The sequence below is a fragment of the Drosophila ananassae genome (assembly GCF_017639315.1).
Source record: "Drosophila ananassae strain 14024-0371.13 chromosome Y unlocalized genomic scaffold, ASM1763931v2 tig00000101, whole genome shotgun sequence".
NCBI classification, from domain to species: Eukaryota; Metazoa; Arthropoda; class Insecta; order Diptera; family Drosophilidae; genus Drosophila; species Drosophila ananassae.
Window position 1 is genome coordinate 1 of NW_025319063.1, and position 72,089 is coordinate 72,089.

At 42.4% G+C, this 72,089-nt stretch overlaps 3 protein-coding genes across 3 annotated transcripts; 2 read left to right on the plus strand and 1 right to left on the minus strand.

The window, feature by feature from the left end:
* Positions 1 to 1,409: 1,409 nt before the first annotated feature.
* Positions 1,410 to 3,505, plus strand: LOC123258203 (the record flags this gene model as incomplete). The annotated part of the gene is made up of 3 exons (XM_044718076.1): positions 1,410 to 1,850; positions 1,958 to 2,462; positions 2,532 to 3,505. Coding segments are annotated over 3 exons (1,920 nt in total), but the record flags the coding sequence as incomplete, so codon positions are not given.
* A 60-nt stretch (positions 3,506 to 3,565) lies between these two features.
* On the plus strand, positions 3,566 to 6,310 carry LOC123258199. The gene has a single exon (XM_044718072.1). The coding sequence runs from the start codon at positions 3,566 to 3,568 to the stop codon at positions 6,308 to 6,310; it is 2,745 nt and encodes a 914-aa protein (XP_044574007.1).
* A 2,996-nt stretch (positions 6,311 to 9,306) lies between these two features.
* LOC116655353 (dynein axonemal heavy chain 5-like) lies at positions 9,307 to 26,700 on the minus strand. The gene is made up of 3 exons (XM_032453109.2): positions 26,495 to 26,700; positions 11,576 to 11,705; positions 9,307 to 11,520 (listed from the first exon to the last, which is right to left on the minus strand). The coding sequence occupies exons 1-3, from the start codon at positions 26,698 to 26,700 to the stop codon at positions 9,307 to 9,309; spliced, it is 2,550 nt and encodes an 849-aa protein (XP_032309000.2).
* Between the last annotated feature and the right edge of the window lie 45,389 nt (positions 26,701 to 72,089).

The window sequence follows — 72,089 nt, forward strand, 5'->3', positions numbered from 1 at the left end:
AAAAAAATTCTGGTCGTTGGAAGAAGTTTCATCTTCTAAAAAGATGTTGCCGCCAGAACAAGAGCTATGTGAGGAACATTATCGGAAGACTACAAGAATACTGCCTTCAGGTCGATTTGAAGTGAAACTTCCATTTAAGTCGGATCCAAGCGTGTTTGGCTATCTCGAATGAATTGCCGGTTCCTGTCGCTCGAGAGAAGATTATGTCAAGATCCGAACTTAAAGAAAATGTATTTGGAATTTATGGAGAATACGAATCCCTAGGCCATATGTCCCCTGCAAGCAATGACGTTCTTGCTTCTCCACACTACGTCATACCCCACCAGTGTGTCTTGCGGCCGCAAAGTACAACGACCAAACTTCGAGTCGTTTTCGATGCGTCCTGCAAGACATCCACACAAAAGTGTTTAAATGAGTTGTTGATGGTGGGTCCAACAATTCAGGAAGAGCTTTACTCAACTCTTCTTAGATTTCGGCTAAACAAATTCGCTCTGGTAGCCGACATAAAAAAGATGTATCGTCAAGTGATGGTAAATGAAGCAGATCGACGATACCAGTTGATAGTGTGGAGAAAAGACCCGTCTGAGTCCTTGAAATTGTGCAAGCTCAACACCGTTACTTATGGCACTGCACCAGCCCCATTCCTGGCCATAAGGTGTTTGAAGAGGTTGAGTGAATCCGCGAAAAATACATTCCCTCGAGCTGCTAAAGTTATTGGGTCTGACTTTTACGTCGACGACATGTTAACGGGTGCTGGTTGCGTGGAGGAGCTAAAGACAATTAAGTCTGAAGTAACTCAGGTTCTTCAAAACGCTGGGTTTGAATTGAGCAAGTGGTTTTCAAACTCGCCTGACACCCAATAACACTTTCGGACTCAGAGCTGACAAAAACATTAGGAATCGTTTGGGTTCCTAAAGATGATGTATTTAAATTCGAAATTGATATGTCAGTCATGGGTCAAAGGGCGACTAAGCGGAATATTCTTTCCGTGACGTCAAAGCTTTTCGACCCTCTTGGCTTATTAAGCCCGATCCTTATTAAAGGAAAGATCCTGTTACAGGAACTTTGGCTCAATAAGCTAGATGGGGATAAGTCCATTCCCCTGCACTTGGAAACCGCATGGAACAAGATTCAGCTTGCCTTGTCACAGTTAGAAGAGATCTCAATACCGAGTGTTGATGAACGGTCACTGTAAAACTAAAAAACTGCATTAATTAACAATTCGATTTGGAAACTGGGCACACAATAAGTTTATGTAGAGAAGAAGAAGGAACTAGAAGCGTCGATTGCAAGTTCGGCGTGTGAGTTTTTGCTTTGCTTTGTTAGACAGATGGCGAAATCAAGCGATTGAGCCAGCACTTATATTTCAATAAATAAAGTTAATCATCATAGGAAATTTGGTCCTTCAGAGCCAGATTCGTTATTGTTATTGGCTAAAGGGAGTGAGGGGCCGTCTCAAATCCAGCCTCACCAAACTGCAACACACAGCAGAAAACTCTTCCGCATCAATCGGCGTTGACGCCGTGGAGGTACTGCTAGTCAAGCTCGGCAAGGTTTGGAATGATTTCGAACTTGCCGGAGATGATCTGAGCGTGCTTGACGACGTCGAGGGCTGGGTTGATCCTGCGGATGACTACGACGAATATGAGGCGAAGTATATAAAAGCCCGTGCGCTTTTGTTTTCCCTCAAGCGCTCCCAGGAGCCGACAACACCAACAACAACGAGACATGCAGAAGGAGATTCAATAGCTAACAACGACGCTATTTCTCGCTTAGTGCAGCAACAACAAAAGTTTTTCGAACGCCTAGGAGCAACTTCAACACCAACCCAGGCTGACGCCGCGGCGCCAGTAAGGGAGACAGCATTACCGAAAATACACATAAAACCGTTTGGTGGCATTTACAAGGAGTGGCCAGCCTTCAAAGCACTGTACATAGCAAGCAACATCTGGGTAAGATACAAAAGTACCACTATCTAAAATCGTTCCTCGTGGACGAGGCTGCAAGTTTGGTACGCCATTTGCCGATTTCTGAGACGGCATATGACAACGCTTGGGAGCGCCTCAACGAGAGATACGATCGACCACGGCAAATTATTCACAACCTGTTGGACACCTTTATGGAGCTACCATCGACTAACAATGGAGAGGTATCCATATTGCGTAGCATATCAGATGGTGCAAATGAGGTCATCCGTGCATTGGACTCAATTGGCCATATGGACCGAGACTGCTGGGTTATCCATTTATTGCTGAACAAAATCGATCCAGAGTCACGCCGCAAATTCTTCAAGTTCCTGGACGCACGATGTGAAGAATTTGAGCTGTGTCAAAGCGATCCTGTACCGAGACAGGGTGGTAACAACAAGAAGACAAGCAGAGCCATGGTAACTGCTGCGCTGATAAAATGCGTGAATTGTAATGCGGATGGGCATCAACTGTCTAAGTGTCCTCAATTCATTGGTTTGTCTATCGACCAACGCCGTTCTTTTGTAAAGCACAAATCTCTCTGCTTTAACTGTCTCAAACCAGGTCACAGGTCATCAAACTGTAGCTCAAAGTACAACTGTCAGCAGTGTGGCAGCAGACACCACACACTCATACACACGCATGCTATGCAGACCAACGAGGGTCAAATCACATCCACGTCTTCAAGCGATCACAAGGATCCAGATACGACATCGGTGACTGCGAGTCACATGTCACAGGCACTACTCACGCCAACCCTATTGTCACATGGGCAAGTAGGACGAACATGTACTTTGCCAACTGCATTGGTACACATCCGCAACTCTCAAGGCACATACACAAACTGCCGGGTGCTACTCGACACGGGCTCGGAGTTATCATATGTATCGGAACGCTGTATTAAGGCACTGGGCCTTAGTCGGGTTCCTGGCCGGATTCTCATTTCCGGCATTTCTTCAATCAAGGCCGATACCACGAGGGGATTCAGCACACTCACGATCAAGTCTCGAGTTTCTGATCACTCGCTACAAGTAAACGCTCATATTCTAGGAAAAATCACATCTACGCTGGCAAGGGAAAACATTGATGCATCTGCGCTTGAGATCTTCAATGGGATTCCGCTTGCAGACACGGAATTCAACTCGGCATCGCCTATAGGCACCTATTCTGTATGGGCTATTTTAACCGGCAACAGGAAGCTGGATGCACAAGGCAACATAATAGCTATTTCAACAATCTTTGGATGGGTTATCACATCGATTGCGTATCAAAATCCATCAATCACCACGTCATTTTTGTCTACAGTCGATATCCATGCTACTCTACAAAGGTTTTGGGAAATCGAGGACTCCCAAATCACCACTCACCATGATCCTGAAAATGTTAAGGTTGAAGAGCATTTTCAAACCACGCACTCACGCGACTCCAAGGGAAGATACACCGTAGAGCTTCCATTCAAGGATGCTGATCCCAAGTACCGGGTGATGTGGCACTCTGACACTCTGCAGGGAGCGACCCAACGCTTTGCTTCAGTTTGAGACACAGATCTGCACTCACGGTATGTACAATTCATGCAAGAGTATATTTCTCTAGGCCACATGCGCCAATTGAACCCTGACGAAATTCTCACCAACGATGGAAGGGTATTCTACATGCCACATCACCCGGTACTTGGAAAGAAACTACGAGTAGTTTTTGACGGTTCATTCCAAGATTCTTCTGGTCAATCTTTAAAAAACACCCTGAACGTTGGGCCGAGCATTCAACGAAACCTGTTCGATGTATGCGTACGCTTTCGCCTACATAAATACGTTTTTTCTGCGGACATCATCAAGATGTTCAGGAAAATTTGGATCAACAAGCATCACCGCAACTATCAACGTATCGTTTGGAGAGAACATCCTTCAGCTCCACTTCTACATTACCAACTCTGCACTGTAACCTATGGCACTGCGTGTGCACCATTTCTGGCTGTACGGGTTCTTGAGCAACTGGCCAGAGACTATCAACATTTGTATCCAACTGCTGCGCGCATTCTTCTTGAAGATTTCTACGTTGACGACGTTTTAACAGGAGCTGACACCGAGGAAAAGCTTCTACAATACAAACAAGAACTAATTCAACTAATGTCATGTGCTCAAATCGAGCTTGGAAAATGGATTTCCAACAGCAACCGCGTTGTCGACCCTGAGACAACAATCACAAACAATACATCATACAGTCCACTCGAAACTATGAACAAGGTTTTAGGAATTCATTGGCAACCGCACACGGACACATTGGCATACAAGGCATCTTTGCCCAGCGAGGGAAAGATTACAAAACGGCAAGTTTTATCAGACGTGTCTCGCATTTTCGACCCACTTGGATTGCTGGCTCCAGTGGTTATTCAATTCAAAATCCTGTTCCAAGAACTTTGGGTTCTCAACTTAGACTGGGACAGCCCGCTACCGCTCAGCCTGGAAGATTGGTATCTCAAATGCAAGAACGATATCAACACGCTCAATGAACTTGAGGTTCCACGCTACATTGGCAACTCTACTGACACAATTGAATTGCACGCCTTCTCGGACGCATCTATAAAAGCCTACGCCGCTGCCGTTTACAGTAGAGTCACTCTCCCTGATGGTAACATACAGGTTACTCTTATTGCTGCAAAGACTCGTGTTGCACCGCTCAAAACACAATCACTTCCACGCCTGGAATTGTGCGGCGCACTGCTACTAAGTCGACTCATCAACTCAGTCAAAGCTGCACTGAAAAACTACAACGTCAATGTTTACGCCTGGTGCGACTCTACCATTGTTTTGGCTTGGCTCTCGCACATACCTGCCAAACTAAAGACTTTCGTCGCAAACCGCACTGCCGAAATCCTCAGCATCATTCCACGAGATCACTGGCAACATGTCAAATCAGATGGCACTCGCAGAAAATCCAACACCGCTACGCTGACATTTGAGGAGATCCATGACGCACGGATCCTGTACCTGCGCCATGCCCAAGACGAATTCCAAGCTGAGTACAAGCGACTCCTCAACCAGCAAGATTTGGGAAACAAATCAAAATTGCGCACCCTCTCACCGCAAATCGACAAACATGGACTCCTGCGAGTGGGTGGCCGTTTAGGTAACTCCGAACTGCCAGCGGATGTGCAGCATCCAATAATTATGCCCAAATCTCATCGCATAACGAAGCTCATTCTGGAACATGAGCACCGGATTCACTTACATCCTGGAGTATCGGCGTTATTCGTGATCGCACGCCAACGCTACTGGGTGTTTGGCGCACGCAACCTCATTCGAAAGATCACGCATGACTGTCTAAAATGCTTTAGACAACGGCAACACACATCTCACCAATTCATGTCAGATCTGCCGTCTGTCCGGGTTCGGCAGGCATTTCCGTTTGCAAACACTGGCTGCGACTACGCCGGGCCAATCACCCTCAAGGTCCACAAGGGACGAAATCCACGCAAGGAAAAGGGTTACATCTGCCTATTTGTATGCCTAGCCACTTCTGCCTTGCATTTGGAATTGGCTACAGATCTTACAACCGACACATTCTTGGCGGCACTCAGACGATTAATCTCTCGCCACGGGAAATGCTCGCAAATGTATAGCGACAACGGGAGAAACTTCGTCGGGGCAAAAAGGGTATTAAACGAAATGCAAACTCTTCTGAAGTCAGACGAACACAACAACACTGTACTGAAGGCCCTGGCAGACGAAGGAATCAACTGGAATTTTATTCCCCCCCATGCACCACACTGGGGTGGCAAATGGGAATCAGCTGTGCGCTCTGTCAAACTGCATCTTCATAGAGTCATTGGCAAGAACGTCCTCACCTTTGAGAAAATGCACACACTTCTCGCCCAAATAGAAGCTGTGGTCAACTCACGTCCACTATTCTCAACTTCGGACACTGAGGTCAACTATCTGTCGCCAGCACACATTCTCATTGGTCGTCCCTACACGACAGTACCAGAAGGCGATCTATCAAATGTACCAATCAACCGTTTGGATTATTGGCAACAGACTCAAGCTATGCTGCAAGGCTTCTGGAAACAATGGCACATGGAATATCTTACATCACTCCAGCATCGGCCAAAGTGGATGAACAAATCGGTCAACATGGCCAAGGATGACATCGTGCTCCTTAAGGATTCTCACACCCCGCCAGCAGCATGGCCTCTCGGAAGAGTCATCGAAACGTATCCAGGGAAAGATGGAATGGACCGCGCTGTACGACTTAGGACTCCAACTGGAGAAACCACCCGTCCAATTGTGAAGCTCGCCCTATTACCAAATTCTGAAACAGTGTTTCAGGGGAGGCCGGGATGTTGATGAACGGTCACTGTAAAACTAAAAAACTGCATTAATTAACAATTCGATTTGGAAACTGGGCACACAATAAGTTTATGTAGAGAAGAAGAAGGAACTAGAAGCGTCGATTGCAAGTTCGGCGTGTGAGTTTTTGCTTTGCTTTGTTAGACAGATGGCGAAATCAAGCGATTGAGTCAGCTCTTATATTTCAATAAATAAAGTTAATCATCACCGAGATTTGTGATGAGTGAGCCAATGTCACCAATTGAAATTCATGCCTTTTCTGACGCATCGATGAGAGCCTATGGAGCCTGCGTCTATATCCGTTGCAAATCTGCAGAAGGTAGTAAAGTCTCATTGTTGACAGCAAAGTCGAAAGTAGCACCGCTCAAGACAAAGACGCTCTCCCGTCTTGAGTTATGTGCCGCTCACCTTCTCGCGGACCTCTGTCGCAAAATAAAACCTCTTATCAAAGCACCGATCGAACGAAGTGTATATTGGTCAGATTCGGAAGTTTGTCTTCATTGGATTCGTTCCCATCCATCGTCGTTGTCAACGTTCGTATCAAATAGAGTTGCTGAGATTCAAGAGTGGTCAGAGGATAGCACGTGGCGGCATGTACCAACTAAACAGAACCCGGCAGATATTGTGTCACGAGGTGGATACGTAAAGGAAACGATAGAATCAATCTGGTTTACAGGTCCATCGTTTTTAACGGAGCCGGAAGATAAGTGGCCAACGAGCCCTCGGTTTGATCCGTCACCAGAGATTTTGCAGATGGAAGCAAAGAAAAGTGCGGTCGGACTGACTGCAATGGTCTCTACCTCATATTTGTTGGATGTGATAGAAGGATTTTCCTCTCACTTAATACTGCTGCGAGTGTTCGTTTACATGGTCCGCTTTATAAAGAAATGTAAAAAATTAGTAGTTCCTTCTGATAATGTACCTTCCCCTGTCGAATATCGAGACGCGTTTAATAAAATTGTCCAGATAGTCCAAGAGCACGAGTATCAAGAGGAAATTAAAAATGTTAGAAAAAATCTTGTTGTTAGCCCAAGCCTACAGAAGCTAAGTCCGTTTGTCCATGAAACCTCTCAGGCTGGGCTTACCTTTTCGTTGTTGCGGGTCGGGGGGCGACTAGCTAATGCTCCTATTTCGTACGATGCCAAGTTTCCAGTATTGTTGACGAAGCGCTCTCAATTTGTTCAGAGCTACGTCCGATACTTGCACGAGTCGAATTTTCATGTGGGTCCACGAGCACTAGTGAGTCTCTTGCGACAGCGCGTTTGGATAGTAAACGCGCAGGAAGTCTGCAGTCAGATAGTGCGGTCATGCATACGCTGTTTTAAATGCAAGCCTCATCTGATGACTCAAATCATGGGAGATTTACCCTTAGATCGAGTTCGTGCTCTCCGCCCATTTTCCATATGTGGCGTGGATTTCTGTGGCCCTATTAAGACGACCTTGAAAATTCGTGGTAGGCCACCATACAAGTCCTACATTGCCCTGTTTGTTTGTTTTTCGTCTAAAGCAGTACATTTAGAAGTAGTTTCCGATTCAACTGATTCCTTTCTATTGGCTTTTCAAAGGTTCGTTGGGCGCCGAGGATGTCCGCAGACTGTGCACTGCGACAACGCGACGAACTTCGTCAGAGCGAGTCGCCACTTCGCGGCACTGCGGCACCAGATCGAGAGCGAAGCAGACGAGCTGCGGCAATACGCATCAAAAAAAGGATGCGTATTTGCGTTCATACCGCCGCGGGCTCCGCGTCCATGGGCGGACTATGGGAGGCAGGTGTGAAGTCTGCAAAGCACCTACTCCTACGAGCGGTGGGCAGCGCAAAGTTGACCGCAGAGGAGCTGCAGACCGTCCTCGTTGGAGTCGAGGCCGACCTGAACTCGAGGCCCCTGGGCGCCCTCAGTCAGGACCCAAGCGACGGCGAGGCGTTAACTCCCGGGCACCTGTTGACAGGCGGGCCGCTCATCGCCCCACCAGCACCGCGGACCCCGAACCAGCAGGGTCTAACGTGCTTGCGGCGATGGCGGCTTGTCTCGTCAATCAAGCAAATGTTCTGGCAGCGTTGGTCCCGGGAGTACGTCTTGGGCCTACAGGCGCGGTCGAAGTGGCAGCGGGAGCAGGAGGATGTCAGGAAGGGCGATCTGGTTCTGGACAACCAGCCACCACAGCAGTGGATCACCGCCAAGGTCGTCGAGACTCACGCCGGCGCGGACGGAAGGGTCAAGGTCGCCGACGTCAGGACGAGTAGAGGAGCAGTATTTCGGAGAGCAGTCCACAAGCTGGCAAGGTTGCCAACAGTTGAAGCCTAAGGAAGGCCTTCAACGGGGCCGGTGTATAATTAATGTAGATAATTACGTGGAATTTTATGAAGTCTAGTATAAGTTAGTTTAGGGCGGAGCGGGAGCGCAAGTGAAGCTCTCACTTGCGCTCTCCCATGAATTCGCCCCGCTTCGCCGTACTAGATAAGCTAGGCTTAAGTTTTTGTTGATTGAATATAATCGACTTTATAACGTTTTTCGTTTTCGTTCTTTTTTTTTTGCAATTTAATTTAATTACTACAGCCACCTTTGTTTCCTTTCGTTTTCGCGACGAGATAAAATAATCTCATTTAACAATCTTCTTTAAAGATGTTACCTCGCGTTTAGTCCGCGCCACATATGGGGTGCCCCAAGAAAGCCATCATTGACCCTAACTTTTAACACTGTTTATCAACGACTTGTACTTATGTATATACGCTGATGACGCTAAGCTTTGTCTTCAGTATAAATTCACTGGTGTCCAGTCTAGACTTCAACCCGATTTGGATATATTTCAAAATTGGTGTTTAGCAAATAACCTAAAGCTTAATGGGTTAAATTGTAAACATTTTATTCTCTATGGGATCTTTCTCTATGGGAACGTCTCTTTAACTATCTCAGATCTATCTAAAAAATACTATTTACTTTCACTAATTTCACTAATTTTCAGGAGCACTAATTTTCACTAATTTTATATACTTACTATATTTGTTGAGCTGCAACTGAAAGAACTGGTAATTCAATTCGATTAAATTCATCAAAGCACCCCCATGATCCAGATTGAGCCAGACCCTTATATATTCGACCCAAGCCACGAAAGTCCATTTGGTCGGAGCAATTAAATACAACTACTAATTTTCCTAATGCGCGACCCATATCCTTAGTTGTTTCAGTTTTTCCAGTTCCAGCGGGGCCAGCAGGTGCCCCGCCCATACACATTCCAACTGCTTGGGCTAAAGTAATGTAACACCGATCTGTTAGTGGAGTGATTGCTAAGCGCTCAGTTACGCCAAGATACTCATTTTGATATATAAAATTAACATCTGTTATTCCAACTATTACATCATCATTGTCTTCATTGTAATAAAACCGTGCCTGCTTTTGCCACTCAAAATCTCCTGCTGATTTAATACGTTGGGTACACAAATCGTCAAAGATATCTCGTTGATGTACATGAATTGTTACCATAGTCTCAAAGCGAATTCTATCTAGGGACGTTAGGTCCTTTACAGTTAAATCGATAAAAAAGTTTAAAAGAACTAAAAATTTGTTATTTGTGCGTTTCATTATAGTTTTGTCAGAGCGACATTTACGTAAAGCATATTCGGAATCCTTTGTCCAAAGAAGTTGAACTCCCACTACTCCTGCTTGGCCGCAAAATCCAGCAAATTCCTCAGCAAAATTAAATTCTGGGTCATTTAAACTAACCGACATGCCAGCTAGTATTGTTCGAACAGTATCCTGCATTTCTTTAAGAAGCCGACCAAGCCATATCTCGACACTTCCAATGCATTGAACATTATTTTCAAATTTAACCTTTTCACGGTTCATAGAATTCATTGATTCGATAATATCAATAGTTTTTTCTTGAAAGTCGACGGTGGCTATAGCATCAAATATACTTAAAAGATGGGGCTGTATTGATGTTGGATCAGAAGCCTGTCCAAGTATTTCCAGTAAAACCGGATCTGAAACAAAGAAAAATCGAGGAAAAAGTAGTCTTTTCGATTCTAAATAACCAGTCAAACTTTTTTGACAAGTTTCCAATTGATCTAATAACCATGTAAGTGTGGTAGCTAAAGACTCGTCCCCTGTACAGCATTCAACCGCATTTGGTATTTCGCGAGCACGCATCATAATTTTTACATAACTTTTGTCTATGTTCGTAAAACGTTTGGCTTCCATTGGTAACTGCTTAGATATATCACCACCAACAAAAACGGCTTCTAAATATATCCAAAGGTTTTGCACCATAAGCCACTTTTCCAATATATCTCCAGTATTAACTAGCTTTGATAACCATAATTGAATTTCCTTTTTAAAGGGTGCATTGTATCTATTTGATACAAGAGAGTTCATTATCATCAAACTGTCTTCTAATGATGCTATTATTTCCAAAGTTTCTCCACCTTTAAGAACGAGATCTCCTCTGTTTTTAAATTGACCAAGCTGTAAATTTACTGAGGACCAGTCGAAAATAATTTGTTTTAGTTTTGCTTCGATATCCAATTCCTTACTAGCTCCTACACAGATGTCCTCAACATCTTCTTTAAATTTAAGAATTGGAGCTTCAAGTAGTTTTCCTAGGGTAAATTTAGGATTAGTAGGGTCAAAGTCAGTTTTAAACAGGGCATTTAATCGAATCCAATGTCTCTCTTTCATTGCTTTATTTGTCATTAGCTCAAGTAAAGGACATGTCTCATTAAAGTCATCAATTTTCGTTTTTAAGTCTATAAATGCTGGCCATGACTGCATTCCTTTTGGGAGCTTTCTGCAACGGAGCTGAAAATCGGCGAGCTCAGCACTAATTTTTTCAATATTCACTTCCGTCCAAGGCATTTCATAATAATCCGATATAGTTTTCAATACTTGGATATATAAAGAGTAGAGTCGATTAAGATAATTAAACTCTCTCTTACGCTGATGAAGTAATGGATAATCGGTGATGGGCAGTCCAAAAAGTTTTTCGCCGCTGCTATACATTTCATACTTTCTCCATAGTTCATCAAATCGATTTTGAAAAAGAAAGACCCGATCGCTTGCTTCTTTAGCAGAAATACCCTCCACCATTGGTCCATTAGCTTCAAAGTCCCGATTAAACTCATCAAACTCTTGAACAAAAGAAGCAATTCCATCATTAAGTTCTCTTAGAAGGGGTTCTTCCATTTCTGATATACGATCAGACACCTTTTTAGCCTGATGAAAAAAATTATTATTACAATACTAAGAATTTTTTCAAAGAAAATCATACATTTTCGAGCATTTTATTAAACATTAATTGTAATCCTTCAACTTTATCATAATCTTCTTGGGGTACATATATATTAAATTGCGAAAACAGAGAATACGTATCAGTTATCAACTGAAGGCTTAAATCCATTCTGAAATTAAAATATTCATAATTTACTCCATCATTACAAATAACAATTTTAAAGCTAAGATTAAAGTGAATGTGCGACATTACTATGCCTGTTTATTACTTAGTAAGCACCGAAGGACTACAAAGAACCAATATATATTATATATATACAAATACTATATGGACAAAGAATTAAATATTTTCGGTTTGCGTCCAATCTGAATAGAACTTAGTTTGGTGTGGAAGAAATTTTGGCGATACTGAAGAAATATAGAAAATGGATATCCAGTGCTTTTTATTTTTAAATATTGATACGTATAATACGCAGTGTGACACGCACTTTAAAGCGTCTCAGGGTAATTTGTGGCTTTAATGAAAAGGAGATTGTATTATAATAAACAAATTCGGTTACTTATAGTCTACGTGCATTTGGGAAAGTATGAAGAGTAAGTTATTGTATAAAAAATATAACGCACTTGTAGTGTATAGTGTAGAGACAAAATTATTCATTTATACTTAAGGAAAACTTGTGGCCTAAAGAAAATATATTTGAAATTGAAAATTAAATAGCATTACAAGCATAAGAGCTTTGAGGAATGTGAAAGAAAAAATGCGAGGTAGAGAAATTAAGCATTTTATCGTTTGACGAAATTAGGATTGCTTATGCATTTGAGAACAAACGCTCAGGAGACTTTGCCTTTGTCGCATTGTTAGAGGGGCAAGATGGTTTGAGACTTCAAAAAAAAATTTTTTTTCAAAATTTTTTTATATAATAGAACATTATCTCAGGAATATCCTGTGAAAGTTTCATATCGATCGGACTAAAGCTCGCTGAGATACCGATTTTCTAGTTTCTTTCTCACTACACTTTCAATTGCTTTTAAAACTTTAGACGCGTTTTTCTCAAAACAACCTTTTCAAGTCGGTGCGTAACGTAACTCAAAAAGTAACGATCGGATCAAAATAAAATGTTGCACAAAACTTAAATACAATAAATACTTGCGAATGAACGAACGTTTTTTTTTTTTTTAATTTTTTTTTACCATTTTTACGGGAAATATTGGGCTGATTTTTATGAAAAAATGGTACCTCCGACTTTAGAACCCCGACAAAAATTCAAAATCGAATATTTTTCAAAATGGTTTCGTTCATCCGCACAAGAAACTAATATTTTAAGTAAATCAATTCAATTTTTTTATTTCCGATAACACTGTAAGGCCAGACTTTACGCACCGCAAGAGACCAATTTTTGGAAGCGACTTCGGCCGACTGCCCGTCACGGGATAAATAATAATTATTTCTTAAAAATAAAAATTCCTAGATACTCTCCAAATATACACAGCTGGCCAAAATAATAAGTACACGCTCATAAGATTTCTTCTATGTCACGTAAATCTTTTTTGATAACCGTAACGAACCAATTCTAATTTCTTTTAGTTTTCTGGCATAATGTTGATTATAAAAATACTTAACATAAGAATATTTCACGAAATCTGTAGAATTTATTGTCGATTAAACCTAAAAAACATAAAAAAGGGTTGGTCAAAAAAACAAGTACAGCAATTCTTCAAAGCCTCTAACTTAAAAATAAAAAACATTTTCTCAATTTTTTTCATTTTATAGTAATCTTATGCTAATACCCAGTATATCCCCCCATATTTTGTATAACTTTTGTTATTCGTTTCGGCATGCTGGGCATTTAATTTACGGCACGTCTCCAAACAACTCTCGTACCTTGTCTTTGCTGTAATTCTTCTATATTTTGAAATGTGTTTGTGCCAATCCGACGATTAAGCTCTCCCCATAGGTTTTCTATTGGGTTTAAGTCTGCAGTTTGACTTGGCCACTTCATAATGTCCACCTTGTTTTCGGTGAACTAAGCCTTGACCAGCTTTGATGTGTGTTTTGGGTCGTTGTCCTGTAGAAAGACCCAACTCAAGGGCATGTCTTCCTCAGCATTATGTCAGACAATAAATTTTTATACCCAAATCGGATCATAGTATCGGTAATCCGATGAATCGGGACGACTCCATGCAAAGAAAAACAGTCCCAAATCATAATGTTTCCGCTTCCATGTTTAACGGTCTATTTCGAGTACCGGGCGTCGAATTCTTTGCCTTTGGGTCGACGAAACAAGTCGTACATTCTTTCTGGAGTCGTTACCAAATAGATTTATTTTTGTTTTGTCGCTCCATAGGACATTATTCCACTTTTTGGAACCCTCTGTTCCAGATCATGCCAAATGATTTTGGGCTAACTGTTTCCTCATCTTTAAATTATTGCCTCGAAGGAGAGTAACTTTTCTGGCTATGTATCGTGTAAAAAAATTTAATAATTTTATTCACTCAGAAATGAAAAAAAAAAAATCGCAAAAGTCTGCTTTTTTTTCGGCTTCTGAAACCATCCTGCCCCCTTAAACGAATGGTGGTAGCTGCTTTCGAATAGAGTTGACATGTACAAAAGAGTTGCAAGACCAGCGTATCAGACTCTATTATTACTAAAAGTCCTGCTTTCACTCTAAAAAAACGAAATATAACGGGTATTACCATAGAGTCTAGCTTGCACAAAATTAGTCTACCGAATATATATAGTCGGCCGATCCTTATGAAAATTGGCAGATCAGATTGTTTTTCACAAAATAGAATCTGTACCAAATCCCATCTTTCTAATGTAAAAAACACCAAAGTTATGCCAATTTCGATCGTTCTATGAAAGCTATAGGATATAGTCGGCCGATCCTTATGAAATTTTGTATATAAGATATTTTGGTCAAACATAACATGTGTGGAAAGTCCCAACCCTCTAACTTAAAAAACACCAAAGTTGTGGCATTTCCGATCAATCAGTTATATGGCAGCTATAGGATATAGTCGACCGATCCCGGCCGCTCCGACTTATATACTGCCTGCAAAGGAAAGAAGGATGTGTGCAAAGTTTGAACTCGATAGCTTTAAAACTGAGAGACTAGTTTGCGTAGAAACAGACAGACAGACAGACGGACAGACGGACAGACGGACATGCTCATATCGACTCAGGAGGTGATCCTGATCAAGAATATATATACTTTATAGGGTCGGAGATGTCTCCTTCACTGCGTTGCACACTTTTGACCAAAATTATAATACCCTCTGCAAGGGTATAACAAAATCACTATTTTCAGGAACGTTCTCGATCCCGGGAAACAATTTTTCCCCGGGAAAAAATGGTCAGATTTGGCTTGTTGATTTTTTGATTATAAATAAGGCATGAGTATAATTTGGAATTACAACTTTTTCAACTATTATCAACTACTTAGAGTTCGCGCTACATTTTATTTTTAGCGGTAAAAGATGGCGAAAGACCTAAATTTTCACACAAACCTGATCTAATAGCTCAAACTAATCCAATTTTGCGAAAAGTCTATGAATCCATTGGAATCCATTGGAAGCATTGGAATAGTTTGATATTAAAACTTTCTCGTAAAAGTTTTTAGAGCTGGCGCTCCAGCTATAAAATTTAATAGGAACAGAATCACTGTGGACGGAAGTCCACGAGGTTACGACCTGCATACTTGGCCTGCGCGAGGAAACTCTAAATATAGCCGAAGAATCAAATATTTTCTGTAGGCAACCGATATACCAATCGAAAGGTATTGTTTCAATTAGATAATTTTTGTCGAAACATATTCCAAAAGTTATTTGGTTTGGGAGAAATTAGGGTAAAAGTAAAAAAATTTTTAATCACTAAAGTGAGGCTGGTGGACACATTTTAGTCCCCAGATAGTATTTTATTATATTTGTATAAAATATTTTTATTTTTATATTTTTATTTTTAAATTCTAGAGCTAAATACAAGTCGATTGTTACCTCAATCGACCCGATCCGACATTTCTTTCAGAAGTTATTCGAAAAATTTTTTCTTCTTCTTCAAAATGAAGCCAGTGTGCGTCGGTTTGTCTGGTTGTCTGTTTGCACTATTTTTTTTTGGCAATCCTGAATAAAATTGGAGATGTTTGTTACTATCATATGAGCAACTATTGTTCTACAGCTTTTTGATATACCTTAAGCTTACGTCCACAAATTTAAAAAACTTTGTTAATTAAAAAATTCATAACTTTATAATTAAGAAAGATATTAAAAAGAGCTTTACACCGTTGAAAAGGTTGTTTAAATATCTATTTCACACTTTTTTAAGACCAAACGTCTATATAGTACAAAAAAAAAAACACAAAAAATAATTTTTTTTTTAACGATTTTTTTTTTTAAGAAAAAAAAAATATTTTTTTTAAAATTTGCTCACATGCTAAATATATTTCAAGTGGAGATAGCTTTTGAGATGACGCAACTTTTGATATATCGCTTATATCTGCCAAAATTCGTTAACTCAAGATATAGTCCTGTAAGTGCAGCCACCAATTTTGTGCAGCCTCCTGTGAAGCTTGCATGTACTTATACATGTGTGTGTATTTGATTGGCAACTTTGCTTTTTGGAGTCTGAATATATTTGGTCAATACCCTAAAAAGTATGGAGTATATCTTTTCAGCTTTTAGTTTATTTATTTAAAAATAAAATCCAAATAAAAAAGGGATTATAAAAAGTAAAACGTAAACATTGACTCAACTTGAACTCGAACCCAGGCCCTCCGTGTTAAGAACCACGACGCTCTCCACTCGGCCAACCTCGAACTTTGTTGCTTGATGGCAACTTTTGATGTAATTCTACTTTGTGTTTCAGTGTCTCATGTCTTAATGAGAAGAATGCAAAATTAGAAAGCTTTATATGCATATGCCCCCACTGAGCATATAATGCATATAAATAAAACTCTGTTTTACTTAAATTACAGCCACCACCGTTTTGGGCCAAATCATGAGTTAAAAGCTAAAAAAAAAACCAGGCAAACCAACACCGCCAATACTTTTCTAATATTTATTATTTTATATCGCACACCCAAAATAAATTGTTACATTCAACAATTGGTTTAACTAGAAAAACTGGAAAAACGTAATTTCCAAGTTTTTTTTTAATTTTTTATCTTTGCGCATTTAATTTAGATATTATACATGTTTATTTTATGATTGATCGGATATGCCACACTTTATTTTTTTTTTTATAAGTTAAAAGGATGGGACAGATTGCATTTTGGGCAATCTTATCCGATTTGCAAAATTTTATTAGGATAATTGGCTTAACTTTGTTTTTTTTTTAAGCTAGAATGATGGGACTGTCTACGGTTTCCGTTTTGGGCAATCTAATCCTATGTTCATAAGAATCGGCCAACTATATCCTATACCTGCCATATAACTGAACGATCGGAAATGGGAAAACCTTTCTATTTTTAAAGATGCTTGGGGCTGTTTCCAATATTTTTATTAGAAATTTTGTTGATGGTGAAATTCTCATAAGGATCGGACAACTATATAGGATCCGATATATATAATAATAATATAAGCTTCTGCTTAACTGCAAGGGTATATCAACTTCGGCTCCGCCCGAAGTTAGCTTTCCTTTCTTGTTTTTTTATAATTTATTATATAGTGGAACTCTCATAAGGATAGGCCTCTCATCTGTAAATTTGTAAAAATAATTTGGTTTCCCACAACTACGAAAAAATGTTGGATTTTAAATACATTTTTGGGCAAATTTTTAATTAAAATTTTTAAACTAACCAAGTTCCAAAACCTTTGTAAATTAAAAATACGTATAACTTCAGACCACTGAAGCTATTAAAAAATTCTTTACGTCTTTGGAAAGGTTTTTAATTATTCCACCTTTTTGAATGTCAAAATCTATAGAGTTAAAAAGAAAAGAGTTTTGATGTTTATCCTTACAATTAAAGTATTGCTAACTGTGTGAATCGCCTGTCCAGAGGTTTCTTCCATATATATATATTCTATATATTATGCGTTCTGTTTTAAATAATTGAAGATCAATATATACAAAAAAACAACTGATATCATATAAAAAAACCTCTTGACGAGGTAAAGTACCGGTGACGAACCTGCATGCGAAACCCAAAATATATGATATCAATTTTAGTGACGATAATATGCTATATACATAGGTGTACAAAATTGCATATAAAAAAAATATTCTTGTTCGGCACGTGCAAGAAAAACAAAAAAAAAATTAGACACCGTAAAACTCATTTTGCGAGCTACGGTAAAATACAATAGATCGTTACACTTAGTCACAGAGTCTAGCCCAGCGGAAGTTATCCATGCCAGTAGCGACAAAGTCAACGTGGCTATTAAAGCCAAGTTCTCCAGCACAATTGACATTACGGTCAGAATGCTCGAGCTGTTCCTACATTCGCACATAAGAAAGCTATTGACAGTTGACGTCGACCATCCGCAGAACATGCTGGATGAACTAACCGTGCACCATAGGATGGCCAGGAGCTTAGATTTCCTGGGCTCAGCACTCAAGGTCGTAGCAGCCACGCCCGACGCGGAGGACCTCTATAAAATTGAAACAAACAATAGACAGGTTGTAATCAACACAGAAACACAAAAACACACTTCGAAACACCTTTAGCCAGAAACAGAATCCTTCTGGTGGCCAGCGATCGTATGACGTTTGCAATTTGTGCATGGTCAGCGGCCTGTTAATTCTAAAGTTCAGTTTGATTTCATATTGAATAAACCGACGATCGCTGAAACGAACTCTGGCTTTGCCGTTAAGAATTATTATTTTGAAATTGGTTATTTTGCTTCAAGGGCTATATCAACGTAGATAGTATCTCGATTAGTATCTAGATTGGCACCCAACTGCTGAATAATGCTAGAAATTCGAATGTGGAATGTGTTCGAATGTCACCCTGAGGAATATAAAATGTAAGTGACTGTGCACCACAGATAGCATACATGTTGTGCTATTAATAGTTTTTTATAGCAGCCGAATATATACACGAGTTTCAAATCAGGGTTTCAAAATATTTATTTTGGGTTCAATTTAACCCTAATCTATGCGGCTCCAATCAACTCCAAATCACAACAAACGCAACCCCAAGAGCTTGCGCAGAAGCTCAACCAAAGCTTCCCAAAGCGCATAAGCTACAAATACCAATAAAGCGCATGCAAAACTGGGAGACAAAACAGAGAAGAAAACATGCTGACAACAACAGCTGCAGCTAAGCATTTTATGATTGTATAATTAGATGTAGATAATAAGTAGAATTTTATGAAGTCTAGTATAAGTTAGTTTAGGGCGGAGCGGGAGCGCAAGTGAGAGCTTCACTTGCGCTCTCCCATGAATTCGCCCCGCTTCGCCGCACTAGATAAGCTAGGCTTAAGGTTTTGTTAATATGAATATAATCGAATTTATAACGTCGAAGAGTGCACGCATTTTTGTTTTCGTTCGTTTTTTTCGCAATATAATTTAATTCTACAGCCACCGATTTTTCCTTTCGTTTTTCGCGACGAGATAAAATAATCTCGATAAACATTTTTGCGCCCCCGGGTGGACTGTAGTAAATAATTAAATATAAAAGCAACAAAAAAAATAGTGACAGTGACACATAAAATACATATAACAATATATATAACATATATATATCCAAAAAGAGTTGCTCGCGACGGTTGTGGTGGTGAATTCACAAATAAAAATTTAAGAATTCTCCGCGTCGCGAAATAAAACTTCTCCATAGCTGCTTCTGGAAGGATTCGTCGTCATCATGCACTGCACCTGCATCAATTGTGAAAGGAAAGTGGCCGCAGGATTAAAGGATCCGAAAGCAGAACCCCAGGTATTTGTGCAAAAAATTGAAAGTTGAGATAAGACAAATTAAAATCCGTCTTGTGCTGGAATATTGCACCCTCCTTTCAATTCTTGGCGCATACGTACGTAGAAAAAATAGTAGAGCAAAAATAAATAACAACGTATATAAAAATTCTAAAATTTTAATTATAAATATATGTGCTAACCTAAATGTACTGCCTGTGGATAAAATAAAAAAGAGAATATTTATATTATTTGCAATCACTGTCGCCCCTACCCCTCGTTCTCGAATTTACAAATCTTCCAAATAAATACTAAAGTGCAGCCAAAAATTATTTTAATTATTTCAGATAAAATAAAGGTGCATATATATTTGGTTTACATACATACAAATAGATGCAGCGATAATATTCTCGTTTTCGTTTCCCACCGTTATCCGCTGCTGTATGTATGTATGTATATGCACTTTTTGGCGCGTATAGTTTACCGGTCTGCCAAGTGACGCGCTCCCCTACAATTTGGTCGAGCATATTGGTTTCGGTGTCATTGGCGACCAACTATTTTTTTGGATACTCTGTGCCTCGACTATCAATAATTCGTTATCAATGAATTAATCAATTTAGATTTGGTTAAATTTAATAAATTATTTATTATATTTAAATAAGAATAAATTTTAAATAAATTTTAGAAAAATTTAATAAATAAAAATTTAATAAATTTTTAATATTAATATTTTAAAATTAATAAAAAATTTTAAATAAATTATTAAATCTTAAATTTGCATTGTTTTCGTTTTTGTATTGAAAAAACAAATTTTTTATAATGGAAAGTACTAAACAAAAACTTAATTCCACGACTCTTATTGACTTAAAAAAAAGATTAAATGTCAAAGTTAAAAGCATTCGCCGGTTGGAGGAACGTTTGGAAGATGGATCACTTCCTCTAAACAAAACCGAGCTAGAATGCAGGCTTCAGGTTTTAGATGAGGCAATTTCTAAAGCAAATGAGTTGAAAGACCAGATCGAGCAAATAGATGAAATGGATGATTTCGGAGCCGAGTTGGAAGAATTAGGAATAACTACGAAGGCAAGGATTATGTCCTTATGTAATGCCTTGAATTCAGCTGAAGACTCCCGTTCAGCTACTGCAATTTCTGCAGCCCCAACTCGAGCTCGACTTCCTAGTTTGGCATTGCCAAAATTCAGTGGAAATTATTCGGATATCAAAAATTTCATAAGTCTTTTCGAGACATTAGTTGACAAAGATGTGAACATTCCAGTTATCGAGAAATTTAATCATTTAATTTCTTGCCTCTCTGGTGAAGCCTTAGGAACTGTCAAGGCATTCCAGGTCACCGAGAGTAATTACGCCAAAGCTATCGCTAGTTTAAAAAGAGTTTATGATAACGAATGTCTCATCTTTGCGAACCAAATACGTCAACTGTTCAGCCTTCCGAAAATTTCCCAGCCGTCTGCGTCGTCGTTGAGGGGTCTCATCGACACTGTATCATCCATTTATGGATCACTATTATCCATAGGAGATGATACTAAAATTGCTGTCCGCTGAAGAGACTGGCAAACCAAAACAAGAAAGAACTGGGTTCGGCAAGCAACTAAATAGAACTTCGTTGGCTTGTTCTTCTACCAACGCCAAACCAGCTTGCAGTTATTGTAACGCGAACAACCATTTTTTGGCCCAGTGTAGTCCGTTCGCTCGCCTTGCTGTAATGCAAAGGTTTGAGTTTGTTAAGTCAGCCTCCCTGTGTTTGAATTGTCTGCGAAAAGGTCACACGGTAGCGAATTGTAAATCGACCAGGTGCCAAATCTGTTCAAGATCGCACCATAAACTTCTGCACCGATTTACAGTGACCGAAAATAGCTTAGCATTACCACCACCCACACAAAATCCTCCTCCAGAGTTAACGAATGATGGCCCTTCTACTTCACATGCTTTGCATGCGTCGTCTGTAGAAAGGGTTTTGTTAGCAACGTCGATCGTAAGCGTTCGCACAAAAAATGGTGAGCACATCTTGGCCCGAGCATTACTTGACTCAGGGTCACAAATGAATTTTATTACAGAAGATCTTGCTCAACGCTTACAGATCCGTAGGGAGGAATCGTGCATCATCTTGCTTGGAATTGGTCAAACTAATTCACAAGTTAAGAAAAAGATACACACCGTGGTGAAGTCGAGAGTCAATGGTAGCGAGTTTCCGTTCGACTTTTGGGTTTTGAAAACCATTTCAGGCTATCACCCTGACCAGTCGGTGAACGTGAAAGATTGGACCCTACCAAGAACTTGCCGTTAGCAGACCCATATTTTTACAAACCTCAGCGGATAGATATGCTAATTGGAGCTGAGTCATTTTTCGAACTGTTGTCCGTTGGCCAAATAAAACAAGGTCCGAACCATCCCATCCTTCAAAAAACTCTCTTTGGGTGGATAGTATCGGGAAAATATCTGGCAAATTCCTCAACTCCTCCACAGCCAGTCTCTAGTCTGAATTGCCAAGAGGAAGTATTAGAGTCAATAGACAAAAACTTGAAAAAATTCTGGTCGTTGGAAGAAGTTCCATCTTCTAAAAAGATGTTGTCGTCAGAACAAGAGCTATGTGAGGAACATTATCGGAAGACAACAAGAATTCTGCCTTCAGGTCGATTTGAAGTTAAACTTCCATTTAAGTCGGATCCAAGCGTTTTGGGCAATTCATTCGAGATAGCCAAACGTCGATTCCTGTCGCTCGAGAGAAGATTATCTCGAGATCCGAACTTAAAGAAAATGTATTTGGAATTTATGGAAGAATACGAATCCCTAGGCCATATGTCCCCTGCAAGCAATGACGTTCTTGCTTCTCCACACTACGTCATACCCCACCAGTGTGTCTTGCGGCCGCAAAGTACAACGACCAAACTTCGAGTCGTTTTCGATGCGTCCTGCAAGACATCCACACTAAAGTGTTTAAATGAGTTGTTGATGGTGGGTCCAACAATTCAGGAAGAGCTTTACTCAACTCTTCTTAGATTTCGGCTAAACAAATTCGCTCTGGTAGCCGACATAAAAAAGATGTATCGTCAAGTGATGGTAAATGAAGCAGATCGACGATACCAGTTGATAGTGTGGAGAAAAGACCCGTCTGAGTCCTTGAAATTGTGCAAGCTCAACACCGTTACGTATGGCACTGCACCAGCCCCATTCCTGGCCATAAGGTGTTTGAAGAGGTTGAGTGAATCCGCGAAAAATACATTCCCTCGAGCTGCTAAAGTTATTGGGTCTGACTTTTACGTCGACGACATGTTAACGGGTGCTGGTTGCGTGGAGGAGCTAAAGACAATTAAATCTGAAGTAACTCAGGTTCTTCAAAACGCTGGGTTTGAATTGAGCAAGTGGTTTTCAAAATCGCCTGAAGTTACTGCATCCGAGAGCACGGTTAAGCCAATAACACTTTCGGACTCAGAGCTGACAAAAACATTAGGAATCGTTTGGGTTCCTAAAGATGATGTATTTAAATTCGAAATTGATATGTCAGTCATGGGTCAAAGGGCGACTAAGCGGAATATTCTTTCGGTGACGTCAAAGCTTTTCGACCCTCTTGGCTTATTAAGCCCGATCCTTATTAAAGGAAAGATCCTGTTACAGGAACTTTGGCTCTATCCGTCTATATCCGTTGCAAATCTGCAGAAGGTAGTAAAGTCTCATTGTTGACAGCAAAGTCGAAAGTAGCGCCGCTCAAGACAAGGACGCTCCCCCGTCTTGAGTTATGTGCCGCTCACCTTCTCGCGGACCTCTGTCGCAAAATAAAACCTCTTATCAAAGCACCGATCGAACGAAGTGTATATTGGTCAGATTCGGAAGTTTGTCTTCATTGGATTCGTTCCCATCCATCGTCGTTGTCAACGTTCGTATCAAATAGAGTTGCTGAGATTCAAGAGTGGTCAGAGGATAGCACGTGGCGGCATGTACCAACTAAACAGAACCCGGCAGATATTGTGTCAAGAGGTGGAGACGTAAAGGAAACGATAGAATCAATTTGGTTTACAGGTCCATCGTTTTTAACGGAGCCGGAAGATAAGTGGCCAACGAGCCCTCGGTTTGATCCGTCACCAGAGATTTTGCAGATGGAAGCAAAGAAAAGTGCGGTCGGACTGACTGCAATGGTCTCTACCTCATATTTGTTGGATGTGATAGAAGGATTTTCCTCTCACTTAATACTGCTGCGAGTGTTCGATTACATGGTCCGCTTTATAAAGAAATGTAAAAAATTAGTAGTTCCTTCTGATAATGTACCTTCCCCTGTCGAATATCGAGACGCGTTTAATAAAATTGTCCAGATAGTCCAAGAGCACGAGTATCAAGAGGAAATTAAAAATGTTAGAAAAAATCTTGTTGTTAGCCCAAGCCTACAGAAGCTAAGTCCGTTTGTCCATGAAACCTCTCAGGCTGGGCTTACCTTTTCGTTGTTGCGGGTCGGGGGGCGACTAGCTAATGCTCCTATTTCGTACGATGCCAAGTTTCCAGTATTGTTGACGAAGCGCTCTCAATTTGTTCAGAGCTACGTCCGATACTTGCACGAGTCGAATTTTCATGTGGGTCCACGAGCACTAGTGAGTCTCTTGCGACAGCGCGTTTGGATAGTAAACGCGCAGGAAGTCTGCAGTCAGATAGTGCGGTCATGCATACGCTGTTTTAAATGCAAGCCTCATCTGATGACTCAAATCATGGGAGATTTACCCTTAGATCGAGTTCGTGCTCTCCGCCCATTTTCCATATGTGGCGTGGATTTCTGTGGCCCTATTAAGACGACCTTGAAAATTCGTGGTAGGCCACCATACAAGTCCTACATTGCCCTGTTTGTTTGTTTTTCGTCTAAAGCAGTACATTTAGAAGTAGTTTCCGATCTGTCAACTGATTCCTTTCTATTGGCTTTTCAAAGGTTCGTTGGGCGCCGAGGATGTTCGCAGACCGTGCACTGCGACAACGCGACGAACTTCGTCGGAGCGAGTCGCCACTTCGCGGCACTGCGGCACCAGATCGAGAGCGAAGCGGACGAGCTGCGGCAATATGCATCAAAAAAAGGATGCGTATTTGCTTTCATACCGCCGCGGGCTCCGCACATGGACGGACTATGGGAGGCAGGTGTGAAGTCTGCAAAGAACCTACTCCTACGAGCGTGTGGGCAGCGCGAAGTTGACCGCAGAGGAGCTGCAGACCGTCCTGAACTTGAGGCCCCTGGGCGCCCTCAGTCAGGACCCAAGCGACGGCGAGGCGCTGACTCCCGGGCACCTGTTGACAGGCGGGCCGCTCATCGCCCCACCAGCACCGCGGACCCCGGACCAGCAGGGTCTAACGTGCTTGCGGCGATGGCGGCTTGTCTCGTCAATCAAGCAAATGTTTTGGCAGCGTTGGTCCCGGGAGTACGTCTTGGGCCTACAGGCGCGGTCGCAGTGGCAGCGGGAGCCGTAGGACGCCAGGAAGGACGATCTGGTCCTGGTCGCCGAGGACGACCAGCCGCCCCAGCAGTGGATCACCGCCAGGGTCGTCGAGACTCACGCCGGCGCGGACGGAAGGGTCAGGGTCGCCGACGTCAGGACGAGTAGAGGAGCATTGTTTCGGAGAGCAGTCCACAAGCTGGCAAGGCTGCCAATAGTTGAAGCCTAAGGAAGGCCTTCAACGGGGCCGGTGTATAATTAGATGTAGATAATAAGTAGAATTTTATGAAGTCTAGTATAAGTTAGTTTAGGGCGGAGCGGGAGCGCAAGTGAGAGCTTCACTTGCGCTCTCCCATGAATTCGCCCCGCTTCGCCGCACTAGATAAGCTAGGCTTAAGGTTTTGTTAATCTAATATATAAAATTCTCGTGTCACAGTTTTCGTTACCATACTCCTCCGAAACGGCTTGACCGATTTTGATGAAATTTTTTGTGCTTATCCGGTATCTATGAGAATCGGCCAACATCTATTTTTCATCCCCCTAAATGTTAGGGGTAGTCCACCCCTAAATTTTTATTTTTATTTTTTAGACAAAATTTTTAATTTTTCTTTCTTTATGATACAACATACAAAAATACAAACAATCCTCAATTTTCACCCTTCTACGATCAACCCTTATTTTTTAATAGCCATTTTAGTAATTTAATCATTTTTCCTCTCCGGTCGAAAACTGATACCACCAGACTGAACCGCCAGATGTCAGGTGTCACTTCTGACCCAGTAAACAGCAAGGAGTAGGGATGAGAACGAAGCCGGTCCCCTTTCTTTCTCACTCCCTACACAGTTGTCGGCCATCATTATTGTTTATGCATCAAGTGTAGTAGTAACGTTGACAATAACAACCGCTAGAAAATCATCGCTAATTTAGCGATAAAAACCGCATAAAAATTATCTCTAATTTATCAATTATTACGGATAGAAAATCATCTCTAATATATCAATAAAAACGGATAGAAAATCGGCTGTCTCTGCCAGAGACAGAGACAGAGACAGAGACAGAGGTAAATTAGTGATGATTAGACAGAATGTATTTTAACAGTGTGTGTCTGTAAATATCAAATTTAAATCTTATAAATAGCCAGTCTTTCAGGAAAACTATGTTTTGTAAGTAAGCAACATGATGTATCGAAAATAATAATAAAACTTCATGGTTTTATTCAATAAATGAAGTTGAATAAAATAAGAGGGTACTCTTTAATTTTTGGGATTGAAAATGATTAAAATGATAGCTCCGCGAAACTTAATTTTAGCTATCTTCAGTTCTTACTGTATCAGATAATTTTTTTAAGTTTGAAAAATTTTAAATTTTGTCACAAAAGAAGATTCTGAACGCAACAAAAAAAAACAACAGCTGGCAGTACGAAGTCTGCCGGGACAGCTAGTATGAATATAATCGAATTTATAACGTCGAAGAGTGCACGCATTTTTGTTTTCGTTCGTTTTTTTCGCAATATAATTTAATTCTACAGCCACCGATTTTTCCTTTCGTTTTTCGCGACGTGATAAAATAATCTCGATAAACAATGATTATTTTAAATGCACTTTTTGGTGGCTGCTTGGCCCAACACGCTGTTTTAATTGAAAGCGTACATCAGCGGCTTGTGGTCGGTGAAAATTATAAAGTTTCTGACCTCCAATGCGAACTTGAAGTGCAAAATAGCCTGATAATGGCAGTCAGTTCTCTATCGTAGGTGCTGTTCTTCTTTTGCGTCGGTGTGAATTTCTTGGAGAAGAAACCCAATGGTTGCGTCTGCTCGTTGACAATCTGATGTAACACGGCACCAATGGCGTCATCGGAGGCATCGGTGGTTAGTGTTAATTGCGATTTAGGTGCCATGTAGTTCAACAAACGTAGCGTTTGCAAGCTCGTTCTTGCAGGCGTCGAATGCGTGGTTGGCTTCTGTAGACCAGAGCATCGGGGATTTGTCGTTCTTTTTATTGCCTTGGATTAGTGCGGATGACTTCCACTTTGGCTTCGGATGGTTTCAAACCGTGCTGGCTGATGTCATATCCCAGGAACGTGAGTTGTGATTTACCGAATTGGCACTTCTCGAAGTTCACGGTAAGATGTGCCTTTCGAAGGCGGTCAAGGGTCGTACGGAGGTGCGTCTCGTGCTGCTCCTCGGATTCTAAAGCGATCAGAATGTCGATCAGAGCGATCAGAGATCCTGAGAGATCAGAGATTACGTTGTTTATGTGAAGCTGAAAAGTTTGCGCTGCGTTGCGTAAGCCGAATGTCATGAACAAGAATTCGAATAGCCAAAAAGGCATCATATTGCTGTTTTGGAAATATCTAGGGGTTCGACAAGGATCTGGTGATATGCTTTTTGCAGGTCAATTTTTGAAAATATCTTTTTACCGTGTAGGATGCTTGTTACATCCAGTATGTACGGAATAGGGTATCGATCCGGCACTGTTACGTTGTTTAGTGCTCGGTAGTCACCGCATGGTCGCCACTCTCCGTTTGCTTTCTTGTAATGGACTGGACCAGTGACTTTTTGAGGAGCGACATATTCCTTTTTCGATAAGGTAGGAGATGGATGAACTGTTCTTGCGGTAACGGTTTTTGAACAGCGCGTTAATTTGTTGCTCGATGCGGTCTAGACGTTCGTCGAAAACGGTGCTGCTGGGCGGCGCCGATTTGGCGTCAACGGTGCGTATATGATGAAAATCGCCGACTTCCATGACTTTGTCTGCCAACTTAGCTAAATCTGCTAGGCAGGCGTCCGATGCTTGCAAGAGTGCCTGCACTTGTGTTGGTAGGCGCTGCAGCCACAGTGCTTTTAAGAAAGTTTCGTCAACTTTGTTTGCGGGGAGTGCGTTTAACTCGTTGAGCAGTTGTTTGGGGCACTTGTCACCAAGGTCAGTCTCCAAAATCAACTTCTGGATTTTCTTCTGCTCGCTTTCGCAGAAGTGTTCCAATATGCACGACTTGAAGTTTTCGTTCTTGCCTGTGGCTGGTTGGTTGACGATGGCGTCGGCAATTTGGGCCAGTAACGGTGCTTCGATTGACGCCAGGATCGTGTTGAATTTCGTGTCGTCTGCAGGTATTTCTGCCAGAACGAATTGGGCTTCGATTTGCGACAGCCATAATTCTGGGAGCTCGGTCCAAAAGGGCGGAATTTTAACCGCTACGCGGTTAATAACTGCGTCGGAACCGCGAGTAATGGTATCGTGAAAGACGTCGGCGTCGTCTTGTGTGGTGTCGTTGTTTGCCATTGTAAGCACCGGTTCTCGCGTCTTTATAGTGATCGCGTCGGGGTCACCAATTTAATGTTCGTTTATTCACTAAATATTTGCTTAGAACTAATGAAAAACAAGAAAGGTAAGCTAACTTCGGACGGAGCCGAAGCTTATATACCCTTGCAGTTGAGTCGCAGTCCGCTAAGTGGCGCCACGCATTATTAGATATATAGCGGATCGTATATAGTTGGCCGATCCTTATGAAATTTGGCAAATCAGATTATTTTGTCCAAAATAGAATCTACCAAGTCCCATCTTTCTAACATAAAAAACACCAAAGTTATGCCAATTCCGATCGTTCTATGAAGCTATAGGATATAATCGGCCGATTCTTATGAAATTTTGTACATAAGATATTTTGGTCAAACATAACATGTGTGGAGTCCCAACCCTCTAACTTAAAAAACATCAAAGTTATGGCATTTCCGACCAATCAGTTATATGGCAACTCTAGGATATAGTCGACCGATCCCGGCCGTTCCGACTTATGTACTGCCTGCAAAGGAAAGAAGGATGTGTGCAAAGTTTGAACTCGATAGCTTTAAAACTGAGAGACTAGTTTGCGTAGAAACGGACAGACGGACAGACGGACATGCTCATATCGACTCAGGAGGTGATCCTGATCAAGAATATATATATCGGAGATGTCTCCTTCACTGCGTTGCACACTTTTGACCAAAATTATAATACCCTCTGCAAGGGTATAAAAACAAAGTTATGGCATATCCGATCAATCATATAATAAACATGTATTATATCTAAAATAAATGCGCAACGATAAAAAATTAAAGAAAACTGGAAATTATGTTTTTCCAGTTTTTCTAGTTAAACCAATTGTTAAATGTAACAATTAATTTTGGGTGTGCGATATAAAATAATAAATATTAGAAAAGTATTGGCGGAGTTGGTTTGCCTGTTTTTTTTAGCTTTTAATCCATGATTTGGCCCAAAACGGTGGTGGCTGCATTTATTTATATGCATTATGTTGTGCTATTAATAGTTTTTAATAGCAGCCAAATAAACAGACGATTTTCAAATCAGGGTTTCAAAATATTTATTTTGGGTTCAATTTAACCCTAATCTATGCGGCTCCAATCAACTCCAAATCACAACAAACGCAACCCCAAGAGCTTGCGCCGAAGCTCTACCAAAACTTGTTGCTATTGTTTCAATTACATTGTACCTTGCACAAAAACGAATTGCATAATGGAGTCTGGAGACGTAGCTAGGGCCTCGGTTCCTGCAACCAGGGAAAGGCTTTTGCGGCGAAAGAGCAGAGGTGACATACCAGGAGATGGAAGCCCTGCATAATAAGGTCAGGGCTGCAGTGCAGAAGGAAGATTTGACCATAATGGTACTGGAGCCGTTGGAAATTGCGTTGCGCAAGAAATTTACCACACTCCAGGATGAGTTAGAGCAATTGAGCTCTGTTGAAGTTGGGAGTGAATTATGCTGGAAGTTCTCCCATCTTGCCGCTGATGTGCGCTTCGACATTCAGGTGGGAATGGCAAAGCACTCCATGAGGAATGGCAAAGCACCGATGGTCCCACTGCTTCGTCAATAGCAGAACCAACTATAGCGGTGGTGAAGGTGCAGGATGGTCTGTTGGAAAATCGTCGCTCATGCAGTCAGGATTACCCGCTGGACCGCGACATCCGATCGGGTTCTCGGGATTTGAAGTTGGACGAACCTTGAACAACGATCACGATAGCCAGGACGTGGGCGATTGCGTCTCATCAGTATCCCTGCTAACCACCGCTCCCCCCGTGGTCGCTATTTCCACATCGCATCTGGCAGTTGTCTGCGTTGGATTTTCTAAAGCTGCTGTTCTTAATCCCTCATCTGGCCCGGGATTTGGTTTATTGTCACCGTTGCCGATTAAGTCAGCGCCCAGGTCTGACTCCATTCTGGACTCTAGCCTGCACCCTTCCAATGGGGGGAGGTCGTCCGAATCGCTGCTGCCGCCGTCTGCAGCTGCCAAGGTGGCTGCTGCTCCAGCCGCGAAGGCTCCCGATCCTGCAATCGAAAGGTGCGCCTACGCGCAATTTCGGAAAGCAGTTTCCTTCCACTCTCGCAACAGCCAAAGTGCATGCGCTACAAAAGAAGAACAAAGCGCATGCGAATCTGGGAGAAACAAAGAATATGGAATAGCTGATAACGGGCAATTAGTGGACCGCTGCGGCTAGTTACACTGAGAGAATTAAATAGAAATAATTATGATATTTGATGCTGGCACAAGTCCCAACAAAGCTCATGGGAAGAATCTTTAAAAGTTACGTCGGATACTAGCTTCCTAAGAAAAATAGTAGAATACCCAACTGATCTAATAAATGCGGAAATGGTTGATATATTACCATACTTTTACCATATTTTCAATACCCGTAAGTAAAGAGACATTTTTTTCTATTTAAGACATGTTGGCACCTATTGCCAAGACCTACTACCCTATATTCACCCTTAGTAATTTGATCCAATCAATATGCATCAGCATGACGCAATATACAAAATTGTGCCTAATGGCACACATAGTAATAATTAGCAATAAGCATAAAACAATATATATATATAATCTATATCTATATATCTATATATATGTAGGGTCGTACAAATTATAGTTTATTTAAATTCTTTGGGTAACGTATACAGAAATGAATTTTCTTAATAATAATTGCGACTTTCGCAATTGATGGGCTTCGGTAGCTTTTCTGCGTCTTTTCTCTATTCTATACCGCGTTGACTGACAAAACGACAGTGTTGGGTATCATTGTCTTTTGGATTGGTGTTTGGCAAAATGGTATTTTCTTAAGTGTGGCCCTTTCTATAAGTCCTAATACCTCCCAATCCCACATTCGGCCATCCTGATTTTTCATTTGACCCCTAATGAACTCCATTTCTTCATATACTCTGCCGAAGTTGTTGTTTGCTTTGGTCCTTTGTGATTTCCCCCCTCTTTTATGACTTCATATCGACCGTGATTTAGTTTTTTTTGTAACTTTATAATGGCCGAAAAATTTTGGCCTAAGCTTCATGCCTGTTCCGTATTGTGTCCTTTTTATAGCTACTAACTCGCCTTCTTTATAATTCGACTCTTCGATAATTCGATTTTGTTGCGCCTGCTGACGTATATCTTCCCTATTATCGTTTAACTCTTCAATTTGCATCTCCTTAAAAAGTTTTCTTAGCTCGCCGTCTTTCTTTCTCATTGTTAACCCTGTCAGTATTTGAAATGGGCTGAATCTTGTAGTTCGAGGTGGCGAGTTATTTATTTTTTGCTGAACTCTATCTACATGGCGATACCAATTCCCTGGACTGTCTTGACACAACTTGCTTAGCATTGGTATAACGATTTTATGGGTTCGCTCTACTTGACCGTTTCCTCTGGGCATCCCTGTGGTTATGTGAAGCAATTGAATGCCTTCGCGGCTACAGAACTCCTGAAACGTTCCTGATGTAAACGCTGTACCTCTGTCTGTAACAATTCTACGAGGATTACCGAAAATTGCTGCCTAATTCTCAAGTTTGTTTACTACTTCGTCTGTTCCAGTCGACTTCGTCAGGTAAAGCCAAGTAAATTTAGAAAATCCGTCCACTATTGCTAGTATATGATTGTTTTTTTTCTTCGTGTCCGTTAACGGTCCAACATGATCAATGTGATATGTTCCGAGAGGTTCCTGAGCTTTATCGATTGGTGATAATAAACCTTCTTTTTTCCCTCTTTTTGAGTAAACTATTAGGCATTCTACGCAACCTTTAACAATTCTTTCGACATTTTTCTGTATCTCTGGTAAGAAGTAAAACCATTCTAGCATGTCTCGCGTTTTTTTATGTCCGAAATGTCCATCTCTATGTGCCATACTGATTATTTCATCTGATTATTTCATTGAATCGGGTACCACTAACAATTCCTTCACTGTATCCTTGTATAGTATGTCATTATTAAGGAAATAGTCTTCATACTCATTTCCACCTTCCAGAGTAGTTTTTACTGCCTTGATCCACTTTTCATTATCCTGTACTTCAATTATTCTAGATTTTGTTGAATCTTCAATTAAAAAGCACGAAAGGCGGCTGAGATCATCATCATGTCGCATTTTAGTACCAGCTCTCGGTTCTACGGTAAACGTAAATTCTTGTGAGGCCATAATCCACCTTTCAATCCTGTAATGGGTAACGACTAACAGGCTGGATGTTGCTCTCCCGATATGACCCGCACGTTACGTGGTTCCGGCTCTGGCTCGTCGGAGGCGGGGTGTTAGGGGGTTTGGCCAATATCGGGTGCCTTGTCGGGAATTATTATTATTTAATTAAACAAACGTGCGAAGAAAATAGGACGAAATAAGCAACCGGATGAGCTAAGACCGTAAACTGAGACATACTACAAGAAGAACAAAAAAAACAGAAGACACAAATTTGTAAAGTCGGTCCGAATCACTCCTGGATGTTTTAGGAGCTAAGAATGCCCTCTCTTCCGTGATCATGGCTCCTTCGCATTCTTAAGGGTTTTTCCACGATCCCTTGTTTGGCAAACGCTACTGAGGCGGGTTTAGGAAATCAAAAAAATTCGGTTTTAAGCAGACATTATAAAATAATTTATTACTATTAAAATGGATATATTAAAATTTTGAGGATACATAAGCTTCTTCGCATGACAAAATTTAAATTAATAAAATGATATAAAAATGCAAACTTTTATAACTAGGTTTTAATCCAAAGAAAAAATCGTAAAAATTATGGTTCATCCTCAAATATAGGGTTTAAAAGTTAAAAATGGTAAAAGTGATCGCTTGCCTGGTATTATTTAAAGGGTTAAGGAAATATTTAAAGGGTTTAATGGGGTTATTTCAATTTAGAATTATAAATATAAAAATGTTTGGAATTATTGTTGGTTAAACAAACTCACTCATTTTCTACATCCACCGTCAAAAGCTTTCGCTGGCTGCTGCGCTGTGAAAAAATGTTTATCGCACAAAAATGATATTTCTCTAAATTGAACATAACTTTGTAACCATTGCTTTCTGGTTTTTATCTCACTCCACCATAATTACAATTAATCCCTAAATTCACAATATTTCTTTTCTTTTTAAAAAAATAACATTTTAACTGAATATAAGCTCATTACAGCTGTTTTGCAAATTCTTATGGCTATTCCTTTCACCACTCTAACAAGGGTTCAATGAACCCTGGGGAGCTTTGGGGAGCTGTCACTCCTTCTCTAATTCTCCACCGCGTGTTATCGCCTATTCGCTTTTTTTCGCAAAACCGCAACGGCTCCCTCTGCCTGTCTCCCTTACTCCTTTACTTAATCGTGGATCATTACATGAGACTTTTGGAGCTTTTACACTTCTCTTTTTGGCAAGGTGCGTTTGGAGCTGGATCGAGCGGTGAAGGGGGGTTTATAGACAGCGGTTACATCCTTAAACTATTTGGATTACACGACTTAAACTAGAAATTCTCTAAAATTTATATTCTAATACCACGTTGGGGACAGATTAATCTGATTGAGGGTCACAAATTCCACTATTTATAGACCGATTTTTTTGGGTTTTTTTCCCCTTTCTTTTTAACTTAGCTTAATCCAAGATAAAATTGTTTTTTTTTCTTTCTCCGATAATCTTTCGCGGCGAGGCAGAACTCCCTGAACCCGCACCAGGGACCACTTCACTCCCGGGCTCACGCCGACTCCGTTGCCTTAAAATTGTGAACTGATCCAGTCCCGGAGCTTTGCTTCTTCGCCTAGGGTTCCTGACTTTGGGAGCGGTGTTCACTCCAACCTAGCCAAAGTACGCGGAATTAAAATCCTCCTCTCTTATATTTCCTCAGCTAACCCCCGAACGCTTACCTGCCGAGACTGCGCCAACCACACAAATTTCTATTACTTTGTACTAGGTAATATAATTTTACCTTTATACTTTTTCTTCCTTTTTTTTTTTAAATTGCAACTGTTTCACAACTTGTCTTTTTCACTAGACCTTTTTTTCCCTTTTTCCTGGGTTTAGGTCAAGGTACTTCTCTGGATGGTGTCCCGATGGGAAAAGAAAGGGCTTTCAGCCGAGAGCTACTAGGAACCCAGGGCCCGCTATTCTGGAGATTCTAACGAGTTTACCCGGTTCTAAATTTCTCCATTTCTCTCGCTGGGGAGCAGCCCTGCCACTAAAAGCTAGCCCGGTTCTTTGCGACAGTTTGACAATAAGTCGCTCCAAAACCTCCCAGCGAAACTATTTGCTACAAGCCTTTTTAAAAATCCCCCCCGACCAAAATCAGACTTGGGGTTGCATTTAAACTTCTCAACCCACAAGGCTGATCGCTTGTAGCTAAGCCTGACGAATATCTTTGCCATGGTACCGACCGACAAGCTTTCCATTCAAATCTTCTAGTTCTTAAATTGAGCCCCCTATTTTCCTTCTCACTCTAGCCTTTACAAATAAGGGAGCCAGCTTAGCATTGTAACCAGCTTGGAAACAGCTCTGTTTAAAATTCCTCCGATATACTTCCTGCCCAACCTTATAAGATACTTCTCGCGCCCTAAGGTTGTAATGTCGTTCATTCCTCTCATACTGTTTTCAAAATGTTTCAGCTGCTTTCTTCCTGATTACTTCTAGAGAGTCCTCACGGCTAAAAGTAGCTGCTTTGTCCTCTAGCATAGCCAACTTCCTCAATAAGGAGTTTGCCCCAGATGTAATCATCTGCTGTCCAAAAACCATATAGTAAGGTGTGGATCCCAGACCGGAATGAGTTGCTGACCTCAGCACACAGCTGATTTTACTAAGATTTTCATCCCAGTCCTTTTGGTCGCTGCGAATATAAGCACGAATGCCAGCAATCACTGAGCGATTTACCCGCTCCGAAGCATTGGCCTGGGGAGCGTGAACCGCCGTTAAAGTGTGCGTGATACGATGACTCCTAAGCATACCTTGAAATTTCTCGGATCTAAACTGCGACCCATTATCGGAAACAATGCTCTCAGGAAAACCAAATGTGTGAAAAAGATCCTCTTTTAAGTACTTTAGTACAACATCCGCTGTAAGTTTCTTCACGGCTCTAAGAAAAACGAATTTTGAATAATGGTCAAGCACAATAAAAATCCCTATATTCCCACTAAGAGACCTAGCATAAGGGCCTAAAAAATCAACCAATGCGACTCGACTGCCTTTCCCATAGGTGACCTCAACGCCCTATTCGGTGCTTTAGTCATCCTACAACTTTCACAGGCTGAAATGTAGTCCTTCAAGTCATTCACCATTCCTGGCCAGAAATAATACCGTCGAATTCTCTCCAACGTTTTGTGAACACCCCCGTGAGACGCTAATGGATCGTCATGCGATTTCTTTAGCACCTCCTGAATCATAGACTTCGGTACCCACAATTTCCACGCGTACGCATGATTGAGCAGTTCGCCTTTCGAATGTTCGGTGCGTCGATATACCAAGGAATCCACGATTCTCAGATCCGGAAAGTTATCCAAATTACTTTTAATTCCCTCCATTAACTGTATGTACTCAGCGGACTTAAAATGTTCTGAGTCGATATCCACCAGCAACCCGTCCTTAAAATCTATTGCCGCTATCTGTTCATGCTCAACTCTAGACAAAGAATCGGGAACAATATTTAGCGTCCCCTTTCGATGCTGGATTGCAAATCGAAACCCTTTTAAGTTTTAGATCATTTTTAGTATTTAGATCATTCTGCGACATCAGCCACTTCAAAGACGCGTGATCCGTGATGACGGTAAATTCAAGTCCTTCGACATAAGCTCGGAATTTTTTATTGCTTACTAAAGCCGCCAGGCACTCCTGCTCTGTAACTGTGTAATTCCTTTGCGCTTTATTTAATTTCTTTGATACAAAGGCTATAGGTAATTCATCCCCAGTAATAGACTTCTGGACTAGGACCCCTCCTACTCCAGTCTTACTAGCATCACAATGTATGAAAAAGGGTCTCTCAAAGTCTGGAGTCTGTAATACCGGCGCACTTCCTAACATAGCCTTCAACTTCTCAAATGCCTCTTTACCTTCTTGGGTCATCACAAATTTATGTTTGTTTTGTAAAAGATCGGTCAAAGGAGCCGATACTGACGCAAAATTGTTTATAAATTTCCTGTACCAACCGGCTAATCCCAAAAAGCTTCTTAACGCCTTGAGTGATGTTGGTAACGGAAAATTTGTAATGGCCGAGACTTTGTCAGGGTCCGTTCGAATACCACCCTCCCCTATTATGTGGCCCAAATATTTTACGGTTCTCCTACAGAACTTGCTTTTCTCCACATTCAAGGTTAAGTTAGATTCTTGGATCCGTTTAGCTACAGTCTCCAAAACTTTCAAATGCTTATCAAACGTATCGGAGATAACCAATAAATCGTCCAGGTATACAAAAACTTCGTTTCTGAGTGATGCAGGTATTACCTTGTCCATTAACCTCGTCATGGTTTGTGGAGCGTTGCAGAGGCCAAAAGGCATAACTTTATAATGATACAAAGGCCGCCCAGGTATAGTAAATGCAGTTTTCGCTTTCGATAGAGGGTCCAATGGGATTTGCCAAAACGCGTCTTTTAAGTCAAGGCTACTTATAAAATTTGCCTTAGGTAACCGGCTAAGTATGCCATCGATCTGAGGAAGCGGATATGCATCCTTTTCCGTCACTGCGTTAACCTTTCTGCTATCGATACATACTCTTACTTTGCCTGGCTTTTGGACCAGTACTACTGGCGAAGTCCACGGACTGCCGGTCTCCTCAATAGCCCCAAGTTTTAGCATCCTATCAACCTCGGCATATGGCAATTTTTCAATGGCCGGCGATACTGGGAAATGCCGTTGCTTATTGGGATTCGCTGTCCCCGTGTCTATTGCATGGCTTAAATCGGAGGTCCTACCCAGTCCCGATAACGCAAATGATGGAAAGCTTTTAATAACTTTTTCTAATTTAAGTTGCTGCCATCTCGATATCGAGTGCTGCTCCGCATCTCCTGAGATCTCTGAGATAGCTAGGGTCGGCGGCAACAGCTCATAAGCTGTCCAAAAATCTATTCCTAAATAAATATCTTGCCTTAGAGAGGGGATTATACGAGATTCTAATTCCCTTTTAATTCCTTTATATTCTATCTCTGTCTTAAATTTTCCTATTATTTGTTGCTTGTTTCCATCGGCAGTACATGCACCAGCTAAAACCTTTTTAAAAGGCTTTCTACTGCATATATACTCCTCAGCCAGCTGCCCACCTATACACGATATAGCAGCGCCTGTATCTAGCAACCCTCTTCTTTTCTTTTCTAGCAACGTAACTTCTGCGTAAGGCCTATTGTCGCCAACATTTTTCCTAATACTAGCAATTTCTTTTATTGTCTTCCAATAATTTTTTTGACGTCGACTGTTTCGCGAGACAAACCTAGCCTCGTTCTTTAGTATTGGCAAGTTTAATGTTCGGAACTTTTCCAGCTTCGTATGCCAGGACTTGCAATCCCAAATCTCCAGAAGGTGGATTTTCTACACTAAGCGCTCCCTCCCCTCTAACTAATGCTGGTCCTCCAAGCTTGACTGTCGGTTGGGAACACTGGCCTTGGAACGCGGTGTTGCAGTGTTCCTGTGGGAGTTTTTTGTACATCTTTCACAAGAGGGTTTGTAAGCGTTAGGAAGACCACTACCATAACAAAAGATTTTCCTTTTTGATGCGCAATCTTTGTATCTATGCCCTTCCTTTCTGCAGTTCCAACATACCAAGGAAAATGCTCCTATCTCCTCTTGAAGCTCATCTTCCCCAAATTCTACTGCATCGTCGCCTTCCTCTTCGCAAAGTTCACTAATAGGTTTTCTTAACGGGAGTGGTTTTTGCTAACCGTGGTGTTTACGCATCTCTTCTTTAAAGAATTCCCTTTTCCTAACCGTATCCCTCAAATTCTCCATGGACTCGAAGTTTAAATTCAGAATCTCATGCTGGATTTCTGGACGTAAATTACGCCGCACTATTTCCACTAGAGTTTCGTCGGATATGGGCTTGCTAAGTCTGTCAGTAAGCTTTAAAATGGAATCATAAAAGCTTTAAAATGGAATCATAAAAGCTTTCAAATGATTCCTTATCCCTCTGCTTTCTGTCCCTTATCATTTGACGAATATCTACATCGGTTCTTGAATCCCGGAATTGCTTCCTTAAGGCTGCACAAAGCTCCTGCCATCGCACCACTCCTACGGTCTTATGATGACTAAACATTGGTGACCCCGACGTGAGATAATTATTAAAATTAACAATTCCACGAGCATAAAACAGTGCGAACATACACATTTCAGTTTTTGCGCAGTGTATTAACATATGTATGTGCATTTTTGAACATAAATGGCACACAGTGCATAAGTGAAACAATTATTTTGTATTTATTCATAAATCATTTAATAATATAAATAAATACAATACATACAATTGTGATCCGGTCCGCCAACATACATACATACAAACATACATACATACGTTTCACTGGCAAGTGCATTCGACTCACACAAGCGTTCATATATGTATATATACATTCCACACCTCAGTGTACGGTTCTGAGCGCACAGTGGGATAAATCGTGTTCGCTGCGCTCAAATATAATTAAATATAAAAAAATAAACAAGAACTATAATTTTGGCGCCAAAATTAATTTGTGCGTGTTTTTACCTAAATTGAGCGTATTTCAATTAAAGTGGCGATGAACTCCGCGGCGCCGTCACAGCAGAACCCACTCCATTTCGGAGTGCGATTTTAAAATGCAGGATTTGAAGAGGATACAAGGCGCCCTCCAGCCAATGTCAAAGGTGGCGGATGCTATGCTCCATGCGCATCACGGCCAGTTGGTCGCCATGTACGCGGATTTTAAGGCCATCCACGGGGAGCTTGAAGAGTTACCCATTGCTGAGATAAGCAGAGACTTACGATGGACAGTGTCTGAGCTTGTAGCTACGATGCATGCCGAAATCGAGCATGAGACGTCGTTACGGTCTGCTCGAATTGCTGCCTATTCTACCCTTGACAGCGGAGTTTCCAGTATCCAGGTGGAACCGGCGCTAAGTCGGAGCTTTCAAGCCTTGCCTCCCCTTCCTCTTCCTACTTTCAGCGGAGGATATTCAGAGTGGGCTGAGTTTCATTCGGTCTTTTCGACGATCGTAGGCTGCAATCCTTATATAAGTAAGGTGGAAAAGTCTCAGAGGTTGCGATCTTGTCTTCGGGACTCCGTTTTAGAGACAGTCCGTTCCTTGGAAATCTCCGAGGAAAATTATGATGTCGCAGTGCAGCTTTTGGAGAATCGATTTAATAACCGTCGGTTGATATTTCAGGCTCATGTCAGGCCTCAATCTATTGGAAGGTGACTCAGTGGCAGCGCTTCGAGGGCTGTCCGATAAGTTCAATGACAGTTCAGATAGCCGGCTGCATCATTGTCCATGTACTTCTTCAAAGGTTGGATCCACCTACTCGGGCCAAGTGGGAGGAAGGTCAAAATGCCTCGAACTCGGATCTCATCCCTGCTTGGGAGTCGATGGCAGAGTTTTTGGAACAGCGTTGCAGGACTTTGGAGGCTATGGATGTGGCCTTGGCCGATTACGCGCCGGGCACTCAGGTGGGAAGACGTAGAGTCGCAAATACCAGTAGAGCGTCCTTTATTATTACTAATTCACATGCCTCTGCTTGTATATTGTGGTGGGTGGTCCCATGTAGTTTCTGCATGCCCAAGATTTTTATCATTGCCCCCTGAGAGCCGCCTTGGCGACGCTAAGCGACTAGGTCTATGTCGGAAATGTCTCCAAACTGGCCATCACCTGCGTGAGAGACCTTGCTGATAATTGTCGCAGTTGTGGGAGGAGGCATCACAGTCTGTTGCATTTTTTGGAGTTACAGTCTTCCAGCAGCCAGCCTTCTGCTGTGCCGTCTACATCAGCCGCAGCTTAGTGCGCCGAGCCAATAGGCGCTTCACCATCCGCGGCCAATGCACTAGATGCCCAGGGTCGCAGCGGTGAGATAGACTTACTGGCCACAGCGAACATTCTCATTCGAAGTCGTTCTGGGGTTTTTGTTCCATGCCGGGCACTTTTGGATTCTGGATTGCAGGTGCACGTGATTACGTCCCGACTGGCTAGTCAGCTGCAGCTTTGTAGACGAAAATCGTACGTGGCTTCGCGACAGACGGATTCTCTGTTGATGTGCTCCTACGATCATATTGCTCTGAATAATCGGCCCTCGTCACTGCTGTAATCGCCATCAACATCACGGATCTCCAGACTAGTTCTAGCTTGGATGTCTCCAGCTGGAATATTCCGTCAAACCTCACTTTGGCTGATCCCCAGTTCATTCGACCGCAGCGGATCGATTTACTTATCGGGGCCAGTCTATTCTATGATATGCTGTGTGTTGGTCAAATCCAGCTCTCAGCTTGCCTACCGGTGCTGCAGAAAATCCGGCTTGGATGGGTTGTGTGTGGCGGTGGTTCACATCTGGAGAGAAAGTCGTTCGTAGCCACAGCCCTCAAGGACGTTGTGCAGAGCCCAAGCCAGCTGGACGAGCGCTTAAAGTGTGTGCTCCGTAAATGCTCCAGGCGCCTACTCGGTGAAGCTGCCGTTGAAACTCAGCTCAGCTTTTATGTTGCTAGGTGAGTCGTACTCACGAGCCGTGAGGCCATCAGCCTCAATTAAAGGATCAGTATGCTGCGTTCATAAAGGAGTATTTAGATTTGGGGCATATGTCTCCAGTCCCGCCTAGTCCACGACCTGCAAGACAGTATTTCCTGACACATCACTGCATTTTGAAGGAGGACAGCTCAACAACCAAGCTTAGGGTTGTTTTTGATAGTTCGGCTGCCACTACGTCTGGGTATTCATTGATTGACGTTTTGATGTCTGGTCCAGTTATCCAACCAAAGCTGCTGCACATTCTTCTAAGGTTTCGTTGCCATCGAGTGGCCATTACAGGAGATATTTGAAAAATTTACCGATGCTTCAGAGTTTTCCCAGAGGACAGCTATCTGCAGTGCCAGGATGAGTTGCAGGTATTTAAACTTTATACGGTCACTTATGGGACAAAGCCGGCCTCATTTTTATCAATTCGAGGAATGCATCAGTTGGCACAGGATGAGCAGTCTATGTTTCAAAAGGGTGCCAAAATTCTGCGTCGCGATTTTTATGTTGATCTTATTCCCGGAGGTGACTCCAGAGAGGAGGCTACCAACATAATGCAGCAAACATCGGGGATCCTCGCCAAGGGCCAATTTTGGTTGAGAAAGTGGTGCTCCAATATTTCTGAAGTGCTCTCTGATGTACCGGAAGAGGATAGAGAGTCATTTTGTGACGCCAGCATCGAGGCTTATGGTGCTTGCATTTATGTCGTACCGAAGGGTATAAGGTCAGAAAGTCATTTACTCTGTTCAAAGTCCCGAGTCGCTCCTCTAAAAACCGTTACGGTACCGAAACTAGAGTTATGTGGAGCAGAGTTGCTGGCTCGGCTTATGTCGGAAGAAGCTCAGTTGAAGTTCTACGATGGGAGGTATTTCTGCTGGTGCGATTCTGCTGTGGCGCTGTCCTGGATTCGTGAGGAGCCCGCTCGTTTTAATGTTTTAACTTAACTCGTCGCCAATCGAGTTTCAAAAATCCAGGAATTGACCAGAACAAGGGCAAGGGTTCTGCTAATCAAATCTCCGTACGTTGACGTGACAGCTGGTTCCAAGTACGCCAACTCTTTTCCAGCACTGCAGCGTGTGTTCGCTTATGTGCACAAGTTGTCACAGAGACTCCGTCACAAGGGTGTCACTGCTAGCGACATCAAGACTGAAACCCACCTACTATTGCGTCTGGTGCAGCGTGTGTATTTTTTGGATTGACAAAGGCGCTTCAGAATGGAAAGGAAATTTCGTCAGCTAGCATACTTGCCATCAGAGAACTGCACGAATTACTTTTTTTTGTTCATACTCGAGTAATGATAGGTTACTCTGATTGATTTTAAAATTTGATTCATGTGAACAGAGCGATCCATACTCTTCGTGTCAATGATTTGGAACAATTTTGAATCCCTATCGCATCAATTGGGAATGATTTTTTTTGATTTTTTTAGAAGCACAGCAATACCCGAAAATGATGCAAAATTAAATGATTGATTCTGATCCGCCTGCTGAGCTTAACGTGCTTGATTCCGGAGGCTCCCGTCGGGGTCCTTTTGAGGCTATATATTATGTGCTATATGACTTTATAAGGATCATCCGAGTATATCTTATAGCTGCCATATAACTGAACGATTATAAATGGCAAAACCTTGCTAGTTTTAAAGATGCTTGGGGCTGTTTCCAACATATTTATTAGAAAATTGATTCGATGGTGAAATTCTTATAAGGATCGGCCAACTATATATGATCCGATATATATATTATAACATAATATAAGCTGCAAGCTGTTATTAATTGAAAATGTACAGTTTATCATTATTTCAAGTCCCAGGTTTCGAATAGAAACTTTCAATCATACATTTTTACTCGAGTATACCTCAATGATTTAAATCATATGACTAGATCCTAGCCTACTTTATCAAAAATTTTGAATCAAAGTCAGTGAATCATACTGTACGATTGGTTTGAAGCAATTTGATTCAAACCGAGCAAACCATTCGATACAACTCACATCAACTGATTTGAAGTTGTGTTTTACATGAATTGATTTGAAATGTTATAACTGATGATGTGATTTGATTTGATCCTATTTTGTCAAAAGTTGATTAAATCATACTTAATCCTACTCGTTGCAGTTCTCTGCTTGCCACATCGTCTCCTTTTTTAGACAAGTTTGGCCGGTTGCGTGTGGACGGGCGTTTAAGAAATTCTGGATTTTGATAGCCGTCATCAAATTATATTGCCTAGAAGCCATCCAGTTACTCGGGCTATAATTGTTGATTTATATGAGCGTAATCTACACACGGGGCCTCGTGCTCTGCTGGCTATTATTCGATCCCAATACTGGTCGATCGGGGGGAGGAAAACGGTGACGAAGGCATTGATTATGGCTGATCTCCCAGAGCAAAGAGTCAGCGGTTGCCAGGTCTTCGGAGGGACTGGTGTGGATTTTTGCGGCCCATTTTACTTTATGTAAGCCAGAAGTTCGCAATAAAGCTCCCATAAAATGTTACGTGAGTGTTTTCATTGCTTTGCTACTAAAGCCGTGCACTTAGAGCTTGTAAAGAATCTATCTACATCTGCGTTTTTACATACTTTAAAACCTCTGCACATTTGGTCTGACAATGCGACCAATTTTGTTGGAGCTAAAAACGAGCTAAAGGAGCTGCTCCAACTCTTTATAAGCGATGGGCATCAACGAGCGCTTCTGGAGTTTTGCGCGATTGAGTCCATCGAGTGGCATTTTATTCCTCCTTGATCTCCGCATTTTGGTGGACTCCGGGCTGTTGGATCCTCAGTTCTTGGATTTGACGAGCTGCGAACTCTGCTTTGTCACATTGGTGCTGTCATAAACTCACGGCCTTTATTGTCTCTTTCAGAGAATCCTGCAGACCTTGATGTTCTAACGCCATCCCACTTTTTAACTGGTGGTCCGTCAGTCAGTTTTATCGAGCCTGATGTCACAAAGCTGAATTTCATCCGTATGGACAGCTGGCAGCGTGTGTCTTTCCTGCAGCAGTTTTTCTTGGCCCGATGGAAGGAGGAGTACTTAAGCCTTCTTCAGCAGCGCTCCAAATGGCGTGCGTCCGGCCCTGCCGGATGTCGGGTCAGGCAGCAGCCACGGTTACATTTATATAAATGTAACATATATAAATGATAATTATTACTATTAATTATTATTAAATGACATTATTACATTAGTTTAGCATATAATAATTTTCACATCGCTGTTGTTAGTCGCAAGCAGACTCTTCTCGGCCGCTCGCCTTTATTTTATCTTTGTCATTAAGTTAACGAGCTTTCGCCCGTCCTATGCTAAAAGGCAGGCCCACTTGTACTCTCAATCTCAGTGCATACGCATTCTAAATCGGGGCTTTCTGGCACTCCATTTCATTTGCGAATAAATAAACATTTTATAAAGTTGTGAAACAAATAATTCCCTTTTTTGTTATTTTGGAAAAAAAGGGAAAATGTCATTGAAAAAACTCAACTTTCTAAAACACACTTTCCATAAACAATCGGTGTTTATTTCTTTTTTTTCCGTTTCTTTTATTTCTTAAATCTTCTCTTTGGGAGACTAACAAGAGGTGTATCAAATCTTATATTTTTAACTTAACTTACAGTCATGTTGACTGATACAGAGTTAGACGGCCCTAAAAATCGATTGCTGGGTTGGAAGGTCGTTGCGTCGCAGGCGGGATCTGCTATAAACCCGAGTCAATCCCTGAGCGAGGGGATTTGAGTGCGAGGACAGTTTTTCTTTGTAGGACTCTTTTTGCTTCTGAATTTCCTGGTGGAAGTTTTCGCTGCGAATAAACTAAGGTGCCCCAAGATTTTTGATTGTGCGCGCTGTATGATGTCTATGTTGCTGCTGCTCGAGTTCCCCCACAGCTGGGAGCCATACGTCCACATTGGCTTTAGGGCTGAATTGTAGAGTAGTAGCTTGTAGTCCAGATCCAGTGGAGGCTGCTGGCTTTCACTTTTAGGTGCACCTTCTTGCATTCGATGTGCTTACGCCATGTTAGTCGTCTATCAAGGTGGACGCCAAGGTATGTTACTTCGTTAGCTTGAGAGATCTGCATACCGTTTAGTGAAAGTGAAGGGCATGTTTGTCTATTAAGAGTAAACGTTACATGTTTACACTTTTGTTCGTTTATTTTAATGCGCCAGTCGGACAGCCACCTTTCCACTACTATTAGATGATTAGCTGCGTTGCATCTCATGGAGAATACCCTATTGTAGAGGTACGATTCCAGTAGCTTGTGGGTGTATGTTGACAAATACGTTTTAATTTTGTGCATGAGTCCATTAAGGCAAACTCGGTTGAAAGCTTGAGATACGTCGAGAAAAATAGCGCTACAGTATTCTCGCTGTTCCAAGCCTGAGCGTATTTCGGATGTTAATCTGTTCACTTGCTCTTTTTTTCGTGGATTCTTTGGAAGTCAAATTGGTGTGCCGGGATAATTTTGCAAGCTTCCAGATGTGGGGTTATTCGAGTTAGCAAGCATTTTTCAAACAATTTAGATAAACAAGATAGAAGGCTTATTGGTCTGTACGATGACGGTGTTGGGTGTTAATCACTATCGGAAGCCTTTTTTTGGTTTTAGCTCTCTTATGACTTTTTCGATTTTGTTCGGCCGAAATGAGGGTGCAGTTGACTGAGGGGTAGCCTCAGGCTGAATGACTGGCAGAAGGAATGAATTTAAGGCAGGGTTTGACTGAAAGACACTTTCGAGATAAGTAGCGAATGTTTCAGCTCGGTCTTCGTCGCTGCACGCCCAGCATCCCGAAGAGTTTCTTATCGGGGTGGTCGTTTCGATTGGGGGGCCCTCCACAGAGGATACTTTGTTGGTGAAAGATGTCCCTCTGCTGTGCGTTTTCTTCCTGTTGGTGAAGAGCCTGGTCGAATGATCGTGTTGCTTCCTTAAGGCGTTGCTTTGAAGCTGGTGATCTGCTGTTTTGCAAACCATGACAAACCATTCTTTGAGGAGTAGAGATTTTGGCTGCCGCAACGAGTACTTCTTCCAGAGCGCTTGTAGTGTAATCGATGTCCGATTCCATGTTAAACTCCGGAGCGAGTTCTATGTGGGCACTCATGTACTTTTTGTATTTAAGCCAGTTCGTTTTTGGCGATGTCAGGCTGAGAGGGTGTTCAGTTATTTCTGAGCTTTGAAAAAGCGGTAAAAGCACAGGCGAGTGGTCTGATGATAAGTCTGGGACTGCTTTGGCACTTATTAGATTGCAATGTATGTTTTTTGTCACCGCAAGATCAATAAGGTCTGGAAGCTTGCGTGGATCGGTTGGCCAGTATGTGGGACTTCCAGGGGAAACATAGTCCAGTTTCTTTCTTACATTTATAATTGCATTGTACAATTGCCTGTCTCTGGGAGTTACTAGACGTGATCCCCAGTGCGTGTGTTTCTGCTGCGGCTATAAAACGATCCCCAAGTTAATTGTAGAAGTCCATAAATTGCCCTTCCGAGATTGAGAAACGAGGAGGGCAGTAAACGGCAGCGATTGAAAGGCTTCCGTTTCTTGACTGAATTTGTATCGACGTGGCCTGCAAGAAGTTTGTTTCAAACCTTTTGTGATAATGGTGTTTTAAACGTTCTCTGATTAGAACTCCAGTTCCGCCGTGGGCTTTCCCATCTGGATGATCTGTGCGGTAGATTGTATAGCCTTTTATTTGAAAGTTGTATTTGCTTGTAAGATGTCTAGTTTATGCCGTGAGACACCATTGGCGTTCCACATTGATATTCGTAGAGTCTGCATAGATTATTTAGACTGTTGTGCAACGAGCATCTGTATTACCATGTTCTGGTTTTGAACAAGTGTTTGCATGGTCGTTTTCATGAATGACATAAGCTCCATCATACTTTGTTGGAGGGTAATTTGGATGATTTGGAATTAGCATTCCACATCGTAGAGCATCGGCATAGGAGAAGTCGTTGGTGGTATTTAAGGGACCAAATGAGGACCTCGCACCTTTGGCGAAGAAGACGTCTGGCGTAGTTTTTGATGCAATGTACAGATTCTGTGGGTTTTGGTTGCGCGTTGCGGTCGCTTGACGCATGCGACTCTTCAACTCCTTGTACACCATACATCCTGTATAGTTTGCCGTATGGTTGCCTCCGCAGTTTGCACATTTCTTCGCGGCACTGCCCTTGTTTGTAGTGCAGTAAGTGGAGTTATATGTGTCCTCGCAGACTACACAGACAGCCCGGAGTGTGCAGTATGACCTAGTGTGTCCATACTCTTGGCAGTTAGTGCATTGCACTGGACCATTGCGTTTATGTGGCTCTTTAACTGTGATTCTCCGATGCAAAAGATATTGCAGCTTGTAGATTGGGTGGACTTCGTTTTTCTTAAGCGACCTGATTTCTGGCTCGAGCTCCACCTTTAAGAGTGGTTGAGGCTTTTTATCTTTATTTAGAATGTTAATAACGTTCTTGGCGGCGAAGCCCTTTTCCTTAAGGGCGGTTTTTATTTCCGCGGCGGTAACATCGGGTTCGATTCCTTTTACTACCACTTGTAATCCTTGCTGCTCTTCAGCTGGTCGTGTAATAGCTTATCCGATCATTGTCCAAGTATTTGGACACGATACGAAAGTGCTCTAGAAGCCATTTCTTTGGTTCATTGAACTTCTACGCTCGTTCTTTTGATCGTTGCTCAATGAGCTCATTGCGTGGCACTTATTTATTTAAAACAATGCACTAGTTTTTGTTTTAGCACATCACAACTGTTAGAAAAAGCTTGTCTGTTGCTTTTAATAAATTGTGGTTAATTGGTGTCTTTTCGCTTATATTGGGTAACCCCAGATTTTGTTTTTTTTTGTGTTGCAGTTTTCCCGGAGCTCGGGCCGAGCACGTCCGCACAGTTCGGTAGCACGGTAGCAGTTTTGTGCTGCAGGTTTCGGAACACAGTAATGTGGTATGAAATAGTGATTTTTGGGTACATGTGTTGTTGGAACAAGCTTCATATGTCCCAAATATTCTATCATGAAGTCTGCATACCTTTCCGAACATCATCGGTTACTCGTCGCTCTAGTGACGAACCTTTTGAATGGGAGAGCATGGCGACTTTTTTATGCTAAAAAATTAAACAGCAAATGAAAATGAATGAAACATAAACTAGATAACAACAAGAAAAGAAACCTAACTTCGGGCGGAGCCGATGTTTATATACCTTTTCCGTTAGGTGCTTATGTTATGATTTATTTTGGGTCGTATATAGTTGGCTAATCCTCTCTTTATCTTAAAGCGGACGGACGTGTTTATTTCTATACACATAAAAAAAAAATAAACAAATTGCAATCTTTAGATCCGTATCGCTTCGCGTGGGCAGTGATACAATATTTGGTGGTAACATAATAATTTTATTAATATTCCTTCCAAACATAGCCCTGCTCTGTTACTATCCTATTGCTTTTACTCTCGCTCAATAGAGATTCTTATTTCTATTCTTTGCATTCCCCCTTTCGTTTCCCTGGTACAGTGGTACAAGGTTCATCAATAATATTATTAAAATATATAAATTAATTATTGAATTTTTAATAATTTTTAAAATATTAATTATTTAATTTTTTTATAATTATGGAATTTAATTTGATTTGTGCGCTGCAGTATTAGTTAGGGCAGCACTAAAACCCTTGCAGGTGATTCCACCATCGAAACACATTTTTTTTCCCGGCTTGGATACTTCTGAGATTCGACATAAAGGTGGTGGCTATTACAAAATTTAAATATTCATACACCAGACACACGTCATCTTTCAAAATACGCGTGCCCTTGCAGACGTTTAAGATGATTTGCACCGCCAGCTTTTGGTCAGAAAATATTTTCGTCCAAGAACATCAGCCAAGTACGGTGAAAAAAAAATAACCAAACCTGTGGGTGTACAACTCCCACATGTTACGTCCACTGACCAACCTTCCACCTCGTCTTCCTCAGTTTCAAAAAACTAATGTCTTCACTAACTCTTACCTATCAGAATACTAGAGGGTTACGTAGTGAACTTCCCAAACTGTATTCTGATAGTTCTTTCTTTGCATCTCACATTCTTGTATTTACAGAACCTCGGTTAAAGCCGGAGATCTTAAGCTACGAAGTTTTTACTAGTAGGTACACCACTTTTAGATATGATAAAACTCTGCGAAGGGGAGGAGGACTGCTAATCTCTGTAGACTCGAAATTCGTTTCTGAAGAGGTAAAATCACAAGAGTTTGGTGACATTGAATTCCTTTGCATCAAAATCACTTTGTGCGATCAACCTTTGTATGTTACCTGTTCTTACACACCACCTTAGTCCGAACCGCCAACATACTGGCAACATTTGTCTGTCTGATGGTCTGTCTGATGGTGACTCTGGGTGACTGATGATAGCTCTGGGTGACTTTAATATCCCAGAACTTATGTGGTCAAATGTTGAAAATTCACCGTCTTTACAGCTTAACTCCCACAACGACTTCCCTGCGGGAATGTTTGACATGCCACTCGGGCAAATTAACCACGTTAGAAATTCGTTATATTTCTGATCCTGATGGAATTACTCTTTCCAGAACTTTTCCCCTTTCTAACCCTGAAGATCCATATCGACCCACTCTTGAGGTTTCAATCGAAAACAATTTCTTAATTGACCTTAATTGACCTTGAAATTAGAGTCTACAGACTTTATGAAATTAAATAAGTTAATTTCGGAATTTGATTGGTCTGATTTCCTGGCATGCGAAGATATAAACATCGCATTACAAAAATTTTATTACACTTTGAACATATTTTTCTATCTTTGCGTGCCGTGGAAATATCCGTTCGCTTCAACGAATCCGCCTTGGTATAAAAGGCACCTTATAAATTTAAAGAATTGTTTGAATAGACTTTTAATTAAACATAGATTATCTGGCTGTACAGTTAGTTATTCAAGATACTTAGTAGCTCGGACCAATTTCAGCGTGCATAACGCAGAAAGTTATAGGAGTTATATTTGCCGCTGCAGGATTCAGTTTACTCAGGATCCGAAGCAGTTTTATAACTTTGTAAACCAATTGTATAATATCCAATCAGCCAACCTTATATTTTGCCCATCTTTCGATCAAAGTGATGTGTTATCGGATCTTGTTAAGGTTAAGCCCGTGTATTCGCCAGGCCCTGATGGAGTACCAGGCTGTGTTCTGAAGTACTGCGCCGAGGCTCTGCGCAAACCGCTCGTTAAACTCTTTAATCTATCTTTCGATCTTTCTCCTTATGTAGAAGGAATCTTTCATTATTCCGCAGCATAAAGAAGGGAAAAAATCCGACGCTGCAAATTATAAAGGCATCTCTAAATTGTCAGCAATTTCTAAGCTTTTTGAAAAACTCCACATTTGCAACACCTATGTAGTTCAATAATAACTTCGAGCCAGCATGGCTTCATGAAGCGCCGCTCCACCACTACCAACTTATTGGAGCTAACATCTTTTATCACGGATGGGCTCAGGAATGGCTTACAAACAAACGTCGTTTACACTGACTTCAGTAAAGCATTTGACTCTGTTAACTATTTTCTTCTAATAAGTAAACTCAGTCTTTTAGGATTCCAACTGATCTTCTTATCTGGATTTCGAGCTACTTATATGGGAGAACCCAACGTGCCTTCTTTAAATATGTTACCTCGCGTTTAGTCCGCACAACATCTGAGATGCCTCAAGGAAGCCATCTAGGACCCCTACTTTTTACACTGTTTATTAACGACTTGCCCCTAGCCTTAACTAATTCACTTGTACCACTAACCATACAACATATAAACTTCTCATTTCATAAAACAAAAATGGACCCAAAAATTTCTTGCGACAGGCCCCCGGAGGCCCCAGAGAGAATCTTACTCTCATTCTTACGCTCATTCTTACGCTCAAATTCTCTCAGAACGTTTTCGGTTGTTCAGTAGCTGAGAGGCGCATCATCAAGATGGTCGCTCCGCGGTTAAAATTATCTTTATATGTATGCGTGCTCACGCATTCACATACACGGTTTCATGTGTGTGCGTGCGTTTTCGTTTTGAAGCCAGCTAAAATTTTTGATTTTTGTAACTTTTCAGGCATGCTACCCTAAGAAACTTGGGGTATACATTATACGCCAAATGAAGAAAGATTTGCCGTATATTATATTTATATTATTGCCGTGTTTTATATTTTAATATTTCAGCTTACATTCTATATTTGTTTGGGAATACGATAAAGTGGTAGCAGTAAAATGTTTTTCTTATATATTTGATATCTTATACGACTATTTAACTTGTTCTAGATTTCCGGTCGGATTCGGGGGTGATCCGGGGGGATCCCGGGTGAATACAGGGTGATTCCGGGGCGATTGGTACTGCTGCGAAGTTAAATAGTCGTATAAGATATCAAATACAGATAAATAAAGAAAGTTAACAAGTGCTCACACCCCTAAAAATCATCCATCAGAAGAGTATGCAAGCGTTATCCACTTGCAACAACAACTCAAAAGAAATCGGGCTTTTAAGTGATGCCGACTGAAATATACCCTGTTTCTACCTTAGTGTATAGATTTTTGTTCATTCGTAGATATATCCGTAGAACGATGCAGGGTGTCATGTTTCCATACAATCTTATTTATGGAAATGTAGACAGCCAGCATTTACTGACACGCGTAAATTTTAACGTTCCTAGTAGAAGGACTAGAAACTTTCGTCCTCTACTCCTCAGCCATTGAAGTTCGACATATGCCCAACATGATCAGTTCAGGGTATTATGTTTGGACTACAATGGTATGTACCACATCTTGTCTCTTTGCTATACTATTAATCTTAAATCGCTTATATAACCGCGGAATCTGTGCAACACTCGTGTTATCTTTCTCCTACTCTTCGCTTAATCTATCTCGGGTCTATTCGAGCCGTACGTTACGCGGCAACGTTCCTCGGTCGGTTGGACGGGAGGTATGCAGTGGGAACCGCGCGAAAAAAAAAACAAATTTTCTAATAAAGAAAATATCTGTTGCTTTGAAGCTGCTAACCAAAATAGATAGGGAAAAACGAAAAAAAATAGAAATAGGTTTATAATTTATAAATAGTTATTTGTTATTTGATGGGAAAATGGGAGAGCGAATGCGCCGGATCGTCCATCTCAGCGCGTTCCGTCAGGTGTGAACAAGGACAAGTAGGAAATGAGCTCAGTAAAGAGTGTAGTAAAGCTTATGTAGAGAGTAAGAATAGGTCAAGGAACACTAATAGGTTAAGGCAGTATTGGCAGTCAATGAAGACGGTAGAAACGATAAGGTATAAGACCTCAGACAAACGTCCTTTCGCCGAAGTCAGATTGTTAGGAGAGGACCAAGAGATCTTCAGGAGAAACTTCAAGCAGAGTAACTTCGCTGTAGGATACAATGCCAAGCTTGGGCCTAGGTATGTTAAAGCTAGAGTTCGAAGGAGAACAGGGAAGGCTACTTACGAGCTAAAGGACATGCAAGGGCGCGCGATAGGTATCTATCAGGCCAAAGATTTGAAGCAGTAGTTCTCAACTCCGTGGTTGAGCTAAACAGAATCGTATGAGACCCTGTTCTAGCTCTTTAGAAGGGGGCATTTTGTAACGTCGGTGATAGGTCGGCCGGGGTGGCAACCCGGGCGGGGGGAGGGAGGGGGGGGGGGGGTAGCTCAGTCAAGGCAGGTCGCGGGTCGCAGAAGCGAGGTGAGTCTTAAGGCTAGGTCATGGTTGTGCGAGCCTGACATAGGTGTTTTCGTTTCGGTAGGTCAGGGGTACCAGCGTACAAGCTAGACCCCTAGTGGCAGAGAGGCGTAGTGCGAGCAACGCTTGGCCAGAAGAAGAGAAGAGCGGGTCACAGTTGCGGCGCGAATCTCTCAGTCAGGCCGCCCATGAGGCGGGGCTGAGGAGGGTCATCGAAACCAAGTAGGAGCTGGAAACACAGTGAGCTCGACCTGAGCTGAAGCAATCGGAGCGTTCGCGACGCTTTAAGGGGCGCTCCGCCGGAGATTCGGATAGGGTTCGGCTTTAACCTCACAGGAGTTGCCGTGAAGTAGGCGCCATCCTGGAGTAGTGAAGAAGGACGGAGTGCTGGCGGCGCTTTAAGCAGCACCCCGTCGATCACAGGAGCCGCCATGCAGTAGGCGTCATCCTGGAGTAGCGAAGCCAAGGACGGAGTGCTGGCGGCGCTTTCAAGGAGCACGCCGTCGAACGGAGGAGTCGCCGCGAAATAGGCGAATTCCTATAGGAGCAGTAGCGGAGACAGAGCGCTCGCGGCGCTTTCAAGGAGCGTTCCGTTATTCGGAGGAGCAGCCGTGGACTAGCCGTTAGCCATAGAACAGAAAGCAGGGACAGGGCGCTTGCGGCGCTTTCAAGAAGCGCTTTGTCGATCAAGAGAGCGGAGAGACTCATTCGGCTGATGGCCTAACGGGGCCGAAAGCGGAGAAGAAGTAGTGGGCGGAGACTTCGCGTTAGAGCACTGCTGCTGGCTGAATGTATTGTTGTTGGCATTGTTAACGGGTTAGGCAAGAGCCCTCCCGAATTGCATATTTTCTCTTCCAGCCTCGAGTAGTGGAAGCGCTGCAAAGCGGATGCAAAAAGTGAGTAATCTTCGATTTATGATAAGCCAGCTGAAGTGATACGGAATTCTTCGATCAATATTTTACCTCGTTTTCCGAGTTCCAGTCCAAGAGGCTTCACCGGTTAGACAGTCAACTACACGCGTAGTCTTTATAATAGCGCTCTCTTAGCAATTAAAATCCTGTGTCATGAAATTGAACGCGAGTCCACAAATCCTAACAAATCGAATACACATTTAAGTTCACAGATCTTTAACGTTAAGATATTATTAAGCATATATTGGAGATATTGGGACATATATTGGAGTACTATGAATATCAAGGAAACTAGGATAAGGATGTTATTTAGAATTTTAAGGTCTTTTTTTAAGGAATGAAAAAATGAAGTTTATAATGGAGTAAGAGAACATAATTCGCCGCGTTTGACTTGCCATCGCCCTGCCGCTAGCCTAGGCCATGCACATTCTTGGGGATCCCCGAAGGATCCTGAACAGCACTGCACACAGGAGCCCGAGTTCGACCTACGCGGTTCGTGAGGTCACGCACGCAACATATTCGACATAATTTATGATTCGAGGCAGTATAACGGGGGGAGAAGGGGGTGTTTCAGAACCCACCCACTAGCCGACGAGATCTGGCCGGACACCGCGTGCAACCCCTTCCTCTCACCCGACATTTCCAGAGGTGCCACCTCACTGTTCGTTACATATATGTGTGAAGAAGTCACAGCAACGCGTGTCCGGGTCAGCTAGTCTTATCTTAAGGGGGCATGTGCACTTGGAGGGCCAAATAAGTGCATGTGCACTTGAAAAAATAGGCATTTTTTCCGAATTTTTTTCTCGTAAACTATTGAATTTTTTTGAAATATCGTTTTATTATGTGAAAGTACATTATTTTAACTTAAATTTGGAAAAAAAAAAGTAGAAAATATTTAGGGGTTTCAAAGTTATGCCCCGTCGAAGTGAGGTCCATCCGAAAAAGGCGAGTTGCGGTGACCAACACTGTGAAAAACTGGATAGTCTGAAATCAAAAAATAGTCTGAAAAGATAGTCTGAATAAAAAAATTTATTAAAAGTAAATCTAGTACTTAATCGAAGGATATTAAAAAAAAAAAATATTTGACAAAATCGCGACCTTTCAAAGTTGAAAAATCGTTTTTCGTCAAAAAAATCGGTAGTTTTTCAGCTGTAAAAAAAAAAGTTTTGCATAAAAAAAAAAATCCTTCAATTAAGTACTAGATTATTATGTAATAAAAGAGCATGCTAAATTTCAAGACAATCGGGTCACTAGTTTTCGAGTAAGAGTGGTCACCGACTTCAAAAACGTAGTTTTGAGAAAAACGTGTTTAAAGTTTCAACTCACCATTACACTTACCGGAGGCCCCTCCCTTTCAACATGTGTAGCTCAGTGTATTTTCACCGGATCATTTCAAAATTTTGTGGACACATTTCTATTTTTCTATCATTCGATTTTTTGAAAATTACAAGTGCGCATGCCCCCTTAATATATATATAAATCTCGTGTCACAATGTTCAAATGGACTAAACCACTTAACCGATTAAAATAAAATTCACACACCATGTGCAGTTCGATCCAACTTGAAAGATAGGATAGTTTAAATTTCAAATTATAGTCGCAATTTTAATTTATTGCTAATTATTTGTCTATTATTTGACATTCACATTTATTTGTTAACTCCAAATGATTCCAATAGATGTCTATATGTACCTTTCGACTGGGTTGAGTAATTAATCAATAAATGGCGCTACTATGGTAAATCTACGAACGTGTCATATAAGCTACATTTTAACATCATAATTACCACCTGTTGTTGACGCTATAAAAATAATTTAATTTATTTTGTAGTAAACCAGATGCTATGTGCATCATCAAAAAGAATAGTGGAATAGCTGCAGTGTGGGGGAAGAGTTCTATAATAATTTTGGATGAGTGCACAATGGCACACAAATATTCACTTGAAGCATTAAATAGAACTATGCAATATTTAAACAGCAATAATAAACTTTTCGGTGGTGCCATCTTACTTTTGTCTGTTGACTTCCGGCAGACCTTAACAGTTATACCCCGAGTATAACCATAAAATATGCGAGTTCAATTGCAAAATGATCCATCAGCACAAATATTTTCCGAACAACTACTAGATATTGGGAACGGTTAAATAGAACTGCAACCAAATACGCAATGCATTAAGCTACAGACAATTTTTGAACTGTTGATGTTGACAAAATAAACTTCCAGATACAACAGTTGTTACCATCCGATCTGATGTCTTTTAAATCAATCGATACTGTAGTTGATGAAAATGAAAGTGTAAATTTTCCGATTGAATTTTTAAATTCATTAGATATCCCTGGAATGCCACCACATAATCTTCAATTAAAGATTGGTTCCCCTATTATTCTCCTCCGTAATTTGAATCCACCTCAAATATGCAACGGTACGCGTTTCGTCATCAAAACTATTTGTTGCGTGTTCACGTGTTGGGAAACCGTCGAATCTATTTGTGTTAGGTAAAGACAGGTTAACCAAAAATATTGTGCACCGATTGGTGTTAAATTAAATTAAAAGTATTTATAGTTCAAAAAAGTAGATATTAATGTTTAAAAGTTTAAGACTGTCTGCCTTGCCTACCTCATTCATGAGTTAAAGCGTCACATATTATTTACTATATTATACTGTAATATTATTTATTTGTTATAAATTTAAACGGAAATAATAAGTCTGATAATATAAATTGTAAGAACATTTTAATTAATCACACAAATACCATATGTGTGAAGAAGTCACAGCAAAGCGTGTCCGGGTCAGTTAGTTATTATATATAAATCGTACCGTATATTGTTGGTCGATCCTTATGAGAATTTCACCATCAAATGCTAATAAAAACATTCAAAACAGTATCAACTTCTTGAAAAATAGCAAGGTTATGAAATATTCGATGGTTCAGTTAAATGGCAGCTATGGGATATAGTCGGGCTATCCTTATAAAATTTGGCAGATTGAATTAGGTTTCCCAAAATGGAATCCGAATATAATACTAGTTTGTTCCAAATTGTTCCGCCCCCAAAAACGAAATCTCGATGTAGCTCCAGCCTCAGAAAGATTTCTTCGAAGTTTTAAGGGGGCAGTATGGTTTCAGAGGATTTTTTACTCTGCTCTGCTCTGCAGATTTTTTTACACGATACACTGCTATATTTGGAGAGTATCTAGGAATTTTTTTGTTAAGAAATAATTATTATTTATCCCGTGACGGGCGTCCGCCGGAGTCGCTTCCAAAAATGTGTCTCTTGCTGTGCGTAAAGTCTGGCCTTACGGTGTTATCGGAAATGAAAAAATTGAATTGATTTACTTAAAATATTATGGAGGTACCATTAAATATATTAAAATATAAATGGAGGTACCATTTTTTCATAAAAATCAGCCCAATATTTCCCGTAAAAATGGTAAAAAAAAAATTTAATAAAAAAACGTTCGTTCATCCGCAAGTATTTATTGTATTAAAGATGTGAGCAACATTTTATTTAGATCCGAGCATTACTTTTTGAGTTACTTTACGCACCGACTTGAAAAAGTTGTTTTGAGAAAAACGGGTCTAAAGTTTTAAAAGCAATTGAAAGTATATGGAGAGAAAGAAACTAGAAAATCGGTATCTCAGCGAGCTTTAGTCCGATCGATATGAAACTTTCACAGGATATTTCTGAGATAATGTTCTATTATGTAAAATATTTTTGAAAAAAAAAATTTTTGAAGTCTTAATCCATCCTGCCCCCCTAATGCCAAACCCCCCCTAATGCCACTTATTTCTTGCTACAAAACAAAATTAAGATAAATCGGACCACTTTTCAAGGAGCTATGAAATTTTTATTCGGATTCCCATCCGAAATGTTATAGTTGTTTGTTCAAACAACAAAATTGTATTTTTGGAACGAAGGTTATGGCGAGGTATGAGTTATGCCGACAAAAACCGAACGTAACGTTAAACAGCTCTCCGTCTTCTTCTTATTAACCATAGAAGTGAGAGGATATAACCATTTCTTATTATCTCTTATTTGAAGAAATGCGACAGATAATTTTAAAATTTTAAATCATGTCTTCAGTTTCCAATGTCAAACTCTTCCAATGTCTTCTCTTCCTTTCCCTACTTTCATCGACGAATACTCAGAATGGGTTGAGTTTCACTCGGTTTTCTCTAAAATCGTAGGCTGCAATCCTCACATGAGTATGGTGGAAAAAGCAAAAAGAAAAAGTATACACAAGTTTGCAATGAAGTGCGACTGTGTTGGAATATCCGAGGTTTTTTTCCTAGCTGTAAAGGGAGAGCGTACAAAATCGAAAGAGGAGATTTTACGAGCAAGGCACGCTCCTACATTGAATGGTTGATCGTTTCGTGAACCCCATACTCGGCTATATGAAATTAGAAGATAAAGGCAAAACCTCCAAAAAGAGACACATCCGAATCGCCTGCATTTTTCGAATCTAAAAATCTTTCACTGAAAATTAGTCCGACTGTAGTGACGGTGAGGGGGCAAATAGCATTCCTGGAGGTGTATTGCGTCTAATCGAATGTTATCTACGTAGACCAATACACTGGTTTGTCTGCTTACTTTATTTCAAAGAATTTCTATTCTACCATCTATCATCGGGGCACAGCACAGTGGTACCGCCAGAGGGCAAAAATAAAAAAAAGTAATAACAACGAAACTTCTTGATGGCAAACCGGTTTTGTTGAATATCTAACAGGACTTTCTAAAAATACAATGCAAAGCGTGATCATGTGTAAGTTAACTAAGTCAACCGGGCGACGGCAACGACCGATCGTCCGAAAGCTCGCTCCGGCCAAATTGCTGACCCAACGTCTGGCCGGAAGCTCGTGCATAGCCGGCAAGCACTGCCCATTGGAGTGGCCGCTATGAGTCTCACTTTAGTTAGTTCTGCTTTTGCATTTATGAAATAAAGAGCCATCGCTCCTACATTGAAACTCGTAAAACACTTATCATTACAAATCTGACTGAGTCTCTAGGCCAGCAGATAAAGAGGGACAGTCATCCCTCCAACATAATCTTCCTAATTGATATTCTACGGCCAGCCGGCTAGAAGTCATCAAAGGGCCTGTTGCCCCAACCATACCCTTTCCATATCTTGTTAACTAAAGTGGAATTTGTCGACGGCGGTTCATCACTTAACCACATCTTATTAATTGGCGCCCAACATCCTAAAGTACCCACTGTAACAAATTGGGGAAACATGTAAGTGAGCACCTCCAACTATATGCTTTCCTATATCTGCACAAGTTTAGCTTCAAACTAAACAAAAAAAATCGCTGCCGGAATAATTTCTGCAGCTCCACTTTAATATTTTTGTGTACTTTGTATTAAATAAAAATTAATTAACTCATTATTTGATTGACAATTTAATGGTGAATTATATGTGCAATAATAGTATTTGTTTTACGCTGTCTGTGTATTGTTTGCATTTTACTGCCAAAAATAAGTACGGATATTAAATACCTCTAAAGCACTAGGCCGCCGCTAACGAACAAATTAGTCGTGAATTTATTTAAAATTATTTTTCACTTAATATCGGCGTTTAATTCTGCCCTTTGGATATTCATAAATTGTGAATTTATTTATATAATTCGTTGTGTCTCTTTGCTTAGACCCTAAATCCGGATCGGTCAATCTCCAAGGCAGATAGACGCCAAAGAGATGCTGGGATGGCGAAGCTCCCCACTGAGGGATAACATCCGGAGGCGAGCGGCGCCGGTGTAGGGGGAGATGCCAAGGCACCGACCCCCAAAACGGGGCCCACTATGGGACCACCGAACGGTGTGGGGGGCAAGATCCCTGAATCGAGCTCCTCCGCACCGGCGGCAACCCTAATGAAGGCCCCGGTCCGACGACTGCTGGCCCCCTGCAGCGGAAGGGCTCCTATAAAGATAGGAGGAGAGCGGCCTTCATTCTGATGAGGGCAGACCCATCGGCGGAGTCCAGTCCCGATCAGGCTGAAATAATAAAGTGGTCGAAGGAAATCCTGCCTGACTTTCAGCCAGCAAGAGCGGGGGCCAGATTGGACCCAAAGAAACCGACAGGAGTAGGCGACTCTGCCAAGGAGAGTGCACAGAGTGCGAAAAGGCAGAGGTCGACCGACGGTGGAGCGCCCCTAGCTAAGAAGAAGAAGGTGCAGACACAGCAAAGTAACAGATCCTTCGCTGAAGTTACCAAGGGCAGGACCATCATTGGGGTCGTTGATAATGACTCCAATGATGGCCTGATCCCCAAGGAGCTTTGGCGTAAGGTAGTGAATAAGCTGTATGGGCGCTTCATGGAGGAGATGCTCAAGAGCGGAGGACCTCCACCGGACTGCGAAGACGCAGGGGGGTACCAGGGTAGCATCAAGGTGATAGCGTGCTAAGATGCGAGGTCTGTAAGCCTCTACAAGCGAATGATTGCGTCGCTTGGGGAGGTTTACCCAGGAGCCAGACTGGAGGCGGTGGACTGGGACAAGATCCCCAGCAAACCGAGGGCCCGCGTATGGCTGACAGAGAAGCCGGCGGACCCTGCCACCATTCTGGCCATGCTCAAAATGTGCAATCCCACACTCCCTACGGCGGACTGGAGAGTCGCCAAGGTGGAGGAAGCAGTGGGACTGAGAAGGCAGGTTGTCCTCACTCTAAATGAGGAGACTGCGAAGATCCTGGAGGGTGCCGGTAGCCGTATCAAATACGGGTTCGAGCACGTTGCGGTGAGGATCTACAAGTCGAATGCGAAGAGTAAGTCTGGAGGCATGGACTTGGAGATGGACGCACAAGAGCTAGACTCGGGGGAACCGACCGAAGAGGTCCGCCCAGAAGGCGGATGTCAGATGTGGAGGAGGACATTCTGGAAGGGTACACCTCAGAGGATTTCCTGGCGAGGGCTCTTGGTGGCGTCGGCATGGAGGAGGACTCATTGCTGGGCTCCGACACCGAGGCGGAGGTTACTGTGGTGGAGAATCTAAAGGATGTCCCTGACATTCCTGCAGATAAACCTCCATCACAGTAAGGTGGCTTCCGCCGCCCTCCTGCTCCATCTTGCAGAGAGTGGAGCTGACGTGGCCCTCATCTAAGGATCCTGGATCCACGGAGACAGGATTCTCGGTACTGACGGGACTTGGAATAGACAATCGATCAACTCACCTAATACGGCAGATCCTGGTTAACAGGAGTGTCGAGGCTACTCTTGGAGGTTCGACTATTCGAAGATACGTCAAGAGGGGCACCCCACAAGGAGGTATACTCTCACCACTACTCTGGAACGAGGCGGTTAACAGCCTACTGCGATCCTTAGAGGGTGGCGGATGTAAGATCATTGCGTACGCGGACGATGTTGCTATTGCCTTCATGGGGAAATTCCCACAGACGCTATGCGACCTAATGGGAATGCTATCCTTGAATATGATTCGGACGCAATTAATTTTTTAGGGGAAAATCCCTGCTACCTGTCATCAGACGAAGAGTAGCGGGGGTAAACATGAGACTTTTAATAGATACGGGCGCGGCAAAAAATTTCATCCGTCCATACGAGGGGTTGAAAGGTGTCCGCCCAGTTTCTATCCCAGTTTCAGTCACTATCACTAAAAAGTGTTATGTTTCCCTATTTAACTTGAAGGCCACGTTCTTCATATTACCAGATTTGTCCTCCTTTGATGCCATAATTGGTCTTGACCTGTTAAAACAGGCAGGGGCACATCGCTTTGTCTAGCTTCCGGCCACCTCAAATGGGGTTCCGAAGTAGAAAAGTTAGAGTTCCAATCGTGCCCCGACGACAATTTTACCAACATTGATTGCTCGGACGCGCCGCCTCTAGTTAAAGAGGCCTTTATCAAAATGCTTGGCAAACGAAAGAAAGCCTTCGCAAACCCCAACGAGGCCCTGCCTTACAACACGTCGGTGGTAGCTACCATCAGGACGGTAAGCGAGGAGCCCATTTATGCCAAGCTTTACCTTTGGCTAAGCTTGGCATACCCATTGGGTATGCCCAATGGGGGCTGCAGATTTTTTCAACAGCGAAATCCAACAGTTTCTAAAGAATGGCATAATACAAAAGTCAAAGTCCCCCTACAATAAGCCAATATGGGTAGTAGACAAAAAGGGCACTGACGAAGCGGGCAACCGAAAACTGCGACTCGTGTTGGACTTTCGCAAATTGAACGAGAGGACGATACCCTGGCCAGTTATTACCAATGCTTCATCAAAGATTTCGCATTGATAGCTAGGCCCATATCTGAAATACCTAAAGGGGAGCATGGAAGTGTCAGTAGGCACAGATCCAGGAATATCCAGGTGCAATTTAGCGAGCAGCAACGGCTTGCTTTCCATAAGTTGCGTAACATTCTGGCTTCAGAGGATGTCATCCTCAGCTATCCCGATTATAAAATGGCATTTGATCTAACGACAGATGCCTCGGCATACGGCATTGGCGCAGTGCTTTCCCAAAAGGGACGACCCATCACTATGATCTCCAGAACCTTAAAGGACAGAGAGGTTAACTACGCTACCAACGAAAGGGAGCTGTTAGCCATAGTTTGGGCACTAGAAAAGCTTCGTCACTACCTATATGGGGTCAAAGACATAAATGTCTACACTGACCACCAACCGCTGACCTAAGCGGTGTCGGATTCAAATCCGAACACGAAAATTAAAAGGTGGCATGAACGCATCGACGAGTGAGGTGCCAAGGTTCATTACATGCCTGGCAAAGACAACCTCGTTGCAGATGCCCTCTCGAGGCAACAACTCAACGTTGTAGAAGAAGAAGAGGCATTTTCAAGCGCGGCCAAATTCACAGTAAGCTATCGCTAACCCACACTATCCCATCAACGGACAAGCCTCTAAATTGCTTCCAAAACCGGATAACTCTGGAGGAAGCCCGCTGTTAGTCGAAACGCAGCTTCGTTCTCTTTACGGCATATAAGAGACGGCATAACAGTGACTTCTCTTGCAAGGAGTCATTGCTGGAGGAGCTCGCGTAATAGTTCCTAAAGGCGTAAACGCCATCCATTGCGATTTGCACACGCTAGCAATGGTACAGGACAAATTGGTTCGGCAATTCCCTGCCACCAAATTTTGGCACTGCAAAAACCGAGTAACGGATATTTTTGCAATTGACGAGAGGCGGGAGATTCTCACTGTCGAGCACAACAGAGCTCACAGGTCTGCCCAAGAAAACGTGAAGCAGGTACTCTCCGAGTACTACTTCCCGAAACTAGCAAGCGAAATAGTCGCTAATTGTAGGCGTGCATGAGCTTGGCGAGACGCCACTCCCATCTCATGTAGGAGAAATGCTACACATAGATATTTTCTCCACGGACAAAAAACATTTCCTTACGTGCATTGACAAGTTCTCGAAATTTGCCATGGTCACACCAATTCCCTCTAGAACCATAGAGCCCCTGAAACCGGCATTACTACTGCTGATGAATGTTCTCCCTAAATCCAAGGTCATATATTGCGACAACGAACCATCGTTAAAATCGCACACCATTTAGACAATGCTGGAAAACCATTTCGGCGTTAACGGTTATGCCACGGTTAAAGAAACCCGATATATCATCATGGCCCAGAAGAGGGCACCAGGAGTAGCCAGCTCGCCTTCCCTGAACATTTCTCTGGAGCACAATATTCTCAGCCTCCCATACCTTCACCATACCATACCTTGGAGCATATCAAGAGATTTGGGGAAGATGTCAACAACTACCGCTCGCACCAGATAGCGCTAGTCGCGGGAGCAGTTTGCTGCGCGATGATTTGTATCGGCCTCACTTATTGGCGAGTCACCCAGGCCAAGAGATCCACGGCCCAACTTAAGGAAGTGATTGCCCAAATAGGGTCGACCGATGGCGGCGGGGGGGAATCTGGAGGGGGGAGTACTTAACTAAGTCAACCGGGCGACGGCAACGACCGATCGTCCGAAAGCTCGCTCCGGCCAAATTGCTGACCCAGCGTCTGGCCGGAAGCTCGTGCATAGCCGGCAAGCACTGCCCTTTGGAGTGGCCGCTATGAGTCTCACTTTGGTTAGTTCTGCTTTTGCATTTATGAAATAAAGAGCCATCGCTCCTACATTGAAACTCCGACGATCCGTCGTAAAACACTTATCATTACAAATCTGACTGAGTCTCTAGGCCAGCAGATAAAGAGGGATAGTCATCCCTCCAACATAATCTTCCTAATTGATATTCTACGGCCAGCCGGCTAGAAGTCATCAAAGGGCCTGTTGCCCCAACCATCACCTTTCCATATCTTGTTAACTGGAGTGGAATTTGTCGACGGCGGTTCATCACTTAACCACATCTTATTAATTTGTACATTCTTGCAGCGCAGCTACAAAACAAAATTGAGATTCAAAGTGGTCAATCGTTTGATATAGTGATCTGATTTTCATTATTCAAAATGCATTTTGAAGTTGAAGGTGTATTGTGACAAAGAACCTATCAGAAAATGTTTTGACAAAATACATTATGAAAGTGTATGTCGGGAAACAGTAGAATTCAAAGACAAACAGAGTTGTAGCGAAGTTCTAAATTCGGGGAATATAGAATTCATGCGAAAGGCATAGCAGCAGAGACGGTGGTAGTCTCTGCTGGTGAGTGAGGTCCGCTTACGAGTTACCGAAAGTTTAAAGAGATGAAAAGAGATGATGACAGAGGCTCAACTTAAGAGAAGGCTAAGAAAGAGAAGGGTAAGAGAAATGATCAATGAGAGAAAATGTGGTAGTCGAGTGATGGTAACGAACGTGAGCGGAATTCCGCATCGATTTTATTAAGTGACAATGGAGGGAACTACTGGACATTCTACAGGGACTATTGGACCTACTACATCAGAAGTGGGATCTCCTTCGCCACAAGGGCAAAGATCCACTCAATATACGGTAGCGCTGGAGGTGCAAAACAAAAACCTCATGGAAATCATAAAGGCCATGAAGGCGCCAAGAGCTTCGGCGTCAGATGGGAAGACCACGCATGTGACACTGCCCAAATTTAATCCCGATGGTGCGGGAACGGATGCAACAGCATGGTTCACTACGGTCGATTTAATCTTCGCAGATAACGTAAGTACGTTCAAATGTTCAAGTTCATCCAAGTGGATGCAGCGCCCTAGTAATAGCACTAAGCAAAGCGCTGGAAGGCAGTGCTTCGCAATGGCTGTCACAGGTATGCTTTGCTGGCATCACCTGGACCCAATTCAAGGTACTGTTCATCCAGCGATTCGTGGGCATTGAGACAACGGCTGCCGTACTGATTAATGTTTTAAATGGACATCCCAGATCTGGAGAAAGCTTTGCTGAATATGGCAGACGCATAGTTACGCTATTACTATCCAAGTGGAAATCTACGGAGCTGGAAGAGATTGCGGTGTCAATAGCGTTAGCCCACATGACACAAATTGACAATAATTTGCTGCGTTGGGTTTTTACAACCAGCGTGACGACCCGTAATGAACTACAGCGGCAGCTGCAGGCTTACGCCTTCAAGAAGCATAAAAACGAAATTGATGAATCTTCGTCAAGTTTGTACAAGAAAAAACCACGAATGCAGTTACCATATCTTTGGAATACTTATCCAAAGTTGAAATCTCGGATTTTCTACATTAAATTTTGGTCTTCTATGATTTTTCCCCAAACATTTTTCTTTAGAAGAAATTCCATAAAATTATTTTGAGTTTTTCCTTGAATCCAAAATTAAAACATGGTATGATCTACTGATTTCAATAAGAAAATAAAAATCTTCCATAGAAAAATGTTTGGGGAAAAATCATAGAAGACCAAAATTTAATGTAGAAAATCCGAGATTTCAACTTTGGATGAGTATTCCAAAGATATGGTAACTGCTAGATAACATTTTTTAATTTTAGTTGGTACACATACTTCTCAAAAATGATATGTACTAGAAACAATGATGGACATCGCCATTACACGGCCACATAATTCAATATATGGTAAAATTTGATCGATTTCTTCTCTTAGGTGTACCGCGGAAACTGTGGGTAATAGAACCTATGTTTCTTCTGGACTTCGGATCAGGGGAGCTTAAAGGTTATAGAGCAGGTGAAATTATGCGTGGAGATTTTTTTCTGTTGGCCTGTGTTATTGAAACAGACAAACTTAATATTTACAAAACTAAGATTATTAATGCTACACATGAAGAGACATCCAATTTTGAAAATGTACTTGACACCAACATAGAATTAAGTGAAATTGATAAATGTAAACTAAAAAACATATTGAAACATTACTCTGACAATTTTATAAATGGAAACCCAACTAAACGTGTAACCACAGGAGCATTAGAAATTCGTTTGATAGATAAGAATAAAACTGTTCAAAGGCGCCCTTATCGGCTCAGTGTAGATGAAAAGATATTAGTTAAGGAAAAAATAGACCAAATGATGAAATCAAATGTGATCCGTCAAAGCAATTCGCCTTTTGAAGAAAATTTGATTGACAATTTAATGGTGAATTATATGTGCAATAATAGTATTTGTTTTACGCTGTCTGTGTATTGTTTGCATTTTACTGCCAAAAATAAGTACGGATATTAAATACCTCTAAAGCACTAGGCCGCCGCTAACGAACAAATTAGTCGTGAATTTATTTAAAATTATTTTTCACTTAATATCGGCGTTTAATTCTGCCCTTTGGATATTCATAAATTGTGAATTTATTTATATAATTCGTTGTGTCTCTTTGCTTAGACCCTAAATCCGGATCGGTCAATCTCCAAGGCAGATAGACGCCAAAGAGATGCTGGGATGGCGAAGCTCCCCACTGAGGGATAACATCCGGAGGCGAGCGGCGCCGGTGTAGGGGGAGATGCCAAGGCACCGACCCCCAAAACGGGGCCCACTATGGGACCACCGAACGGTGTGGGGGGCAAGATCCCTGAATCGAGCTCCTCCGCACCGGCGGCAACCCTAATGAAGGCCCCGGTCCGACGACTGCTGGCCCCCTGCAGCGGAAGGGCTCCTATAAAGATAGGAGGAGAGCGGCCTTCATTCTGATGAGGGCAGACCCATCGGCGGAGTCCAGTCCCGATCAGGCTGAAATAATAAAGTGGTCGAAGGAAATCCTGCCTGACTTTCAGCCAGCAAGAGCGGGGGCCAGATTGGACCCAAAGAAACCGACAGGAGTAGGCGACTCTGCCAAGGAGAGTGCACAGAGTGCGAAAAGGCAGAGGTCGACCGACGGTGGAGCGCCCCTAGCTAAGAAGAAGAAGGTGCAGACACAGCAAAGTAACAGATCCTTCGCTGAAGTTACCAAGGGCAGGACCATCATTGGGGTCGTTGATAATGACTCCAATGATGGCCTGATCCCCAAGGAGCTTTGGCGTAAGGTAGTGAATAAGCTGTATGGGCGCTTCATGGAGGAGATGCTCAAGAGCGGAGGACCTCCACCGGACTGCGAAGACGCAGGGGGGTACCAGGGTAGCATCAAGGTGATAGCGTGCTAAGATGCGAGGTCTGTAAGCCTCTACAAGCGAATGATTGCGTCGCTTGGGGAGGTTTACCCAGGAGCCAGACTGGAGGCGGTGGACTGGGACAAGATCCCCAGCAAACCGAGGGCCCGCGTATGGCTGACAGAGAAGCCGGCGGACCCTGCCACCATTCTGGCCATGCTCAAAATGTGCAATCCCACACTCCCTACGGCGGACTGGAGAGTCGCCAAGGTGGAGGAAGCAGTGGGACTGAGAAGGCAGGTTGTCCTCACTCTAAATGAGGAGACTGCGAAGATCCTGGAGGGTGCCGGTAGCCGTATCAAATACGGGTTCGAGCACGTTGCGGTGAGGATCTACAAGTCGAATGCGAAGAGTAAGTCTGGAGGCATGGACTTGGAGATGGACGCACAAGAGCTAGACTCGGGGGAACCGACCGAAGAGGTCCGCCCAGAAGGCGGATGTCAGATGTGGAGGAGGACATTCTGGAAGGGTACACCTCAGAGGATTTCCTGGCGAGGGCTCTTGGTGGCGTCGGCATGGAGGAGGACTCATTGCTGGGCTCCGACACCGAGGCGGAGGTTACTGTGGTGGAGAATCTAAAGGATGTCCCTGACATTCCTGCAGATAAACCTCCATCACAGTAAGGTGGCTTCCGCCGCCCTCCTGCTCCATCTTGCAGAGAGTGGAGCTGACGTGGCCCTCATCTAAGGATCCTGGATCCACGGAGACAGGATTCTCGGTACTGACGGGACTTGGAATAGACAATCGATCAACTCACCTAATACGGCAGATCCTGGTTAACAGGAGTGTCGAGGCTACTCTTGGAGGTTCGACTATTCGAAGATACGTCAAGAGGGGCACCCCACAAGGAGGTATACTCTCACCACTACTCTGGAACGAGGCGGTTAACAGCCTACTGCGATCCTTAGAGGGTGGCGGATGTAAGATCATTGCGTACGCGGACGATGTTGCTATTGCCTTCATGGGGAAATTCCCACAGACGCTATGCGACCTAATGGGAATGCTATCCTTGAATATGATTCGGACGCAATTAATTTTTTAGGGGAAAATCCCTGCTACCTGTCATCAGACGAAGAGTAGCGGGGGTAAACATGAGACTTTTAATAGATACGGGCGCGGCAAAAAATTTCATCCGTCCATACGAGGGGTTGAAAGGTGTCCGCCCAGTTTCTATCCCAGTTTCAGTCACTATCACTAAAAAGTGTTATGTTTCCCTATTTAACTTGAAGGCCACGTTCTTCATATTACCAGATTTGTCCTCCTTTGATGCCATAATTGGTCTTGACCTGTTAAAACAGGCAGGGGCACATCGCTTTGTCTAGCTTCCGGCCACCTCAAATGGGGTTCCGAAGTAGAAAAGTTAGAGTTCCAATCGTGCCCCGACGACAATTTTACCAACATTGATTGCTCGGACGCGCCGCCTCTAGTTAAAGAGGCCTTTATCAAAATGCTTGGCAAACGAAAGAAAGCCTTCGCAAACCCCAACGAGGCCCTGCCTTACAACACGTCGGTGGTAGCTACCATCAGGACGGTAAGCGAGGAGCCCATTTATGCCAAGCTTTACCTTTGGCTAAGCTTGGCATACCCATTGGGTATGCCCAATGGGGGCTGCAGATTTTTTCAACAGCGAAATCCAACAGTTTCTAAAGAATGGCATAATACAAAAGTCAAAGTCCCCCTACAATAAGCCAATATGGGTAGTAGACAAAAAGGGCACTGACGAAGCGGGCAACCGAAAACTGCGACTCGTGTTGGACTTTCGCAAATTGAACGAGAGGACGATACCCTGGCCAGTTATTACCAATGCTTCATCAAAGATTTCGCATTGATAGCTAGGCCCATATCTGAAATACCTAAAGGGGAGCATGGAAGTGTCAGTAGGCACAGATCCAGGAATATCCAGGTGCAATTTAGCGAGCAGCAACGGCTTGCTTTCCATAAGTTGCGTAACATTCTGGCTTCAGAGGATGTCATCCTCAGCTATCCCGATTATAAAATGGCATTTGATCTAACGACAGATGCCTCGGCATACGGCATTGGCGCAGTGCTTTCCCAAAAGGGACGACCCATCACTATGATCTCCAGAACCTTAAAGGACAGAGAGGTTAACTACGCTACCAACGAAAGGGAGCTGTTAGCCATAGTTTGGGCACTAGAAAAGCTTCGTCACTACCTATATGGGGTCAAAGACATAAATGTCTACACTGACCACCAACCGCTGACCTAAGCGGTGTCGGATTCAAATCCGAACACGAAAATTAAAAGGTGGCATGAACGCATCGACGAGTGAGGTGCCAAGGTTCATTACATGCCTGGCAAAGACAACCTCGTTGCAGATGCCCTCTCGAGGCAACAACTCAACGTTGTAGAAGAAGAAGAGGCATTTTCAAGCGCGGCCAAATTCACAGTAAGCTATCGCTAACCCACACTATCCCATCAACGGACAAGCCTCTAAATTGCTTCCAAAACCGGATAACTCTGGAGGAAGCCCGCTGTTAGTCGAAACGCAGCTTCGTTCTCTTTACGGCATATAAGAGACGGCATAACAGTGACTTCTCTTGCAAGGAGTCATTGCTGGAGGAGCTCGCGTAATAGTTCCTAAAGGCGTAAACGCCATCCATTGCGATTTGCACACGCTAGCAATGGTACAGGACAAATTGGTTCGGCAATTCCCTGCCACCAAATTTTGGCACTGCAAAAACCGAGTAACGGATATTTTTGCAATTGACGAGAGGCGGGAGATTCTCACTGTCGAGCACAACAGAGCTCACAGGTCTGCCCAAGAAAACGTGAAGCAGGTACTCTCCGAGTACTACTTCCCGAAACTAGCAAGCGAAATAGTCGCTAATTGTAGGCGTGCATGAGCTTGGCGAGACGCCACTCCCATCTCATGTAGGAGAAATGCTACACATAGATATTTTCTCCACGGACAAAAAACATTTCCTTACGTGCATTGACAAGTTCTCGAAATTTGCCATGGTCACACCAATTCCCTCTAGAACCATAGAGCCCCTGAAACCGGCATTACTACTGCTGATGAATGTTCTCCCTAAATCCAAGGTCATATATTGCGACAACGAACCATCGTTAAAATCGCACACCATTTAGACAATGCTGGAAAACCATTTCGGCGTTAACGGTTATGCCACGGTTAAAGAAACCCGATATATCATCATGGCCCAGAAGAGGGCACCAGGAGTAGCCAGCTCGCCTTCCCTGAACATTTCTCTGGAGCACAATATTCTCAGCCTCCCATACCTTCACCATACCATACCTTGGAGCATATCAAGAGATTTGGGGAAGATGTCAACAACTACCGCTCGCACCAGATAGCGCTAGTCGCGGGAGCAGTTTGCTGCGCGATGATTTGTATCGGCCTCACTTATTGGCGAGTCACCCAGGCCAAGAGATCCACGGCCCAACTTAAGGAAGTGATTGCCCAAATAGGGTCGACCGATGGCGGCGGGGGGGAATCTGGAGGGGGGAGTACTTAACTAAGTCAACCGGGCGACGGCAACGACCGATCGTCCGAAAGCTCGCTCCGGCCAAATTGCTGACCCAGCGTCTGGCCGGAAGCTCGTGCATAGCCGGCAAGCACTGCCCTTTGGAGTGGCCGCTATGAGTCTCACTTTGGTTAGTTCTGCTTTTGCATTTATGAAATAAAGAGCCATCGCTCCTACATTGAAACTCCGACGATCCGTCGTAAAACACTTATCATTACAAATCTGACTGAGTCTCTAGGCCAGCAGATAAAGAGGGATAGTCATCCCTCCAACATAATCTTCCTAATTGATATTCTACGGCCAGCCGGCTAGAAGTCATCAAAGGGCCTGTTGCCCCAACCATCACCTTTCCATATCTTGTTAACTGGAGTGGAATTTGTCGACGGCGGTTCATCACTTAACCACATCTTATTAATTTGTACATTCTTGCAGCGCAGCTACAAAACAAAATTGAGATTCAAAGTGGTCAATCGTTTGATATAGTGATCTGATTTTCATTATTCAAAATGCATTTTGAAGTTGAAGGTGTATTGTGACAAAGAACCTATCAGAAAATGTTTTGACAAAATACATTATGAAAGTGTATGTCGGGAAACAGTAGAATTCAAAGACAAACAGAGTTGTAGCGAAGTTCTAAATTCGGGGAATATAGAATTCATGCGAAAGGCATAGCAGCAGAGACGGTGGTAGTCTCTGCTGGTGAGTGAGGTCCGCTTACGAGTTACCGAAAGTTTAAAGAGATGAAAAGAGATGATGACAGAGGCTCAACTTAAGAGAAGGCTAAGAAAGAGAAGGGTAAGAGAAATGATCAATGAGAGAAAATGTGGTAGTCGAGTGATGGTAACGAACGTGAGCGGAATTCCGCATCGATTTTATTAAGTGACAATGGAGGGAACTACTGGACATTCTACAGGGACTATTGGACCTACTACATCAGAAGTGGGATCTCCTTCGCCACAAGGGCAAAGATCCACTCAATATACGGTAGCGCTGGAGGTGCAAAACAAAAACCTCATGGAAATCATAAAGGCCATGAAGGCGCCAAGAGCTTCGGCGTCAGATGGGAAGACCACGCATGTGACACTGCCCAAATTTAATCCCGATGGTGCGGGAACGGATGCAACAGCATGGTTCACTACGGTCGATTTAATCTTCGCAGATAACGTAAGTACGTTCAAATGTTCAAGTTCATCCAAGTGGATGCAGCGCCCTAGTAATAGCACTAAGCAAAGCGCTGGAAGGCAGTGCTTCGCAATGGCTGTCACAGGTATGCTTTGCTGGCATCACCTGGACCCAATTCAAGGTACTGTTCATCCAGCGATTCGTGGGCATTGAGACAACGGCTGCCGTACTGATTAATGTTTTAAATGGACATCCCAGATCTGGAGAAAGCTTTGCTGAATATGGCAGACGCATAGTTACGCTATTACTATCCAAGTGGAAATCTACGGAGCTGGAAGAGATTGCGGTGTCAATAGCGTTAGCCCACATGACACAAATTGACAATAATTTGCTGCGTTGGGTTTTTACAACCAGCGTGACGACCCGTAATGAACTACAGCGGCAGCTGCAGGCTTACGCCTTCAAGAAGCATAAAAACGAAATTGATGAATCTTCGTCAAGTTTGTACAAGAAAAAACCACGAATGCAGTTACCATATCTTTGGAATACTTATCCAAAGTTGAAATCTCGGATTTTCTACATTAAATTTTGGTCTTCTATGATTTTTCCCCAAACATTTTTCTTTAGAAGAAATTCCATAAAATTATTTTGAGTTTTTCCTTGAATCCAAAATTAAAACATGGTATGATC

Bases quoted from the DNA above. Each gene is read 5' to 3' on its own strand.
- LOC123258199 (XM_044718072.1), top strand. From the start codon at position 3,566: ATGCGCCAATTGAACCCTGACGAAATTCTCACCAACGATGGAAGGGTA.
- LOC116655353 (XM_032453109.2), bottom strand. From the start codon at position 26,700: ATGGCACCTAAATCGCAATTAACACTAACCACCGATGCCTCCGATGAC. The intron at 11,706-26,494 runs GTCAGAAACTTT...TTTTAATTTCAG, and splicing joins ACTTCAAGTTCGCATTGGAG to AATGGATTTAAGCCTTCAGT. The intron at 11,521-11,575 runs GTATGATTTTCT...TTTTTTCATCAG, and splicing joins TTAATAAAATGCTCGAAAAT to GCTAAAAAGGTGTCTGATCG.